This window comes from Lissotriton helveticus, chromosome 7 (genome assembly GCF_964261635.1).
Source record: "Lissotriton helveticus chromosome 7, aLisHel1.1, whole genome shotgun sequence".
Classification (NCBI taxonomy): Eukaryota; Metazoa; Chordata; class Amphibia; order Caudata; family Salamandridae; genus Lissotriton; species Lissotriton helveticus.
In genome coordinates, this window is record NC_136068.1 from 893681229 (window position 1) to 893753317 (window position 72089).

Genomic DNA, 72089 nt, shown 5'->3' on the forward strand with positions numbered 1-72089 from the left:
AATTTTTTTTTCAATTCAAAAGCCTTCTCAACTAGATTTTCTATACTTTTCTTCTTCTTATAAAATGCTGTTTTTTTACATTTCTTCACTTCCTTAATTAAATTCGACACAACTCTATCATAAAACATTTTTTTATAATTTCCTTAAATTGGTTTTTCCTCCTTTTACCATACACTGTATTTTTACAAGATAATTTTCCATGGTTGTTCTCTAGTCTCTTGATTTTGTTTTTAGTTGCAGTGAGAAAGAGAGAGAATGTGAGGAGAGAGGGGGGCAGTATAAGAAGAGAGAGAAGGACGATAAAGAGAAAAGAAGTAATATGTATAAGGAGAGAGAGGAGAGTACCAGAAGAGAGCAGGGAGATTGTGCGGAAAAGTGGAGCATAAGGAGAAAAGGGGGTACAAGAACAGAGGATACAGTATGAGGACAAAGGAAGGAGTATAAACAGATGGGGGATTATGAAGAGTGAAAGGGGTATGAGGAAAGAGGGAGGAGTATGACAAGAGAAACAAATATAAAGAGAGGTCAGTATGAAAAGACGGGGAGTATAAGGAAAGTGCTGCAGAGTGTATGCAGGGAGTCAAGAAGGAGTAAGAGAAGAGAGCAGGCAGTATGAACAGAAAGGGGAAGTATAAAGAGAGAGGAGAGAAAATGAAAAGAGAAAAGGAATATGAAGAGAGACAGGAGAATATGAACACAGAGAGAAGAAGTATAGGACGAAAGGGAATATAAGAAAAAGGCAGTAGTATGGGGAGACAGGGAGAAGTAAAAGGATAGAGAGGAGAATATGGAAACATGGGGAGTATAAGGACAGGGGGAGAATGAGGAGAGGAATGTGACAATAAGAAAAGAGGGGAACATCAGAGAGAGTGGGGAGAATAAGAAAAGAGAGGAGACGTGTGAGCAGAGAGAGGGGAGTATCGGAAGAGAAAGAAAAGTATGAGAAAAGAATAGGGAGTATGTGCAAAGAAGAGTGAGAATAAGAAGAAATGGAGAATATAAGGAGAGAAGAGTATATATGAGGAAAGAGGAAGGAATATAAAGAGAGAGAGAGACAAAAATGTGGAGAAAAGACAAATATAAGGGAAGAATGAGTGTGTAAGGAGAGAGGGAGTACTATGAGGAGACAGTAAGAACTACGAGGACAGGGGTGAATATAAAGACAGGAGAGAATATGAAGAGTAGGGGAAGTATGCAAAAAGAGGGGCAAGTATGAAGAGAAAAGAGAAGTATAAGAAGAGAGGAGAATATAAGAAAAAGGAGGTAGTATGATGAGAAAGGAAGGAGTAGGAGGAGAGAGGAGGGAGTATGACAAGAGAGTGTAGAAAATATGGAAAAAGGGGCGAATATAATTCCTTAATGTACACAGATGCACAGTGTGATATTAGATAAAAAAATATGAGATCATGCATTATACCAAAACTCATTTACTACTGTAAAACGTTTAAGTAACTATACACATTCCATGTATATAACTACTACATTTCAATCAACAACCCTGACTCATTTTGAAAATACATATGCAATTTAGTAAATTTTTTCTGCCAACATTACATAAAAAAAGTGACACAATAAAACAACAACGATGCACAAGGGGCTTGTAAATCTGCCCCAGAGTATATACGAGAGAGACAAAAGGAGAAAGAGGAGAGTACAGGGAGTATGAAGAGAAAGATGAAGTATGAAGAGAGATGGGTGAAAATGAGGAGACAGGAGTAATATGAAGAGAGACAGGGAAATATAAACACAAAGAAAGGCAGTATGAGTACAGATGAGAATATAAGAAAAAGGGGGTATTATCAGGAGAGAGGAAGGAGTAAGAGGAGAGAGGAGGGAGTATGACAAGAGAGGGTGGAAAATATGGTAAAAGGGGCGAATATAATTCCTTAATGTACATAGACGCACAGTGTGATATTAGACAAAAAAAATGAGACCATGCATTGTACCAAAACACATTTACTACTGTAAAACGTTTAAGTGATGATACGCATTCCATATGTATAACTACTACATTTCAGTGAACAACCCTGACTCATTTTGCAAATACATATGCAATTTACTACATTATTTCTGCCAACATTACATCAAAAAAAGTGACACAATACAACAACAAATATACACAAGTGGCTTGTAAATCTGCCCCAGAGTCTATGCAGAGAGAGAGAAAGGAGAAAGAGGCGAGAACAAGAAGTATGAAGAGAAAGATGAAATATGAAGAGACAGGGAAGAAAATGAAGGAATATGAGGAGAGACAGCGAACTATAAACACAAAGAAGGGCAGTATGAGGACAGAGGAGAATATAAGAAACAGGGGGTAGTACCAGAGGAGAGGAAGGAGTAAGAGGAGAGAGGGGGGAGTATGACAAGAGAGGGTAGAAAATATGGAAAAAGGGGCCAATATTATTCCTTAATGTACACAGATGCGCAGTATGATATTAGACAAAAAATATGAGACCATGCATTTTACCAAAACACATTTACTACTGTAAAACTGTTAAGTGACTGTACACATTACATGTATATAACTACTACATTTCAGTGAACAACCCTGAGTCATTTTGAAAATACATATGCAATTTACAACATTATTTTTGCCTACATTACATCTAAAAAAGTGACGCAATAAAACAACAAAGACGCACAAGGGGCTTGTAAATCTGCCCAGAGTGTATACAGAGAGAGAGAAAGGAGAAAGAGGAGATAACAGGGAGTATGACGAGTAATATGAAGTATGAAGAGAGAGGGAAGAAAATGAGGAGACAGCAGGAATACAAAGAGAGACAGGGAAATGTAACACACAAAGAAGGGCAGTATGAGGACAGAGGAGAATATAAGAAAAAGGGAGTAGTATCAGGAGAGAGGAAGGAGTAAGAAGAGAGAGGAGGGAGTATGACAAGAGAGGGTGGAAAATATTGAAAAAGTGGCGAATATAATTTCTTAATGTACACAGAGGCACAGTACGATAGTAGACAAACAAATATGAGACCATGCATTTTACCAAAACACATTTACTACTGTAAAACGGTTAAGTGGCTGTACACATTACATGTATATAAGTACTACATTTCATTGAACAACCCTGACTCATTTTGAAAATACATATGCAATTTACAACATTAGTTTTGCCAAAAACTGACACAATAAAACAACAAAGATGAACAAGAGGCTTGTAAATCTGTCCAGAGTGTATACAGAGAGAGAGAAATGAGAAAGAGGAGAGAACAGGGAGTTTGAAGAGAAAGTTGAAGTATGAAGAGAGAGGGAAGAAAATGAGGAGACAGCAGTATATATGAGGAGAGACAGGGAAATATAATTACAAAGAAGGGCAGTATGAGGACAGAGGAGAATATAAGAAAAAGGGGGTAGTATCAGGAGAGAGGAAGGAGTAAGAAGAGAGAGGAGGGAGTATGACAAAAGATGGAGGAAAATATGGAAAAAAGGGCAAATATAATTCCTTATTGTACACAGATGCACAGTGTGATATTAGACGAAAAAAATGACACCATGCATTATACCCAAACACATTTACTACTGAAAAACATTTAAGTGACTATACACATTCCATGTATATAACTACTACATTTCTGTGAACAACCCTGACACACTTTTCAAATACATATGTAATTTACTACAATATTTTTGCCAACATTACATCAAAAAACGGACACAATAGAACAACAAAGACGCACACGGGGCTTGTAAATCTGCCCCAGAATGTATGAAGGGAGAGAGGGAAGAGGAAGAGGAGAGAACAGGGAGTATGAAGAGAAAGATGAAGTATGAAGAGAGATAATATGAGGAGAGACAGAGGAATACAACAACAAAAAGACAAAATGGGCTTATAAATCTGCCAAAAGTGTATGCCGCAGTGTATGTATACTGACTGCAAAATTGTAGATTTAGAACACAAGCCTAATTCAAAACAAGCAACACTTTTAACTACTCTACAACTGAAAAAGTGACTGCACACATTCTAAATTTTTTAGTACTGCACTTTATTGCACAGAGGTGACTCACTAAACAAATTAACTTGCCAAATGATTTTATCACAATAATTATCCAAATGCAGTGAACACATTACTCTTACTAAAAACAAAATGTACCACATACATTCCCTTACAACTTATCAACTCACCTTTGAAATTGATTTGTAGATTAAGAAAGATGCCACTCACACAGCAGATATTCTTATACAGAATCTCTCTACTTCAGTGTTTGCAGCAGAACCAAGAAATGTCACATTTTCCCTCTCAATTTACACATATATACATGTAAATAACAAATCAAAATCCTTCACACATTAATTCAAAACCAAACACACATTTCTATTGGTTCCACATTTCAAACCTTTCCAACTGACATAACTTTCCACCCTACCCACAACAGATCAGAAGTTCAGCACTCTATAAAACACTGCTCCTCAACAAGTTTAGACTATGCATAAGTACTTACTTATAAGTACCAATAAAGAGAAAAGGTCTCATTAGAACCAACCAACATATAAACACACGATAGATATCTGTAAAATATATTTTTTAATTGATTTTTCTTGCTTAGGTACGCTTACGGGACGACTTACAAACTTCGCACCATACGTCGTCCGTACGTGCATGGTACGCGTACGGTAAATCTACCGTAAAAAAAATAGCCTCTATCACAAATTTTTATAATCCACGGGGACCCCATTCCAAACCTCTCCAGTGAATGTGACATGCACACCTTGTGAAGAGAAGAGGGTATCTAGGTCAAACTTTGAAGGGTTGCTTTAAATGTTTGCTGCAAACTTCTCTGCTGTCTATTTTGTATTTTACATGCAGTAGAAAATGAGCATTTGTCAGCGCTATCTAAACATGAGACACAGGCAAGATAAGGATTCGAGCAATTGTGTACATATTCATAATTTTAACAGCAAAACACACAACCCTTTAATTAAATTGATTGAAAGAAAAAGCACCACATGGAATATTCTGAAGGCAGCGAACATGTGTTTGCAAGCTAGCTATGCTAATCTGTTAAATCTGCTCAACAGTCCCAAAGGAATTTCACAGTATTTGGAGCTCATCGGTTTAAGGGTGTTGCTAACCAAATGTGCCATCAATAATTTTAAGAAAAGGAATACTTGGTTTGTTGCAGTGTAAGGTTAAGCTTATCCTTGTTATCTGGTTGAAAGCTCTCATTAATCAAATCATATCTCGAGAGATCAATACCACACATGGAGTCACAACACGGCCAGACTCAAAATCAAGAAATGCAAAACAAAAGATACAAGAGGAAAACCACCTCAATTTATGAGCCAGAAACTGAAACATCATGCTCCCATATATCAAACAATCCACATCAGTCCTGTTGTTGATAATAAAGGAAGCACACAATCACCGAGAAAGACCCGCCTTAAATACTCAAGCCTTTACCCCCAATGACGAAATAGCTCTTCCTCCTCCTTGATATCTTATCCTATCCATGACTTCTCCTGCACAACAGGGCTTTAAGTGGGATGGGTCTTGCTGTACTTGGAACAGGCAGTTCTAAAAATCAGGTGTATAGACGGGTCCCTATCGGGCTCTCCATTTTTACCCCTCATCTTCATGGTGATACTATTTTTTTTTAACTCTGCAGCAGTACCACCCTTAACTGTCTTTGATGTAAAATGAAAGAGACTCGTTATAGTTATTTCACTCTCATAATTTCACAACTGAAGCATTTTCATTACTATATACAAGGAAGCCATAGTAGTTGCTTATTTAGCATATGCAACTAACAGTCATTGACAAAGTCAGTAGTCCTGGTTTATTGTAGGTGTTATGTTACTTGTTGTATTATATATCTGGGTGCACTCGCAGAAGCAGCAATATATCAGTCGGGCGGCACACTATGCCAAGGATAGATTTTTAGCTTAGGTGTTTTTCAGCAACGCCCTTAATTACATCGTCCATGTCCCTAAGAGAGACCCCTGGGTTATTTCATACCACTTAAAGCCCTGCTGCACAACACTCAGAATAAGTCTCTTCACCACTATTACGCACTGAGTTCTATTGCCTTCTTCTAATTTGATTTGCTCTCTACAGATAAACAGTACATGTGAAAGTCTAAAGTAGCGTTGTAAAGGGTGGCACCTGTAAATCTAAAATATACATAGATTCAAGCGATGGTTCTTTAAAACCTGGTCAATTTTACTGGACAAATAACAGAAACCTGAATTTTTTTGATTCACATTAATATGTATATTTTGTTGCTGCGTATAGCAGCAACATTCATACCTGCGAATGCTTCAAAGAGCTTGTTTGAGGCACATTACAAACACAGGCAGGCTAAAAAAAAGAGTCCTGAGAACAGAAACGAAACCGTCACATCCATGAACACACAAATATTTATGCTGCATATATATTCAAAGTCATAAGGCCCGGTTTTCAATGTAAAACTCGCACAAAATGACAAGTTAACTTGGTTAGCATATTTAAAATACAAGAAAATTATGCGCGCGCTGCCTGCCGCACATTACAACCACTACAAAATTCTGCTTTTCAGGGCAGGGGCCGGGCAGGGCCTTTAACTTAACCCTGGCTCTAAATTACAATGTGTACTCCGGCAGCCGCTGGCTGCTACTGGGCTAGGGCGGGCACTCAGTGCATTCATGGAATCTTGTGGAGCCGGAGCTATCACCACAGTGACCGCTGTCATGCACCACGCTCAAAAAATGGAAAAGCAGCATTGGTATGGCAATGGCATACTTACGGTTTACTCGTGGTGATGGATGTAGTATATAAGGCCTGGTAGCCTGTGCCTCTGCTCCTCAACTACCATCAGGTTGACTTTTACTCGTGGGTGGGGGTGCGGCCACATGGGTCACGTGGCAATCTGAAAAGAATCTGCACATGCTACCTGTCGCACACAACCCCCAGAACCAAATCTCTCCAGATTCCGGAACTCCCGCCTACCGGCAACACCAACGTAACCAGGGGACGCGTTCTTGCACATTTATTATTAATCCCATCTGTGATGTGCAGCCGCCGCCTCGTATAGACCCAGCCCTGATAAGTAAGTGCCGGTGCTAAGCACCAGAAAGCACCGGCACAAATTAAGCACTGTATATATCCAACAAACGAGTCATGCAGTTCAGGGAAACATTGCCACAGTTCAAATATCCCAAAGTCCAGCCGACGCGTTTCGTGCTACACGCACTTCTTCCTGGGCATATGGACTCAAACTACGAGCACTACTGGTGAGTTTTAGCACCTGTTACAACTCGATCTTTGCCCCATTGGGCGTGTCTTCTCCCGTAGCTTTCTGGGATCTGTAGTGCAAATACTTTCTCCAGTGAGTCGCCATGTGTTCAGTAGCAAAGTAAATGAATGCTTAATACCCCAGTGGGTTGTGGTGCTGTCTCCTGTCTCCACAACCCTCTCAGTGCGTCCATTAACAGCTCTTGTCCCATTACGTGGCAACGCCCTTTAACATTACCCTGGGGCTGCTTTTCCGACAGCGGGCTCCTTCAAGCGGCTGAGGCCAGCAGTGAAAAATCCAACAAATGAGTTACCTCAAAAGAAGAAGGATCCCACACAGGTAGGTATCCCTGATATCTTTAATGGAGGCTGTCATGCAGTTCAGGGAACCATTGCCACAGTTCAAATATTCCAAAGTCCAGCCGACGCGTTTCGTGCTACACGCACTTCTTCCTGGGCATATAGATTCAAACTACAAGCACTACTGGTGGTTTTTAGCACCTGTTACAACTCTATCCTTGCCCCATTGGGCGTGGCTTCTCCCGTAGCTTTCTGGGATCTGTAGTGCAATTACTTTCTCCAGTGAGTCGCCATGTCTTCAGTAGCTAAGTAAATGAATGATTAATACCCCAGTGGGTTGGGGTGCTATCTCCTGTCTCTGCACAACCCTCTCAGTGCGTCCATTAACAGCTCCTGTCCCATTACGTGGCAACGCCCTTTAGCATTACCCTGGGGCTGCTTTTCGACAGCGGGGCTCCTTCAATTGTGAGAGTGGCTGTATGGATGAGTGTGTACTTGTATCAGTGATTGTATAAGAGAGTAAGTATGTGTTAGTATATGTTTGAAAAAGTGAGGTGGTGTGTGTATAACTGTATAGGTAAGGAAATGGGACTGTGATTGATTCTTTGCATGACTGACTAGGTGTTTGAGTAACTCCAAATATGAGTTGTGGTGTGTGAGTGTCTGTATAGGTGTATTAGTGCATACGATAGTGTTGTATTGATGAGTGACTGTATGTATGAGTGATTGTATGGGTGAATGAGTGCTTATGTGGTAACCTAGGAGTGCTTATGTGGTAACTGGTACTGGTGTGTCGATGGTTTGGAAAATGGCAGTCTGTATTTTACAGACTACCATAGTCAAAGGTTATATTAGAGCGTGAGGAGGTGCATCAGATTTTGACGTGGACGATGTCATCAGTGATGTCACTTGAGATGTCATCAGTGATGTCACTGACCATGTCCTGAATAATGTAGTATGTGACTTCATCAGCAGTGCACCGCGGGGGCACTAGTTATAGTATTTCTATGGTTTTGTACAAGTGAAATGTCCAACTAACTATAACGCCCCTGAAACCTATGTTTTTTTCAGTGAATTTCTAAGGTTTTTTAAATGCTACTTTCTAACTATATCGTGCCTGAAAGCTATGTTTTGTTCAGTGAATTTCAATGGTTTTTTAAATGCTCATTTCTAACTTTGCCTACAAAGTTAGGACATGTGAAGAAAGAGGTAGAAAAGGGCAGAAAGAAGCAAGACAAATGCAAAAGGCTGCAACAGAAGTCCAGAAAGACGTAGAAAAGTGCAGGAAGAAGCAAGAGATGTGCAGAAAGAACCAACAGAGGAGCAGAAAGTCCTCCTGTGCCCCTAAATTTTTAGTGACGGGTACTTGTGGTACCTTACTCTGACTAACCAGGGCTGGAGCCAATGTTACGCTAAAAGACACTTAAAATACAGTGACAACACCTACATACAATATGGAACACTATGTGTTGGGGTACCCCTGTAATTAGCATGACCTCCTCTGTATTTGCCATGACTTAGTGCCTGGGTCATTGCTGAGTACAAGGGTAGTGACTGGATGATTAGAGTGCTGCAAGGACAGTGCATGGTGATTGTATAACTGCTTGGATTTTGACCGAGTGATTGGATAAGTACATGATGATGGATGGGTGGTGTGAGGAGTAAATGGGTAGTGACAGAGGGATTTCTGGAGTGCATGGGTACAACCTGGATAAATGGAGGAGTGAATCAGTACTGTGTAGGTGGTTAGAGGTCTGCATGGGTAGTGCACAGGGGAATGTAGCAGTGCATGTGTTAGTGCCTGGGTCATTCCAGGAGTACATGGGTACTGACTGGAAGATTAGAGTACTGGTAAGAGAGTGCATGGTGAATTTAGAAGTGCTTGGGTTTTGGTGGAGTGATTAGATAAGTACATGGTGCTGGCTGGGTGATTGAAAGAGTGCATTGTACTGACAGAGCGATGGCTGGACTGCATGGGTAGTGCTCAGAGGATTGTAGCAGTGCATGTGTTAGTGCCTGGGTCATTGCATTAGTTCATGGGCAATGATGGATGATTAAAGTACTGCAATGACAGTGCATGGTGAATTTATAAGTGCTTGGGTTGATTGCAAAAGTACACACATGTCACATCTGGCCTGCACCCTCCCTTCACCACAGTGCAAACGCGCCCCCAGGCGGGTTTTAATTTGGGGAATTCAAGGGGATAATTCCCCTTGAATCCTGAGGGTCCCTGGGGGCCAACTAGCCCACCAGGTACCTCCAGTAAATGCCACAGAGCTGCGTTGCAGAAAGGTGGTCCAACGCAACTCCCTGGCGCATACCAGAGGTACCTGGTGGGCTAGTTGGCCCCCAGGGACCCTCAGTATTCAAGGGGAATTCATTCCCCAACTTACAACGTGCCAGGGGGCACGTTTGCTGAGTGCTGCATGGAGGGGGCGGGTCCTAGCCACGATGCTGGCTTTTTTTTTAAAGAAGGGGGCTGTGTGCTCACAGCCCCCTTCTCTTTCATTTTATTTGGGCCCTGGGGACCCCAACCCCAGGGCCTGACCCCTTAAAAAAAATGGAAACAGGATGGGGGCCGCGTGGCTCCCCTTCCGAGGCCAATTTCGGCCCAGGGACCTCATCCCCTGATGCATGGCCATAAATGATTTATTTTTTTACAAATGTAGGAGGGGTGCTGCATGGCCCCTCTCCTGAGGCCTCTATTAGCCCCGGGTACCCCATCCCCGGAGCTGTGCCTCTTTTTTCTTTTTGGGGGCCACGTGGCCCCCCTCCTAGGCCTCTCATGGCCCTGGGACCCTATCACCCGGGGCCTGGCCTTTCCATTGGGGACAGTGGGGGGACCCCAATTTCCCCACGGCTCCCTGGCTCCTGTGGGACCAGGCATTCCTTTTCCACCTGGTGAGCTGCTGACATGCAGCTACACATGTGGAAAAGCAATCTGCATTGGACTTCCAAAATCCGAAGCAAGTTTGCAATGGTAGGGCGGAAGCCGTGCTCCCGCCCTACCATTGCAAACAGCAGTGTCTCAGGGGTGGGCCCAGGGCCATTAAGGGCTCCACAAGGTGGGCCGCACGGCCCCCTCCCTAGAAGTGCAAAACCCCGGGGAGGTGGTGGTCCCCAGGGCTTGGGGGTCCATAATGGACCCCCACATTTAAATATACAGGACCCCAGGGAGGTGGTGGTCCCTGGGGCATGTGGGGGCTCATGCCCTCCACACCATTTTTTTTAAATATTTAAACTGAGCCCCGGGGAGGTGGCGCTCCCCATGGCTGCAGGGGGGCTGTGTGCCCCCCGCAACTCATAAATCTTGCCCCATAGAGGTGGCGGTCCCCGGGGCAGCGTGGGGGGGATTGGGCCCTCCATGCTTTAAAAAAAATATTAAAATGAGCCCGGGGAGGTGGCGGTCCCTGGGGATTGGACCCCCACACATATTTTTCAGTGCCCCCGGGACCTGGCCCATCCAGGGGCTTAGATACAACGAAGCTCCCGCGCTTCATTTTTAAAAAATTTCTCTGCCAGATTCGCGACCCCAGAGCGTGTTTGGCCGATTTCTTTAAAAAAATGCTTTTTTGGGCCCTGGGGGTCCTCGTGGGACCCCCTGAGCAGGCCTAGGGGTCAAGGTGTTTCTACCCTACCCCCTATTCTTCTTTTTCACCTTTGTTTTTCTGTTTTCTTGTGACTCCGTTCTACCGAGACACAAGATGGCTGCCAACACTTCCTGGTTTGGAGTTTCGACAGCCAATTAGAATGAAACTCGTGGTCGTGGCAGCCAATTATAATAAAGCTCGTGGTCGGGAGGGGTCGTGACTCCACCGCGTCCCTAGATATGGAAACTTTTATTTTTTTAATTTCTCAGCAAATACTGAACAAATTTACACTATTTAAACAAAAAGGCTGCTTTCTAATCCAAGCACTACCTTTTTACCAACTTGGGGGTAATTCCATTCAGTAGTGTCAGCTGTAGCCTTGTCCAAAGTTTCCTATGGGAAATTGATCTTTTGACTCTTATTTGTTTAACCCCTTCCATGCTGCCGCGATTCTGCTCCTGTGCTAAAGATTTCAGCGCGGGTGCGGTCATGACGGCCCCCAGCCGTCATCAGCACACGAGCACTGTAGTGCATGACGGCTGGGGGCCGTCATCAGCATGCAAGGGGTTAATTTCTCAAAAACTACTGAACGGATTTCTACCATTCACTTTCTGAACCAAGCTCTACCTTTTTGCTAAATTTGGGGTCAATCCGTTCAGCAGTTGACCCCACCATTATGCACTTTACTAAAATAACACATAAGTAACACTTAAATAACATAAGAGTAGCCTGTGGTGATCCAGGTATTACTGCACTATCCTACAGCTGGTTACCCTGTCGGCCGACACGTTCACATGGAATATAACTCATAACTCGTGATCCATTGTTCTGATCAGATGGATCCCACCAAAAATCTACAGTGTTTACAATACAGATCCAATGAAAAAAATATGGTGCTTTTGTCTGACCTGTCCCCATCCTAATAAATTATCGGTCTAACAGACTGTACTATTTATGATGTTTGCAGGATACACCTGCAGCCTTATACAAATGAGCCGGTTGCTCTTGCATTGCTTCTTTACAAATGAAACAAAAACAAAGCTTCACTTTGCTGCTGGTGATTGCAAACCTCAGCATCCATTGTTGCAAGAAGTGTAAACAGACAGTAACTATGTCAGGGAAGTCGGCTCTGAGACAGGTAATCAATTAATTAGAATAATTACTCATAGACATCATTCTTGCCAAACTCTTCCAAAATGTGGCTTAGTTGATATTTATTTGATAGCCTCGAATCCCAACGCCACCTGGGAGAAAGGGCTTAGCAAAAACCTCTCTTACTAGCTATTTTATCGATGGAAACAGCTATTGGTGTGAAGGGAAGCAGCATTCACCTAAATATTATGAGGGACACGCGGATTAGATCGCCTTACTCCCCAAAAGAGATCTGTCTCTCACTCCTCCTCTGATGAATTATACTCTGTTAGACTTAGGAGGATATTTACAAGTAAATGCCAGAGTGTGGTGTAATGCCAAATTTGTCAACGCTGTGCTCTGACATTTGAAAAATGGAAGGATGTGCCATATTTACAAAAATACAGTACACTCCTGCATTTCCCCTAGCACTGGCTGCCTAGCGCCAGCGCAGCGCAGGCACCATTGCACCATGTTGCAATGGTGCCTGCACTGCTGGGATGATTGTTTATGGGCAGGAAGGGACACAGTCCTGCACATAAACATTATAAATAATGATGATTTGCTCTTTCTATGTGTCCTTCAGAATGCAGGACACATAGAAAGAGCAAAAAAGCAGAGGAATGAAGCGTTTCTCCTCATTTTGCCATGTTAAGACCAGGTTTACCCTGGTCTTAATGTTGGCACTGTTTCCTATTTAGGCCACCCTGGTAAATAGGGGACAGCATCAAAATCAATGGATGTTGCGGTGGAACGCCCACTGCAACACCCATTGCCCCTCCCCTTTCATGCTACCGTTACCTGGCCTTAGTTTTTGCCACTGTCCCAGCCTTGTAAATCTGGGTCAGCATAAAAAAGCAATGGGTTTTGTGGTGGAACACCCACTGCACTACCCATTGCCCACCCCTTTTCTGCAGAAAACTGCAGCTGAAAGGTGCATATTTACAAGGTGGTGTTAAGTGGCTGAGTGCCACCTTGTAAATATAGGGAATTGCGCAACGCCACCGGAGCATCAGAAAAAGTGATGCTCCGGTGGCATTAGAGGCTTGTGAATATGCCACTTACAGTGTTAGGAACCAAGTAATACTCTTAGAAAATCTCTTATCTGTAGGTGTTGATAGAGAAGAGTCCCACCCTTGTACCCCAAATCAAGGTGCACACATTGGTATATTACTATTAAATGGTTATTTATTATTCACTACGAGTAGTAGAATGGACATTATTACTCAGCAGATAATGTGTAAAGTAGAAAAAGGTTTCAGTCACAATAAATCATGCATGGTACACTTGTGTTCTATTTCTTTTCAATGTGTCTAGCTTTAGCCATCCAGGTGAAAAGGCTGACTTAGTTCTCTAAAGTTTTATACCAAGCTAAGTGTAGTTTCTCAGGATACCTTGTGCTGTCATCGGGTCAGCAGTTAAAATTCAGCCCTTTAGCATCTCTTCTCAGCAATAGGTCCATGTGTTTAGACCCACTTCTGAAAATGAAACAGCCTTTACCACGCATCTATTACCAGGCATGCCTTAACCACACAGGTAAGTATTTCTGCATTTACCACACAGTACTTTAGCACTGAGGTAAGTATATTTTTTAACTAACACAATTTAATGTAATTTTTAAGAAGGTTTAGGTATGGGCAGAGGTAAAGGGAGGGAAGTGCGCTTTTAGGGTTTAGCGGTGGTAGAGGTAAAGGTAGTTAAGGGTGATTTTAGGGTTTAGGGGTGGGGAGAGCTAAAGGTAAGTAAGGATGATTTTAGGGGTGGGTAGAGTTAAATGGAGGTAAGGGTGATGTAAGGGTTTATGGGTAGATATCGGTAAAGAGATGCAAAGTTAATTGTAGGATTTAGGGTGGGAAGAGGCAAAGGGAGATAATATGCATAGAGCCTTGAATGGTAGCGGACCCAGGTCTCTACAAAACAAATTATGTTACCGCAATCCTGTTTGGTCCCTAAGATCATCCTCAACCTGTTTGGTGTGTGTGCCCTCTTTCAAAAAGACAAGAATACGTGGGAGAACCTTCAGAGTGAAGGCAGCACAAATTTATAACAAACTACTTATTAGCCTGAGAGCAAATTCAAACCCGCTAAATTTCAGGACAAGTCTAAAAACTGCTTGTTTCCTAGTAAATGATATCACAACTGCAACCCCTCCAGTTGCAATGTTGCCTAAAGACTCTTTTATGTAGGCTGACTTGATACTAGTGCCAAAATGCCCACTGGATGGCAACTATGCTTTCTAAATGGTTACTAATAATAAAAATAATAATATATATGTAAAAAACAAAGGGTAAAGCTTACTTATAGTTAGTATCTTTATTTATTCTGTCTATACAAACCTAACATAAGCAACACAAACATTAGTAATTCTAAAGTCATACTTATACCGTGGAGTGGCGTGTCATGGAACGGTATGTTGTGCAGTGTTTTAGAGTGATGTGGCATAGAGTGGATTGGCATAGAATGGACTTGCATATTAGAATGGAGTACAGTTGAGTAGTGTGTCATAGAAGACCCTGGAATAAAAAGGTGAGTAGTGGCATAGAGGGAGTTGTAGAGTGTCGTACAGTGTTGTAGAGGGGCATTGAGTGGGGTACAGTGTTGAAGAGTGGAGCGGTATGGAGTGGAGTAGAATAGAGTGCCATTCCATTGAGTGGTGTGGCCTAGAGTGGAGAGGCATGTTGTAGAGTTGTGTGTGATACATGCTCTTACAGTTTGAGTGTCGTAGAGTGGAGTGGCATACAGTGTAGTTGCATGGTGTAGAGTGAAGTGGAATGTCACGGAGTAGAGTGGCATGTTATACAGTGAAGTAGAACTGTGTGTCGTACAGTGGACTACCATGACAAAGACTATAGGAGCATGGATTGTAGTTAAATGTTGTAGAGTGTAATGGCGTAGAGTGGAGTGGATTATTACAGTGTATTAGAGTGGAGTGCCATAGAGTGTCATACAGTGGAGTGGAGTAGCATACAGTTGTGTACAGTGGCATGGCATAGAGTAGGACTAGTGGAATACAGTGGAGTATAGTGCTGTAGTGTGTCGGAGTGGAGTGGAGTACAGTCATGCAGACTGGCATTGAGGGAGTTGTGTGGAGTGTTGTGGAGCGGAGTAAAGTGCTGTACAGTGGCATATAGTGGAGAGGCAGCTAGTGTAGTGCCATGTAATAGAGTGAAGTAGAGTGGAGTGGCTTGTTGTAGAACTGAGTGGTGGGTCGAAAAACAGAGTGTTGTAGAGTCAAGTGGAATGTTGCAGATTGGAGTTGTGTGTCATATAGTTTAGTAAACCCAAAAAGGAACCCATTTCAGTTCCATCAGGCTGTACAGCCCCAACACACTTTGAATCCAATGAATCAATTTCATTTGTTTATTCTCAACTGTTTTCTCATTTATTTCACCATACTTGTCATCCATTTTACTCTTAACTTTAGTTCAATCCATTTTATCCAAATAACGCAAATAACGCAAGTTCACAGAGACACAGGAGTATAGAGTGGGTTTCACATGCCATGATTTAATCCAATCACCCAATGTGTTGCGGGAAGTACATTTCCCTTCGTCAGGGGCATCTAAAAATAGAAGTGCATATTTTTTACTTTAGCTTACTACCTATACAACATTTATTCAATGAGAAACATTCCCCAAATTACAAAAAACGAAATTCATCGTATCTGGACTGCAATTTCATTTACTGAAGCATGTTATACACTCATTTCCCACATACCCAGAGCCTATGTTAAATTGCATCCCGTCTTCATCATGCAAATGTGTCCCAACACATATTCTCTCAATTATTTGAAAACGGCTTGCTCTACTGCATAAGACATGGCATAGAGAGGAGTAGTGTCATAGAGTCAAGTATAGTGCAATAGTGTGTCAGAGTAGAGTGAAGTAAAGTGGAATTGAGTAGAGCGGCAAGTTGTAGAGTGCAGTACCATATAGAAGAGTGGAATAACATGCCCTGGAGAGGAGTGGTGTGTTGTAGAGTGGAGTGGTGTTGAGTGTCATAGAGTGGAGTTGCGTGGCAGAAAGTAGAGTGGCATGCCATAAAATGGAGTGGTGTGTGTTAAACCTAAGTGTGCAGTGGAGGGGTATAGAGTTGAGTAGATTGTTGCGTAGTGGAGTAGGATGTAGTGGCGTGTCATACAGTATAAGTGGAGTGGTATGTCATAGAGTGGACGAATATAGAGTGGAGTAGACTGTTGTGCAGTGGAGTAGAATGTAGTGGAGTGTCGTACAGTAGAGTGGAGTCGTATGTCATAGAGTGGCATGCTGTACAGTGTTTTAGAGTAGAGGGGCAGAGACTGGAGTGGCTTAGAATGAGATGGTATGTCATAAAGTGGAGGGCATAGAGTGGAGTGACATGTCGTAGAGTGGAGTGTGGTGTGGTACACTGGAGTGCCATGTTGTAGAGTGTCGAGGCATGTCATGGAATGGAGTGTCATAGAGTGAAGTGGACCGTCCAAGAGTAGTGTCATGTTGTAAAATATTCATGCATTTGTAAGATCTTTAAAAGTCACAATGTGCAATTATTAAAGTGCTGTCATGTTCAAGTTCTCGATATAACATCATGAAAGTAACATTTAGTGGAGTAGAGTACAAAAGAGTGTCGTAAAATTCAACGGGGTTCATTATAGCAGTGTAGAGTGTCCTGAGATACACTGCAGTGTTGTTTAGTGGGGTGGCGCAGAATGTTCATTTCTAAACTGAAATAGCAGACAGTAGATTGTAGTACAGTACAATGTTGTAAACTGCATTTCAGTAGAATTTAGTGCTGTAGAGTAGAGCAGCGTACACTCCAGTAGTGTAGCATAATGTATAGCATAGTGGAGTTGCATACAGTGGAATAACGTACGGTTGTGAGCAGCATGCTGTAGGGTCATCCAGTAAACTGGCATACATGAAAGTGTAATACAATAGAGTGGTGAACAATATACTAGAGAGGAGTATAGTGGTGTACATTGGAGTTCCTTACAGTGGAGTTGGTTAGAGTAGAGTTGGGTAGCGTTCAGTGATTTAGTGTACAATTTAATGGCGTCTAGTTCAGTGCCGTTAAATGGACTGTCATACTGTAAACAGCATAGAGTGCAGTGGGGTAAGGTGAACTGGTATACAGGGGAGTGGTGTAAATTGGAGTGTGGAAATAAAATAAAAGATACCATGAAATAATGTGAAAACATGTCAATGTCATTTCTAAAAAAATTGCAATGTAATATATACATAATAATTTTCTGGCTGTATATATACATGGTGCAAGTAATTGAAAAGTTATACGTTGCATAGTTCATGGTATACTACAATACACAGGGCATATAAATGCTGATGTGATTGGCTGATATCTGTGTTTACCAATGGTAAAAATCATCCATGTAGTTCTTATGCCAATTTTGCATTAGTGTACGTTCAGAGTTTCACAGACTTGTGGGCTAGGGTGTTGCATATAGTTAAATATTAAGTTTAATATTGTTAACTACCTATCATCACTTTGATGAAGTAGTGACTGGTTGCATTATTTGTTTTGAAAATTGCATGTATTATTGACCTATGCATTTGTTTACATTTAAAAATTCATTAGTTTTGCACACATTTGAGGAATGTCTGCACATTTCAGCAGACTACTTCCACCGGTATAGTTGTGGAAGGAATAAAAGTTTTGCGTGGTTGGCTGAAGGGGGTGTAAAGAAAAAATTGTGCTCCCAAAACGTGCTTAAATTGAAAATATTTCATATACACTTTTGAATTTTGTGTTGCACAAACACCGTGAGTCAGTTTTAAAAAAAAAATTGGCAGGATTACACATTATTGTGTGCACACGTTTATTTTGTGTAGTGAAGGTAAGTTATGTAATTATTTTATAAGTTTGAATGTATTGAAAGGTATTAAAATTTGTTATTGTAGTATTTTTGCGAAATGTGAGGGTCTTTTGCGATAGTACAATGGTACATAGTTATCACAATTCATTAGCTGATTAGTTTCCACGAGCATGCACAGTTGCTTGATCTGCATATTCACGAGATGTTTCTGATGTTCGGCAATGGGGGTTGCATGTCCTGGGGAAATATCATGCACACTTCACCACAGGGTGGCAAAAGGGCGCGGCCATCTTGTTTTTCCTGTCTGGTTATGGTTCTGGGCCTGTTTTCAACTCTCCCTAAATCTTTTCCCTTCTTTGTTCCTAAAACCTTTTTCTGATCTTTTTTATTTAATATCTATACCTCTCTCTTCCCAAGTGTATATCTTGCATGTTACTGCATTTTTGTACTGTTTTTCCATTACTTTCTTTTTATTTCTTTTACTTCCCTTCATTTTCTCCTGACAAAATGTTTTACTTCCTACATTTTCTTCTCTGCCCCCACCCCCCAGAACCATGGCCAAGAAGAGTACTACGCAGGAGTAACCTGGGGGAACAGGAGCCGCCTTCCTTGTGGAAGGCAGTGCTCTTAAGGGGTGCAGCCCCGGGTCTTATTTTCTGAGGTGGAGGTGGCAGCAATTTGTTTGAGTGAAGTGCCACCTGCGCCTAAACCCGGCAGCAGGTGGCAGGCCTGGGTCTGGGTACGGGATCCAGGAGTGTTACCACCGGTGGGCAAGGGTTCGCAGGACAGTGTTTCGCTGCTCTGAGGTCCGGCGTACCCGTAACCAACGGATGCGCCGGTGGTCCAACATCCTGGACTAGGAGCATGACCTGCTGGACCTGCTAGGTGTCGGGGTTGTGGGGCTTGGTAAGTAGCTAATTATATTACTATTGTGTGTTAGGTTCAGTGTTATTGTGAATAAAAAAAATTTCCCCAGTAGCAAGAATGCTGCTGCTTACATGCAGGTAAGTTACATTTAGAAATCTTATATTATGTGATTGTTATTCTTCTAGACAGATATTTTGCGCTTGCCTGGGCTGAATATGTAAGAGAGGTTAGAGAACTTAAGTTAGGGAATGCAGAATAGAGAGACTCTTTTCCTTTGTCATGTCACTAAGATAGTGGTAGATAGTTAGTTAGTTACTAAGTATTAGTTAGTAAGTTTTTTAGCGGTCCACGTGATTCATCCTCCTCTCACGTGCTGCTGACTCCTCAGTCTTTAGTAGAACCTTCTATAGTTTGTTAGTGAGTGAATAATAGAGTTATTAAGCAAATGACCAATTTGGTGTATGCAATATACATGCATCCATCTATGCATTTTGGAAGACTAAAATAAATGCAGACTTAGTGAATTTTCCCGTCAAAGGGGGTTACAATGATTGCCAACAAGATTGGAATTTTGAAGCAAATATTTTTTTTTTGCAATACATTCCAAAGTCTTTGGAATAGGCGTGCTAGGTAATTAGGTTTAAGATTCTGGAACTGGAATAGAACTGTGGAATAATAAAGATAGGAGGGTTTGCGACCGCAATACTAGTCTACTACTAGTTGATCTCATTAGATAGGTCAGAAAATCATTTTGGAGCCATTTTTTAATATTTATTTCACTCCATTTAACTTTTGTCTCTTTAATTATGTCTTACGTGATCAGCATCCAGGAGCAACAATAAGACGGGGTCTGCCAAGGTGGGAGCTGTAGGAGGTGCCTCCCAGCAGGATCGCTCCTCTGCAGATGGCATGGCTGGCCCCAGTAAGTCCTCCTGTTGTTAATATTAATATATATTTTCCTAACTTTTACTACACTTTACTTTTTTAGAACTGTTATTTCTGTTTCCTAATTCTATTTTTTACCAGATCTTCATCGATCTATCTTTTTCTAAACTCTTGTTATCCCTACATTACCTACCAACTTAGTTATTTATATTTCTTGTGTCTGTTTTTTTATACATAGAATCAAACTGCCTCTGACTCTGTACAATTAGTCTGTTTGTAGCTTGCTTTATTCTGGTTTTTCATTAAGCTTTCCCTCCCTCCTTATATATTTTGTGGACTGTAAGACTCCCATTGGTCAGTAACACTACTAGTACTACTACTCTGCTGGGTATTCTATGCATGTTTGTTGAGATGAGAAGGCTTTCTTTTACCTCCTCATGCTCAATCACTAAATAAAATGATGGTCATGTTGGACACCCCAAGGTGGTGTATTTTACTTTTTCTCGTCTAGGCCTAGTACTATTTTCATTAGCAGCCGTTGATGGTAAACTACTTATTACCGTGAACCATGGCAGGAAGAAAGTAGGAGGAGGGAACCATTATATTTTCCAACCAACAGAGACCTCAGGTCTGACTGTCTGCCCAGTTGGCCAGTGTTTTTCTTTTTAAAAACTCAGATTCACCAATAACTCTAGCCTCTGAGTTAAGGCTTTTGGGTTATCCTCTTGATGAGAGGCTTTTCAAAAATTGCCATCAACAAAATGCCCAACCGGATAAATATTTTTTTTAATACGATATACTATCTACTCTACTCTAGTACTTGAATTGTACTAATGATGTGTGTGTTGTATGTATGTATTGTATTTTCAATCATGTTAGTGAAAAAACTAAATATGGGAGGCTTCTATAGCATCTAAAAAATGTGAAATGTTTTTTCAATTCATACCTACCACCAGTGCTGGAGCCAGCGACGAAGGCGGCACCACTGAGAAAGGGAGCACCAGAAGCGGCAGCTGCAGGGGGTGAGCCAGCAGCAGTGGCGGGTAGTGGATATTTATATTCCTTGTTGACAATACACTCACTGCAAGAGTGTACACTGTACTGTTGAGATAGTCTAAGTTGTTGTGAGCAACGGTTAAGAAGACACCCTTTACTTAGCATTAGCATTAGCGGCTGTAGTTGAATTTCTAATGGCCTCTTCTATCTGACTTCAACTCAGCAGAGAAAGTTTTATGAAGAAGACTTGATTGATGGGCTGATGGAAAATGGAAAGAAGGATGGAAGGAGGAAGGACGGGTGACCTGTAATATATGACTGGGAGAGAAGGATGCGTGGGCGCAGGAAGGGGGCCCAGGATGCATAGGTGGCTGATAGGATGCATGGGTGGTTGAAGGATGGGTGAAACTGTATGGGTGAAAGGAATCTTAAGAGGGCTTGATGGGTCAAACTCAAAGGCAAGCAAGGACGCATGAGTGTTGGTTAAAAATACAATGAAAATTGTATGTTGTTGGTGAAAAATTTGTTGGGATTAAGAATGATATGATAGCCATGTTAACTTTGAATGGATGGATGCCTGGATGGCATTGAATCATAGCATAGAGGGAGACTGGATGAAGAGAATGTAAAATAAAATAAATCATGCCAGAGTAGCAAAGCCAATAGTGAAGGTTAGATTAAAAAAATAATACTCGAAAAGCAATGCAATGATGAATGGAAAAATTCCTGGGAAGAAGAATGAACAAGGGCTGTTTTTTTCAAGGTTTTTTATTCAAGGTTGTATTTCAGAATACTCCCTTGACTCACAGTAGTTTGTAAGCACAACATATATATTGTGTATGAACCACCCATTATCAATCGTCTCCCTCCAACTCCGAGGCCCACTCCTGCTTCCTACCGGTGTCATTTCGACCGTGTCAGCCATGGGTGGCCTATCGGCTGCATGGTTACAATCAAACAATAGTAGTACCTCACATCGTGCTGTATATCATCATTCATATTAGTAACCAGATATCATCTGCCTTGTTGTAGTTGTCATGGTGAAAGTGAAATTGAGCAGTTGCCATTGATTTAGCAGAGTCTGACCATATTAGAAAAATATATAATTGTTTAGTATAGCTGCTCCACATGCAGACAGTAGTAAAGTAAATAACGTGAGTCTGTGACTGTGACACCAGTACGTCTGCCTAGGGCACTTTCTGACTGAGCTGATATGCCTACAAGGTTAATTTAGCTAAACAAGAGAGAGAAAAAGAAGACTTGTCTACTACAAAGTGCTCAGTACAGCCTGAAAAACTAATCACACAAATGTACGGGATAGAGGAAGTGGGAGGATACCACAAATGTATGTACTGTGATGGTGCTATTGTGACACTATATTTTATGTGTATAATGTTGTGTTACTGTTTTGGTAGGAGCATTAGTTACAATTGTCTTTTTTCTTTCTTGGTATAGCTACTCCCTTCCAATCACAACAACCTAACAGGCAGGAGTTAGCAGCCAGGGACCGGCAACGGAAAATGGAGGCCATCCGGGATGAATTTCGGTGGCTGGTGGCTCTGGCGGAGGAGGAAGAGGAGGAGGAGGAGGAGGAAGAGGATGCAACAGCTGCCTCAAATGCCCTGGGCCCCAGCTAGCCCCCCCAGTGCCTCCGGTGGTATGGCATCATGGTCTGGCAGCCGCCCGCCGTCATTCAAACACTGCTGCGCACCCCAGTTGTTCCTGTAGGAAATTTCAGCGCTGTATGCTCCTCCGGATGGCTCGCCTAGAGGCCAGGATTGAGGAGAGGTTAAACCCCCGAGAGTGGAAGATCTGGCGAGCCCACCGCTAGACCTCTGTCTTGACCCTTGACCCATTTATAATCTTGTTTAATCCTTTTTTAGGTGGGTGGGAACTTGGATTTGGTTTTTTTATGGACATTTGGATTTTTTATAGACAATTGGACTTACTGGACATTGGTTGGGTTTGGGGGGAGGGGTGCGTCAGGTTTTGTGTTTTTTTATTCTAGTTTATTTGTTAGGGTATTAAATTATATATAGTTTACATGTGATGTAAATCTTTTGTGGGGGGTTACTCTTTTACTACACACTGTTTCCTCTGCTGCAGGGTCACTGACAGTTTTTGATTAAAATCTGCCGATTGTGTAACACACCAACAGATAGATGCCAAACCCTCACTTGTCCTAAAACAGTCAGTCTCTCTGCCTGTTCTATGGAGTCTGCAACTAAAACCCCTATGGACGCAGAAGGGTGTGGGTGTGTGAACTAATTAATAATGCCTCCCCCACACTTCTTCTCTTATCAGTGATTGATGTTTATATATTATAGTCGAAGCAATGGCTGCATGGAGATGGTTTTGTTTCCCAAGTTGCCATGGTGATAGTAGTAGTAGTAGTAGACACTGACAGTATCATTTGCAAAAAATGAAAATGAGACAGTTAGTCACCTGAGGAAGATTAGGCTACAAGTAGTAGAAGTACAGTACACAAGAAGAAGACTGCCAAACAAGAAACCATGATGATAAACAATGCTAAAGTAAAATAAAACAGAATGGAGTGCTAGCCTAGTGCAAGTTACAAACTGAAGTTGACTGGAGCTATAAAGTGGACAAACGGCTGCGTAACCTTTAGTGCTGGAACTAGGATGATGACTCGATGCGGGCAATTGTATTATGATGGATTATGTTCCTCTGGATCAAATTTGAATATCGAATACTGTGCATGGATGGGCAATCTAATCTATATATTGGCAGTGTGGGCTATAGTATACATACTTAGAGCAGAAGAAGATCCTCACCCTGCTTTAAGTTAGTGTTGCTTTCATCATCATCATACTTTATTCGACAATTAAGTCATAAAAGCATACATAAAACCACAGTTTTTCAATATAAAATTCCAATAAAAACAATTCAATAAATATCTAAGATTGAATTAAACTACTATAGACAATTGCCGATATCAATTATTTTGAGTGCATAAAAGCAAAAATCATAAAACAAAATCCATCATTTTTAACAGTACAGGGGGTATTATACCTAAGTTACACAGATTGAGTAGGCCCACATATTTACACACAGTCGGCAATAGTAATTAATCAATAATCAGAGCCCTTCCACAACAAGGCGCATACGGATTACCCAGGCCCATTTCAGAAATTTGGCCATAGCAATAGCAATTACAGGGCAGGGGTCAGTACTTAAAATTCTTAAAGCCTCTGCATACCTTTGTGTACCAATCGCTCTGCAGATAGGCTTAACCCACATGGCTCTGGGTGCAGAATATAAGGGGCAGAAGTGTTGCTTTCACTACATCCACCTCAGCAAGTTTATGATCAATAATTGGTATAAATTTAATTTAGTCACACCTCAATATAAATCACACAGCCCGGGGGAAGAGGGTCAGTGTTTGATGAATGGTTGAAAAGGGGGATTTGAGGGAAAGGTTTGAGAAAGACAAACACTAGACATGGACAACACGCATTCATCTTGGCAGTCGATCATCATAAATCTGTTAAGGTAGAAAAAGGAAATGCATGCATGATGATGACTTGATGAGTAGTACTAGACTAGTACAGGGCAGTATAATATTATTCATGCAATTGCCTTGCCTGTCTGCCCCCAGAGAGACACATGATACATACATTTTAAGTTCTGTCGTACCGGGCTTCCTTTGAAAGTTAGCAAATAAAATTAAAGAATATCTGTATGAGTCAAATATAAGCAAACATAAACAACACACACAGTCCTAATGATCGTAGAGAAAAAATGATTCAAATCAAATGATACCATATTATTGCCAAATTGGGAGTTGCATCTCCGCATTCCTCTTGATCCTTGAAACAAAAAGGATATTGAAAAATCAAGGAGAAAAGGTAAACTGCATATTAAGGAGGAGTGTAACAACAAGACTTTCAGAAGCGGCATGGCTAAATCATGTCTGTTTCCAGCAGTAACCTCCAACAATAGGAGCAGGCCCCCTCACTGAGCACACATCCACCTACAACAACAAAGCATTTTTCAAATTAAGTAATAAAATCAAAGCACCGCTGTCAGTCACACCACGCTCACCTCCACCAATACACAGACATGTAGATCTGGTGTTGTTGTTTACCTTTTAGGCCACTTCATGCCACAAGTTATTCCATCAATCATCTCCGATTCTCCTGACTCTCCGCGGGTATGGTATGGTCATGGTGTCCAACTCTGTACCAAAGGTCCCGAGTGAGTCAAGACTAGTCCTGACTTCAAATGCAATGAATCGGCCTGCAGTAGAACAATTTTGTTATTGAACAAGAAGGGAAAGATTGACTTGAGTCACTTTTTTGTGTGCAGAATACTAGTAGGCATAAAGCACAACAAACACCAATCACTCAGCGTGCAATGCATGCCATTATTTACTTGTTTTCCGGGGCAGTCCCTCTAGGCTCAGAAAGGATAGATGCATAGTCAGGGCCCATGTTCTGACTCGAGGCAGGAACACATTTCAAATTTGTTGTTTGTATTCTCCATCCAATGTCTGGCTTGCTGGAAATGGATTTAGGGCGAGTCAGGAGGAGTAGACTTACTTCTTCACTGACTGCACACAGTTGCAACTCCAATCAGGCAATAAAAGAGTAAGACAGTGGTGATGGATTTGTTGTGATTCGAGCCAGAAACACAGTGACACACACAAATAATAAGGTACATAATATTCCGTAGCTATATCTTTGTTTGGGGCTTTTTTTGGGCATCAATGGAAGTAATAAAGTAACTTGAAAGCCTAGATGTCACGGAAATAGGAATTAGGTTGCCTAACACACTACTTCCATGACCTGAGTCGCTGGCATCATCTTCCTGCTGTGCTACTTCAGGTATGGTGTAATCCGGTGGTATAAAGTGCTGATTCATTTTCATCATAGTTAACCTCCCCACATTTTGGGGTGAGAGACTGGTCCTTCTCAATGTCAGAACAGCACCAGCTGCACTGAAAACATGCTCAGCGGAGACACTTCCGACAGGTCAAACCAGATAGTTTATTGCCATCCTGCTGAGCACTGGTCATTGGCGCCTTTTCCCATACCAACACAGCAATTGGTTTTGATCAAAGTAGACATCGATTGGGTCATCCAGTTAGGCCTGGACAATCCGCTCACTGCTCATGGGTGCTCCCCTTTGCTCGGCCTCTTTTCCCTCTGCTCTGAACTAAAGTGCTGCCTGTAGAAACCATTCCTGTGCCAATTTTGGGGCTGATGCTCCTGTTCTTATTGTTGATGTTGTTCTTGGTGTTGTTGGGGGTTTTTGTTGCTATGAGCTAACCGCACTGCCCTCAGGCTCTGAAGTTGAACTTGAAGGCTGCCCAGCAGTACTTGTTGTGCCCTGGAGGAGTGGGCCTCTTATTCCCGACCGTTATTTTTCTAGCTGACTGGCTTGCACATCTACTCAAGTTTGTAGCTGGCAACATCCCCATCTAAAAAAGGAATGAAAGTGTACAGTAACGGTTTGTACCGTGGATCAAGAATTGCGGCACTAATGTAATGGTTGGATGACACAATCTTTGTATTTTCAGATAAGTGAAGGATTAAGCTCTCTACCAACTCATATGCTACTTTTTGTTCCTCCACACCTGCACACATTACAGACACCCCTTTCAGCTCTTCCTGTAGCATGTGCAACAATAGCATAGCTTGGCCCAAAATATAGTACTCCTTGCTGACTTCTAGTGTGAAGACCTCTAAAGCATCTCTGTCAGGCATTTAACTAGGCCCCATTGGTCCATCTCAAGGATCATGCCTTTCACAGTAGTATCCCCTCCTTGCATGACATATTCATTGATTGGTCTGTACTGCTAAAATAGACGTTCAAGCATGTAATAAGTTGATTTCCAATGTGTTGGCACCTCATGGAAGAGTGCTTTAACTGGCATTCTATCATCATATTGAATGATCCTCAGCTGCTGCCAGGCTTTAAAAGAATGGCTGAAATGTGTGCAGATTCTTCTGCAGGTGTTCAGTAAGTTGTTGAGTCAGTCTTCTGTTTTTCAGAAAGTCTTGAACAATGATGTTAATGCAGTGTGCCAAACACAGGACCCTGAAATAGCCACCATCGGCCATGGCCATAACTATATTACTGCCATTGTCCGTGGCAACACAACCAATGTTAAGCCCTGTTGGTTGCTGCTATTCAAAGACCTTGTTGTCAGAATCTTTGCAGCAGTATGAGATTTCTCAATGGGGAACATGGTTACAGGTGCATGGTTCCAAGCGGTATTAAAAATCTCAGCAATGTCAACACCTGCAGATATCTTTTCTCTGACCCCCACAACAGAGATCCAGTGTGCAGTGATGTACATGTAATCAGTGGCTTGGCAATTGGTCCACATGTCTGTTGTCAGGTGGATAGTGTAAACAGAGCTCTGCTGCAAAGCTTGTCCAAGCAATTCCAGCATGTTGTGATGTAGTGCTGGAACAGCAACTCTGGCAAAATAGGACGGGCTGGGAACCTTCCATTTCAGGCATATGGCTGCCACAAATTCAAGAAAACCAGCCCTTCCACAAAAGAAAAAGGAAGGAGGTACAGCGCTAACATTTGAGCCAGCTTCGTATTGTACGAACGTGCCAGTGGGTGGTTAGGAACATACTGCCTCTCCGACCTAAACATGTTGGAAATGGTAGCCTGGATTTTTTTCTTTTCTGGTGCCACTGATGCCGGTGACTTCTTGTTACCAGATGTTAGGCTCAATGCATGTTTTTTCATTGTGGTACTCTCTTGCCTTGGACCACTTGGTGTCTCAGCCTCACTCTTGTGTCATTGCGATGATGCTGATGATGATGTGGGTGGTACCACTGCACTGCTGGGGACGGGGCTGCTTTATGTACCAAAGAAAATGTCTCCCTCTTGTTCACCTTCCACCCATGATTGGATTTTCTTCATCCCCTCCAGTCAGTACAAAGCTTATTGTGTAGTTAATTAAAACCATGACAATATAAGACATTTGAAAGACATGTTATACAAAGGACAAAAGAATTGGTGGGTCCTTGCAATACCCTCTAGTGTTCGCCGGAAGTCGAGCAACATCGGCCCTGATCTTTGGACTGGGTAAGAGTGGTCTGCTTAATTCAGACACTCTGTTCATCACCACCCCCTTTTCTGAATCGTTTTTGGCCACTATAGGTGTGGCAGGGAATACTCAGACATGAGTCCCTTGCTCACTGCTCCATCAGGATTCAAGCAAACCGGGCCGACGACGGCTGAAATGCCAGAAACCGGTCCCCGGAAGCTTGTCTCCTTTCTGGTGAAGAATTGGCTTGGTAGTTTGGTCTGCCCTGTTCCCATGATGCACTGGGCCAGGGACAGACTAATTTGCATATAGCCAGGTTCTGAGCTGGGATGGGGCAGTGAGCTAAATAACGGTGATGGATCAAGCCCTGATCTTTGGACTGGGTAAGAGTGGTCTGCTTAATTCAGACACTCTGTTCATCACCACCCCCTTTTCTGAATCGAGCAACATCGGACAGCAGCAAAGTTAGTGTCTAAAAGTGTGGCTCACTGGTTAGAGGAGGCAGACCTGGAAGCAGAGGTCAGCCCGGGACCAGGGTTCAATTCCCGGCTCGGCAGGGTCTTGAGTCCTAAAATGTCCATGGACTTGACAATTTTCGCTCCGGTGCCTACTCGATTCACGGGTTCACACTCTGCGACTCTGGGCAATAGCTTGCTTAATCTCCACAACGGCCCCTCGCGGCGGGATGCCTGGCTTTCACCTTGCGGATACCCTGCCGGGGTTATCTCACAGGGGAATACCAGGACGGGTTCCCTAAGCAAGCGCTTAGAAACCGCTTGGTGATTTGCGCTATATAAATTCCTGTACATTTACAAGATTCAGATTTGTAGCCGCATAGTCTGCACTTCAAAATCTTGGAGAGCAGTAGCCAGTTTGGGTTGAAGTCTTTAATTTGTAATGCCAGCATCCTTAATTCTAAAATATGGGTTACTCAAGCTTTCCTGATTGTGCAATTAAGATAAGATTGTGCCTGAGTGCCAACGTGGCTGTCATTGTTATGTGATGCTGCTAGGGCCCTTAGCGGCGGAGTGGACATAATATTTTCCATGTCCGTGGTCTTCTAGAGGAATTTTATTTGTTACTCAATATACTTTTTACTGCAGTGTGCGTGAGTGATGAAGGGTTGAGAACGGTCAAATCGATTTGAAGAGTAGCTCCTGCCATAGTTAGAAAAGTGGACCAAGGGTATTTTTATATTTTGCAGGATAAATGTCAAGGTGCCTGGTGTTACAGTGATGCATCTGTAATAATACTTTAGAAAGGACCCCATGCTAGACCATTCAATGCCCTCCAGGCCAAATTCAAGTCTCACCAGAAGTCCCCTGTTGTAATAAGGCAACTTGAACACTCTTTTGTAGACTTTTACATGTAATACTTGCAGTTTTTTGGCCACTAAGGTGCGCCCCCCAACGGATCTAGTTGTGTTTTCTCAGATGAGTTGTTTGGGCTCTGGTACCATAGTTTGTACCAAGCTTAACCCGACTAACACCTACTCCACAAATGGAGCATATAGCAATGCTCACCTCCTTCCTGCTAACCGAAAAGAAGTCCCAAACTGGGCAGGTCAACCTTCAGACACTGCTGGTGCCACTTGCAATGTCAGATGAACTGGTGTTTGGGCCATGACGTTTGACTCTCAGCAGTATCTACTTTTAATGAGGTGGTTGTTGTGGTGGATATAGGTCGCTGCCGAGACTTTGTAAATAGGGCAGCTGTTGGTGGTGTTTGTGTTATCTGTGTAGGTGGTATCTAAGCCACATCCCTCACAGCAAATTGGGATGGGGTAATGTCGGTCTCCACTGGCATGGGGCTAATGTCCATAATGACTGGCTCATCATCTTCCTCCTTTTCTACATCTACCTCCATAACATTAAAGCTTTCTTGGACCTTCAATTTCCATAGCCTTGCATGGCGTGTCTCACTCTCAGACTGAGGTGGGTTCCAAGTGGCGTCTATATCATCAGAAGGGGGGCTTGCAGAAGACGATGATGGACTAACCCTCCTTTTCCTTGCTGATGATTTGGAAGCTCAATCTCCTGACCTGCCCCTACTGTGGGAGGAACAACTACTATTGGGGGTGGTTGCAGATGTTGTTGCCCACTTATCTGAGTTTCTTGCCAATTTGATTGGGTACTACTTTGAGATAATGATAATTCAATTTCAACATCACTTCTCCTCTGCATTGTCGTGATTAGACTAGCCGCCTCTGCGACAGACATGGGCTTGGGCCTAGGTCGGTGGGGTCGGTCCACTGATGCGGGGGTGCTGCTTCCAGCTTGATCCCTGGACACGGTTGCTGCAGGCACAATATTGGGTTTCCCAAAAAAGGGCTTGGACGACAAACCAGTGGTGGTAAGTGGCAGTGCCTTCTTCTTCTAACTGGCAGCTTTCTTGGTACTGGACCTAGTAACTTTCTTTGGGGTGATCCTGAAGATGTCAATTAGCATGCTGTGGCACAAGTTAAAGAGATGCCAGTAAAACATGCCATTGTTGTGTTTCAATTACTACTAGTACAAACAAATATAATATAATTTAGTGTGTGTGGTCACACTTGTTAGTGTTATTATTACCTCAGTCATTAAAACAATTAACAATACATTGTAACATTTGTGAGACTTTGACAACAACAAGGGCTTTCATGGCGTACCGTGTTACTGCGTATACTACAGAAATACATGCAGGAAGGATAGGAAAAAAGAAGAAGAAGAACACAAATACAAATTTAACGGTTTGGCATTGTGTATCACGTGGAATGCAGCACTCAGGGAGCTGCAGCTGACAAATGACCGGGCAAGCAATGAGCCAAGGGGAACAAAGGGAAGACAGACATGCAGACCTATATGGTAAATGCACTCTAACTGCCTCTACAAAATGTCCGCAGTCACAGGTCACACAACCACAACAAGTAGGAGACTTGGAAAACAATGAACTCAAGTAGGCCTATATGGAGTATGGACACAGACTTTACAAAATGGCCCCTGACCACATGCAGAGGCTCAGCCAAGGCAAATGATGGCCCACTATTACAAACACACTCACACACTGGCCAGACAAAGGTGGCATGCTAAACAACACATCTTTAATGCAACAATACCAAAACCGAAAATCCACAGGGCTAAAAAATTTTGCAAGCTACAACCACACACATTCAACAAAGGCATTTAATTTAACAACACACATGAAAAAAACCGTAATGAAATACCACCAAAAACCATTTTGTTTTTGCAATCCATACCCTAAATGATGTTTAAATGATGTTTAAATTCCACATACACCACAGAACTAGTTGTTTCATCCACCCATGAGGAGCTCAGGGCCTATTGGTTGGAAAACCCATTGGCTGACTTGGCCACATGGTTAATCAATTCAAATCAATATTGCAAATGTATTAAAAACATGGAGAAAATGTAGTGAACTGTGCTACATTATTTGCTGATATAAGAATAAATAACTCGATGCAAAACAACAACCAGCAAGAAGACATGGCCACCACAAAGAAGGCATGCAGGCCCATTGGTAGAAGCACACTGACTGCCTCACAAAATGTCCACCAGCCACATGGCCAGGCCACAAGCAATAATAACTACAAAGGGATGTGGCCAGTCTCTGTGGCCAACCCCCTATAATCAACCAACCCCACGTCACGCACGGCCATTGGTCGCACGCTGCGTGAGGTACCCACAGGCTCAAAGTAAAAATGCAGCAACAGTTGCTGATGTGCAGTGAAAGGCCCATTGTAACGGTTGACTGGCCGCGTTTTGTCTTGAATATTGCTACATTTGGGTGTAAAATTGGTACTAATAAGATACAATCAACGCCCAGACAATCTTATCTAGTATGCAAATTAAAATATAATGAAGTATTACTCTCACTAAATGTGCCGTATTACACCGCTTAAATTGCCTTTTCTTGCTGCATAATTTACTCAACCCTGCCGCATAATTTGACCTTTCTCTACCACATAATTCAAGCACTGCACAATGGCGCAGTTTGGCGAATCTTCACGAACATTTCAGAACTAGTTTGCCACTCCCATCAGCTGCTGTGTTGGAAGTTTGGGGGGATTCGTCAAGAGGGGGCCAAGAAAAAGAGGGGTTCTACAATGTGCTTTCCTAATGTAATTTCCCGTAGGAATTTTGAACACAACATCAGTTCGAACAGCGAACTGGAATTAGACCAGATTTGGTTGCAAGCTAGATCTTGGTCCAGAAAGATCTCTTTTTATTATTTGGTGTGACTCCCTACAGTAATTTTTGAGGTATAAAAGGTAAAAGAAATATAGATATCTAAGTGGATCCTTCGCAGATCCCATCGCGAAGGATTTCTGAATCCAGAGGAAGTGCAACGCCCTTATTGGCCAACTTGAGCGGAAAGCTGCGGATGCCATTTTCTTTCTCACATCAGGGCGGGGGATGAAAAAACAACGAAGAACTGACATAAGGGGTCAGTGACCCCACAGTAGACATAGAGTGGTCCCTGGGGGCCCCTCATGGGCAAAAATTGCCCAAATCTAAATTATTTCAGCCGATCTGCTGATCCACTGCTTCGCTCAGCACGGCCCCCTGTGTAAACTCATGAAGGACCCAAAAAATTGAAAAAAAACATTCTCACACTCCCAAAGGGGTTGGTCAGGCACGGCGGTGGTTGTATTAACGTGATGCAATTAGAAATTACATTATGTTAAAAACAAAACATAAAAATTAACTGCAGAAACCAAAGGTTACAAGGACATCATAGTTAGCCTAACGTTTTACTAATACAAAACCATAGAATTTCCACAGTTATGGTTATACTACTCTGAAGATACTATAACTCTGGCTGTTATGTAACTTCACACAATTAGTTTATTTACTCACACTCAAAGACCCACACTGACACTCACATACCCACTCACACACCCACACAGGCACTCACACATCCACTCAAAAATACACTCAGGTGCTCACACACCCATTCACATACCCACATAGGCACTCACAGACACGCACATCCACTCACAGACCCACACAGACACTCACCCACTCACAAACCAACAAAAATACACACACCCCCTCAAAGGTCCATACAGTCACTCACACACCAACTCACTGATCTACACAGCCACTTACACACCCACTCTCAAAGGTTACAGTTAGGAAATACAATTTCAACAAGCATTTGCAATGCAACAGGTCCCGCCTTTGCAAGACTTAGAGCTATTGGAGTTGTAAACATAAAAAAGGGTGCCACAGATCGCATTGACGAGCGGGACTTGATACCGACTGATCCGGTACCCCCAGCAACTTTCATAGCGATCGGAATTCCAACTTCTCCAGGCCGATCCTGATTCCGGTGACCTCCAATTATGATTTCCCAAACGAACCCCTGCCATGGATTCAACATGGTTTTAGAGGCTTGTAACTATTAGGCATTTACCAAATGTCCTGATGATGATCCCTTTGATTTAAATGTGGGATTGAAACGCCGTCGACCAATTCATGTGCCATATACAGTGTGTATACTATGTTGATGTAATGGCGCATCTCAGAATGTCTATTCATACTATGATTTAAAGAACAATTTAAGCTTTTTTTGCCTAAAAGCCCTTTCCTGTTCACTTTGAGTGTACTAAAGTGTCTGTGTTTAATTGAGGTACAGGCTTGTGCCCCACAACGTGAGATTGTCGAAGGATATTCTCTCTGTATTCTGTGCTATATGTTAATATACTTGTTGACCACTGTCCGGCTGGGCAAGTCACTTAAATACAGAATCCATTGTGTCTGTATTTATTTGTATGCTTTATTCTATGTGCATGGGACCATTGTTGTTTCTAGAAAAAAAATGCTGAAACATAAAGCATGGAGCCCATGTTGTAAAGATGAAAGAGGGTTGCATGCTGAAACATAAACGTTATGCAGGAGGTGGCTTGTGAAGTGTGCCCTGTGGTGAAAAAATATCAATAGCAGGAAATAAAAGAAGTAGCACTTCAAGGAACACAAACACTTAAATGTAAGGACACTGTAGTTGGCCAATGCTCCTCAACATTAAAGGGAAATAATGTAACAGGAGCACCAACCAATAAGGAGCCAGGAAGGAAGAGCAACACAGGAGTGAACCAATGGCAAGCAGAAGGTGGGATTACACTCTGTATAGTGATTGCAGCAGGTCTGTCTCTTGATAAAGGATGCGCCCTGCCTAGGGTCAACATAAAAATATCGGGTACACAGCAAAACCTTCACAGCACCTCAAACTGATTTTTTTATTGCAAATGGGTTCTAAGTTACACCAAAGATTTAGAATTATGAAAGGAAAGTGCTCCATTGTCCTTTTTGTTTAAGATGGCACTGTAGAAACATGTGAAACCTATGTTTCTAATAGAACAATAGCCCTTGCAGGGGAGCCCCCAGAAATTCATTCAATAGAAGTTATGATAGGTTAACTTGTAGCGCCTGCTATCACTGCTTGGATTTATGTTTACCCCCCTCCTGTATGTACCTGGAAAATGTTTCATTCCCAGAAATGAAAACCTGCTCCACAGTCACCAATGCTATTTAAGAGCAGGATACATTTTTGTTCCGTTCAGAAAGAATACCTGCCTCCTTATGGCTTTTAGTATCTTTAGGAGAGAGCTAGATATAAGTTTATTATTAGGGGACTGCTTGGCTCTTTCCTTAGGTAATGTTTTGATGTGATCTAATAGTTTAATGAGTTAAGCATTTTGTGAAGAAAATGTATGCATAACATTTAGAGCTTACACATTTAATTCATCCGTAGTTTAATTAATTGGTTAAAACATCTGTTATGTCCTCCACGTTGCAATGAACAATGTTGAATCAAGCTTAATGTGAAACACAGATTATGTGAGAATAAATCAATGGGGAAATAAGAAAAAAAGGAAACTAATTACCTCTTCCCACAAAAATTAAACATGTTGTACAGGTAGAAAACACTCCAATAGTATCAGGAGCCATACATATTTGGGAAAGTGAACCAAAGTGGACAGGATGTTCAGTAATTTTGTGATCTCGATTCTTGAGCAACACCAGATTGTTTTTATGGTAAAACCTAGCCCTTCAATCAAATGCCTTATGCCAATCAATGTGGAAATAAGAAAAAAAGTAAACTCATTACCTCTTCCCACAGAAGCTAAACATGTCGTACAGGTAGTACAATAGTGTCTGGTGCCATACAAATTAAGGAACACGAACAAAGCAGACAGGATGTTCACTAATTTAGTGATCTTGACACTGGAGCAACACCAAATTGAATTTATGGTAAAACCCGGACCTACAGTAGAATGACCTACGCCAATCAATGTGGAAATAGGAAAAAAAGTAAACTTATTATCACTCCCCATGCAAGGTAAACCGGTCATACAGGTAGAAAACATTCCAATAGTATCTGCTGCCGTACAAATTTGGGAATGCGGACCTAAGCGTATGGGAAAATAAGTGATTTTCTGATCTTGATTCTTGAGCAAAACCAGATTGAATTTATGGTAAAACCCAGTTTAATGCCCCCTGCTCCAAAAAGTGGAACTCCATAATCAAATTAAGTTGGTATTAAATTGTCAACTTGGCTAAAATCACTGGTTGCAATAGCAAGGATAATGCTGATGTAATTTTCCAAAGCTGATGTCATCCTCTCCCGGGGGAAAAAAATAACCCAATTAAAACCCCCAATGTTTGAACTGCAACTAAAATCACAACAACAATGTGCGCACAAGAAAACATGTAAGCAAACATCTACAAAAAAGACCTGTGTGTTAATGTCTAAAACCAGGGTAGTGACCACATCCCCAGGGGTGGCCATGGCAGAGTCAGGCAAAACCCAGCCTCATGCTGATGACAGCATGGAAATAGAAAGGAGCCTAGTATAGTATTGAAAACATAACATTACAAATAGCTACAGGAATAGCTAACCATTGTTAACACATACCAATCCCCGAGGCACTTCCTCTCACTGAGGCACATGCACCTTTGGAATGTGCTTGGGTATGTCCGGTATCAATTTATTATCTAGAATAAACAGTGCTTGGGAAGTTGACTCATCGTAACAGTTGGCCTCGGTGATGGGAGCTCGTGCCCCGCCCGGAGCGGTGGATCATTCACAGGGAACTCTGAAAACAACCCCACTCGGACAATCACAGTGTAAGATGCAACTCCAGTGTACAGCAGGACACCATAAGGTACCTGGAACATTGCACTGCATGATAGTGTCCTTATCACTGCTCATACTCCCTTCAAGGCATGTAATATACCATAAAGCACTCTGAAGCCATTTCCTTGGGAAAATGAACTGTTGCCTATTAAAAGACCAAGGACCAGGCCTGATGTGGTCGTGTTGGGGTGTCAGGTCTACACGTGTGCATTGTTATGTTGATTTGACGCTTTCTCTGTTTAAAGTGAGCGAGTGGAGCACAACCCATTCGAAATAAGTCAGCAGAAGGATGTTCATGATTCTCTAACATTATGTTAGTAAGCTTCCACACTTTGCCTTTCTTGAAGTAGTGCCCACAGGAACACATAAACCCTTACAGCGTAAGGAAACTGTGGTTGGCCGGTGCTCATGAGCAAAAAAACACGGAAGTGATGTATTGGGAGCACCAACCAATGAGGATCCACCAAAGAAGAAAGACGCAGGAGTAAACCAATGGTAAGTAGCAGGTGACTTTACACTCGGTATAATGATTACAGCAGGTCTTGTAGAGAGCGCATGCACCCTGCCTAGGCTCGACCTAAAAACGGTAGAAATCCAAGGAAAAAAACAAAGGTTACTAGGACGTCATACTTAGGGTCAGATTTCACACTTACAAAACAATAGAAATGTAGTACGTATAGTTACCTGAGCTTACTATAACTCACACCCCCATACTACATTGCTTATGACCTCTTATATTACATGTACAGGAATTTTATATAGCGCAAATCACCAAGCGGTCTCTAAGCGCTTGCTTAGGGAACCCGTCCTGGTATTCCCCTGTGAGATCACCCCAGCAGGGTATCCGCAAGGTGAAAGCCAGGCATCCCGCCGCGAGGGGCCGTTGTGGAGATTAAGCAAGCTATTGCCCAGAGTCGCAGAGTGTGAACCCGTGAATCGAGTAGGCACCGGAGTGAGAATTGTCGAGTCCATGAACATTTTAGGACTCAAGACCCCGCCGAGCCGGGAATTGAACCCTGGTCCCGGGCTGACCTCTGCTTCCAGGTCTGCCTCCTCTAACCAGTGAGCCACGCTTCTCCAGCATGGTCAGTGACATCACTGGTGATTTCACTGATGACATCTCAAATTACATCACTGATGACTTCATACACAGAACCACTCACACACCCACTCAACCACTCAGACACCCATTTACCCACCCATACAACCACTCACACACCTACTTACAGATCCATACAACCACACACACACCTAGTCACAAACCCATACAACCACACACATTTACAGACCCATGCAGCTTCTCTCACACCCACTCACATACGGGGAACATCCTTTAAAACGCGGGTATTACCTCGCGCTACCATTACAACACTGCTATTACAACGCAAGTCGTTACAACGACTTGCGCTGGAGGGCGATGTTGGATAGAGAATAGTGTAATTTTCTATTCCAATACCTTCCCTACTGTAACGTGGGCTGGAGTTGGAATAGAAAATTAAACTATTCCACTATCCAGCGCTTACAGCGCAAGTATCATTGTAAAAACAGTGTTGTAATGGCACGCGTGGTAAAAGCCACGTTGTAATGCCATACAACCCTCACATACCCACCCAACCACTCAAACACCAACACACCTGCTCACACAGCCACACAAACACTCACACACCCACTCACAGGCCCATACAACCACTCACACACCCATACAACCAGTCCAACACCCATATCACAAAGCAGACACCCACTCATACTCCCACACAACCACTCATACACCCACTCACATACCCATGCAAGCTCTCACACACCCACTTACATACCAATACAACCACTCACACAACCATTTACACACATACAGCCACTCACACAGCATACAACCTCACACAACCACTAACACCCAGAAAACCACTGTCAAACCCATTCACAAACCCATGCAGCCACTCACACACCCACTCACACACTGAAACAGACAATCACACAGCTACTCAGATGTCATATGTTAGAAACAGTATCACTCATTAGTAGTACAAAAAGAATAGTAATTTAACCTATGCAGTAGATTATTATATATCTTTAAGTCTCAGAAACGTTTACGAAACACACTCACTGGAGAATGTCATCGTTGATGTAATGTGAGATGTCATCAGGGATGTCATCAGTGATATCACTGACCATGTCATGAGCACTATATTATGTGAGGTTATACAAGTGTAATGTGGAGGCATACCTGCTGAATTCCTATGGTTATGTGCATCTAAACTCTGAACTTAAATATAACGTCCATTTAACCTTTAGTTTTTAAGTGAAAATGTATATATCTCCAAATCGCGGCTTATAGCTGCCTCTCCTGGGGAAAAAAAGACGAAAAGTGGACCCAGATTAAAGTGCCAATCAGTTCTGCTTTATTTTTCGACCAGCCAGTCCGCCATGACGTGTTGAGACCCCCAATCGGGTCATGATCACATGACGCGTTGTCACAGGAAAAGGAGGAATTTAAAGTGTGTAAACAGGAAATTACCATATCTCAGTGCAAATCTCATCATAGAAAGCAACAAGATACTTATAGCAGCTTTATACAATCGAACTGAGCAAAATGTCATGTATAAATTAATATAGGATATCATTTTGAATAAATATATAAATATAATAAAAATATATAGATATTTAAAAACACTTTTTCTTAAATGCTTTGAAAAAACATTATTTGATGTTTTTGTTACATGCCACAGTAATACTTCCATTTCAAACCATCATAATATCATGGAGGTTAAAACATTGAAATATATAGATATGCGATGTTTGCACTAGTAAGTTTGATAATCTAGAAGTCCAGGTATACAAAAAATAATATATTGGGCCAATCATATGTAAATCCCATACATTTTGCGTTATCAAAAAATGTAATATTTGTGTTGCCACAATTGCTTTATACCGTCTTTTTATAAAGCCAGAGTGGGCAAAATCTTTTCTTACATGAACCTGAGAAATGTTAGTAGTCTAATCCTGTATAAAACATCACTTTATACAAAGAATGTGAAAAATATGTGCAAAAAATGGTGCAAAATAAATAAATAATGGCCTTATTCATAAAAGCACCCATTACAGGTGCCATCGTACACTGATAATAAACTCCCAAGAGAAAGTGTTTAAAGAACAAAAAATTATTCCTGAATCAATTCATATTATTAAAGCCAGAAGCTGATTCTAACAGTTGTCATATTCATATTCAATATGGGCCCACATTGAAATTTTAAATATCAGGGAACAAACTATAAAAATACTGAAAAAAGAGATTATAAACAAGTATAAAAATCTTCACTAGAATTTAATCCTGCAGGGTGCTTTGTGTCGAGTTTAATTATATATCTAGTCTCAAGGAGACGTAGTTTCGTCTCACGATTACCACCCCGCTTCATAGGAAAAACAGTGTCAATTACATAATATTGTAGGAAATTTGGGTTGCTGTTATGGGTCTGCTCAAAGTGTCTGGCTACTGGATACGCTTGATCTTTTCCTGCAATGGCTCTAATGTGCTGGAGTATCCGTTTGTGGGCTGGCAGATTTGTACTGCCTATATATTTAAGCCCACAAGGACACTCCTGCACATAGATAGCGTACTCAGTCTTGCATGTCAGTCTTTTATTGATTATAATAGGCTCTGATTTGAAAGGACTAAGATATTGGGTTTTATTGCAACCAAATCTACAGGCCTTGCAACTAGGACATTTTCTGAAAACCTTAACCTGTGCCATCCAGGTTCCCTGAATGGTTGTTTCAGGGCTGCTGCTCACTAGACTATTGCCCATCGAAAAGGATTTCCTAAATGTAAGTGCTGGTTTGTGTGGCACCAACTCTCCAATCACTGGATCCCCCCGAACTAGGTTCCAGTTGGTCCTGGTCTGGGTACCGGGTTTAGCATCCCTCTGCCCTGATTGTTGTATCTTAGGTATCAAATGCTTCACTTCTAGATATATTCTTAGTCTTTTGCATGTCTACGTCAATTGCACTGGCAGCATACCCTCTAGCCAAAAAGTGTCTTTTACTGGCTACCTGGGCAATCTGACACTCCACGTCCGAGCTGCATATACGTCTGATATGCAGCATCTCACCATAGGGGATGCTGCGTATCAGATGCTGCGGGTGGTGACTCGACGCGTGGAGCACAGTACTGCCCGCAATGGGCTTCCTATACAGTCTTGTTGCCAAGGAATTGTTATCTATGCTGACCTCCACATCTACAAAGCAGACAGCTTGTACATCTATAGTTGATGTGAAATGTAAGTTAAGGCAGTTGATATTGAGCATTTCAACAAATTGGGTGGCACTCTGCTCTGTGCCCTTCCAAATAAAAAATAGGTAATCAATACACCTGAGATAGACCACAACCTGATCCTCCATAATTTTCTTGTGTTTATATATACAGGACCTGAGAGTCTTTGGGTGGGCTTCCCCTCAACTTTTTGCCTTCCTGACCTTGTTATTGCTGGTATTAAGATTCTGCAAGTTTTACAACTGCTAACCAGTGCTGAAGTGCTTGTGATCTCTCCCCTAAACATGGTAATATTAGTTAATTCCCCAACTGACATATTTAATTTACTTTTATGTCCCTTGTTAAATGGTAATACGTGTACCCAGGGCCTGTATATTAAATGCTACTAGCGTTGAGGCACAGGGTCAAGGCTGTTTTGCATATGGCCATGTCTGAACTGGGGTGGTGTGGAGTGCAAAAAAACGATGGATTTAGTCCCAGATCTCTGTACAGGGGAGAATGTATGACATTGTTCTGCATTTTGTCCATCAACTGTTGGTTTTGCATTTGTCACCCCGAGTGGGATGGGTATGCTCAGACGTGAGTCCCATGCTCTCCACACCACTGGAGTCAAGCTATCCTGGCTGAAGACGGGTGATAGCCAGAAACCGGTCCTAGGATGCTTGATTCCGGTCCAGGAAAGACATGGCTTGGCAGTTCGAGCTGGACTGTTCATATGAGGCACAGGGTCAAGGCTGATTTGCATATGGCCATGTCTGAACTGGGGTGGCGTGGAGTGCATAAAAATGATGGATTTAGGCCCAGATCACTGTACTGGGGTGAATGTATGACATTGTTCTGCATTCTGTCCATCAACTGTTGGTTTTGCATTTGTCACCCCGAGTGGGATGGGTATGCTCAGACGTGAGTCCCATGCTCTCCACACCACTGGAGTCAAGCTATCTTGGCTGAAGACAGCTGATTGCCAGAAACCGGTCCTAGAACGCTTGATTCCGGTCCAGGAAAGACATGGCTTGGTAGTTCGGGCTGGACTGTTTCCATTAGACACAGGGTCAAGGCTGATTTGCATATGGCCATGTCTAAACTAGGGTGGTGTGGAGTGCAAAAAAACGATGGCTTGAGGCCCAGATCTCTGTACTGAAGTGAATGTATGACATTGTTCTGCATTCTGTCCATCAACTGTTGGTTTTGCATTTGTCACCCCGAGTGGGATGGGTATGCTCAGACATGAGTCCCATGCTCTCCACACCACTGGAGTCAAGCTATCCTGGCTGAAGACGGCTGATAGCCAGAAACCGGTCCTAGGATGTTTGATTCCGGTCCAGGAAAGACATGGCTTTTCAGTTCAGGCTGGATTGTTCCCATGAGGCACAGAGTCAAGGCTGATTTGCATATGGCCATGTCTGAACTGGAGTGGTGTGGAGTGCAAAAAAACAATGGATTTAGGCCCAGATCTCTGTACTGGGGTGAATGTATGACATTGTTTTGCATTCTGCCATCAACTGTTGGTTTTGCATTTGTCACCCCGAGTGGGATGGGTCTGCTAAGACGTGAGTCCCATGCTCTCCACACCACTGGAGTCAAGCTATCCTGGCTGAAGATGGCTGATAGCCAAAAACCGGTCCTAGGATGCTTGATTCCGGTCAAGGAAAGACATGGCTTGGCAGTTCAAGCTGGACTGTTCACTTGAGGCACATGGTCAAGGCTGATTTGCATATGGCCACGTCTGAACTGGGGTGGTGTGGAGTGCAAAAAAACGATGGTTTTAGGCCCAGATCTCTGTACTGGGGTGAATGTATAATATTGTTCTGCATTCTGTCCATCAACTGTTGGTTTTGCATTTGTCACCCCGAGTGGGATGGGTATGCTCAGACGTGAGTCCCATGCTCTCCCCACCACTGGAGTCAAGCTATCCAGGCTGAAGACGGCTGATAGCCATAAACCGGTCCCAGGATGCTTGATTCCGGTCTAGGAAAGACATGGCTTGGCAGTTCTGGCTGGACTGTTCCCATGAGGCACAGGGTCAAGGCTGATTTGCATATGGCCATGTCTGAACTGGGGTGGTGTGGAGTGCAAACAAACGATGGATTTAGGCCTAGATCTCTGTACTGGGGTGAATGTATGACATTGTTCTGCATTCTGTCCATCAACTGTTGGTATTGCATTTGTCACCCCGAGCGGGATGGGTATGCTAAGACGTGAGTCCCATGCTCACCACACCACTGGAGTCAAGCTATCCTGGCTGAAGATTACTGATAGCCAGAAACCGGTCCTAGGATGCTTGATTCCGGTCCAGGAAAGACATGGCTTGGCAGTTCGGGCTGGACTGTTCCCATGAGGCACAGGGTCAAGGCTGATTTGCATATGGCCATGAATGCACTGGGGTGGTGTGGAGTGCAAAACAATGATGGATTTAGGCCCAGATCTCTGTACTGGGGTGAATGTATGACATTGTTCTGCATTCTGTCTAACCCTGGGCGTAGTGTGCGGAGTGGGGCTCCGCGGAGCTACGTGAAGTGGGCACAAAACTACGCCCACACCGCACTCCGCGTAGCCCCACTCCGCGCCGCCCGCCTCCCTCCCGCCCTCCCTAAATACTTAAATAAAAGGATAGAAAGCCTTTAAAAACACTTACCTTGTCTGCCGCGTCCCCCGGGGCTCCCTCTCGCCGTCCCTGGATTCGCGCCGCCATGTAGGATACTAATGCGCATGCGCGGGCGCCCGCGCATGCGCATTCCTCATGAGAAATGCGCATGCGCGGCCGCCCGCGCATGCGCATTAGTATCCTACATGGCGGCGCGAATCCAGGGACGGCGAGAGGGAGCCCCGGGGGACGCGGCGGACAAGGTAAGTGTGTTTAAAGGCTTTCTATCTTTTTATTAAGTACTTAGGGAGGGCGGGAGGGAGGCGGGTGGCGGCCGGCTACGCACCGTCTGCGGAGCGCGCGTAGTGCCGCCTGGCTACGCCCGCTACGCAAAATGCGTAGGAGACGGCACTATGTGCACTCCGTGCACGGAGCGTAGCTGGCCGCCCACCCTTAATTCTGTCCATCAACTGTTGGTTTTGCATTTGTCACCCCGAGTGGGATGGGTATGCTCAGACGTGAGTCCCATGCTCTCCACACCACTGGAGTCAAGCTATCCTGGCTGAAGATGGCTGATAGCCAGAAACCGGTCCTAGGATGCTTGATTACGGTTAAGGAAAGACATGGCTTGGCAGTTCGGGCTGGACTGTTCCCATGAGGCACAGGGTCAAGGCTGATTTGCATATGGCCATGTCTGAACTGGGGTGGTGTGGAGTGCAAAAAAACGATGGATTTAGGCCCAGATCTCTGTACTGGGGTGAATATATGACATTGTTCTGAATTCTGTCCATCAACTGTTGGTTTTGCACTAGCGTGCCTGCAGCACTGATTGTGCCACCCACTTAAGCAGCCCTTTAGACATGTATCAGGCCTGTTATTGCAGATCCTGTGGTCAGTTTACACTGCCATGTCAAGCTGGCAAAATTAACTTTTACCAGGCCCAAACCTTCCCTTTTTCTGCATATAATTCACCCCTAAAGTAGGTCCCAGGGCAGCCCAGAAGGCAAGGTGCAATGTATTTAAAAGGCAGGACAGGTACTTTACGTTTTACATGTCCTGGTAGTGAAAAAGTCTCAAAGTCATTTTTCACTACAGCGAGGTCTGTCTCTCCCATAGATAACATTGAGATTACCCTATTATATGTTATGAGTAATTTCTAAATGGGAAGATGTGACTGGTTTGAGTTTGGTGTCTGTGGAATCCTAATCAAAAATCCTTACTTATGGGATTCGGATTTTAAATTACTATTCTAAAAATGCCTCTTTAAGAACATTTGCATTTTTTTGCTTTAGGGATTTGGTGCCTGTAGTCTGACTCTGCTCCCATGGCAGGATGTAGTTGGCAGTTGGACTTTGGATATTCCTCCTAGGCAGCCACACACAATGGAAGCTTAGGTGTTTCTCAATGGGCCATCTCTGGCCGGATGGAAGTGAGTAGCTGGCACAGCCTCACTTACACTTAAAATAGGCTGTGTCTTGTCCCACACAAAGGGCTGCATACCCCCAAGTAGTGAGTCTGAAGCCAGGGCAGGGAGGGAGGACATGTGTGTACTTCAAAGGCTTGTCTTTGAAGTCTCGCCTACTCCTAAGTCACCACGGGGCATAAGTACTGGATCTCAGACACTACCACTTCAGTACACTTCTGGACCTGTGGATTTTCAGCCAGAAATAAGAACTGTTGTTCTGCTGAAAAGACTGCCACTCTGCTGGACTGCCGCTCTGAAGGAGCTGCCGCCTTGCTGTGCTGATATGCTGCCTACTGCCCTCTTGCCTGAGGAGGACGAACTGTGCCTGAAATCCATCTTGAATCCAAGACCCCAGAGTGACTCAAAGGGCTAGTCTGCTGGCCTCCTGATCTCAGTTTCAGGGACAGTACAAGCTCCTAACTTCAATGACGTCCTGACCCTCAAGATGTGCCTCTGAGGTCTTGGGCCCTTGCAGTGGTTCTGGAGCTCTTAAAGTCAAGCTTTTGGGCTCTTCGCAACTGCAAACTATCCTGTTTTCACCGGACCATGTTGCTTTTGCCGGAAATCAGTGCGAGCCACCAAAGGTTAATCTCTTTGCACAGCAAGCATCATCCGCCCGTGTGGATCAGCCCAGTGAGGCTCCAGACAATTGCTAGTGATGCTCACTTTGCTCCTGGCGAACTTCTTTCCCACGAACAAGACTCTTGGCACAAAACTTGAGAAGGTAAAACTTCAGTGGGACTTATCTGAGACAATATCTGACCCACACTGCATAGTGGTTGACCTGAACTTTTGATTTTGACCCGGTCTAGCGCGACCAGAATTCCGCCATTGGTGCTTTCTGTTTCTAGGCACTATTTTTCTATATATTCTTTAAAAATGTATAACTCTCTTCCTACTTATTAGACTTTTGCCATTTTGATCTTGTTTTATTTATTAAAGTTTCCTTTTAAACTGGTGTAGGATCTTTTTGTGTGATGTTTTTACTGTTTGAAATGTAGCAGAAATACTTTACACATTGCCTATAAGTTAAGCCTGATTGCTCTATGCCACGCTACCAGAGGGTAAGCACATGTTAATTTGGGGTTTGCTTGTAACTTACCCTGGCTCAGTTTGAACAGGACTTATACCCCAGACAACTAGTAACCCAATTTCTAACATTGATGATCAGCAGTGAGATTAGGGCTTGTGTTTGTGCAGCGCAATACAGTGATTTGGTGTACACTACAATGCCATACCTAAGACTATTTTAAGTCTTAAATTATCCCTGATTGGCATTTTTTAATTTCCAAAATCACATCTCTGTCAGATCTGCAACTACACTGTTGCCCAGCTCAAGGACTTCTGCAACAAGTCTAAACTTCCTGCTAAGATCACCACCATGAAAGGTTGCAAAAAGCGATAAGGACCTGGGCAGAAGCTCATTCCATACCGAGTGAGACCACAGGAGAGGGTGAGGAGATTCAGCAGTTGGCCCCTGGAACAGAGATTTCTGCCAGGGCAGAAAGCATTGTCTCATCACATGGCCTGTCCCCAGAGGAGCTGACAGTCAGGAAGGCAGAGAGGGAGTTGAACTTCAATTGGCCAAATAAAAATGGAGGAGAAACTTGCTTTAGAGCAATAGGCTCATGAAAGAAGCCTAAAAGAGATAGATCTGAGGACAAAGCAAGCAGATTCCAGCAACTGTATCAGCAATTCTACAGTGACTGGAGGAGCCAGAAAGATTTGCATCCGAAAGGATCTGGTACCCATTTATGTGGTGGGAGATGACATAGACAATTATTTCCTGCCTACAAGGTAGCCCAGAGGGTCCATAAGGTCCTGGAAGAGCATTAAGGAGGAGTGGGCTGTGGAAACCCATGCCTACGTGGGGCAGGACATACTTCTAACACTAGAGGTTGGGGACCAAATCAAGTACACACCCATAAAAACCATTTGACTTGCCAGTTTTGTTGCCCACTTTTATTGGCCCCTGATATTAAAAAGGGCCTCAAATGCATTTGGACTGACCCCTAAAAAGTACTGCCAAAGGTTGAGGGACAGCCAGAAGCTCCCCAACAGTCCTTGGTAGATTTTTAGGATTACTCCAGTAAGGCACCGAATAGTTGGTCCGTGGCAACAACGTTTCGATTACATTGGGTTCTAAAATGTATTCATGAGAGAGCACATGCTCAGTGTTTGTTTTGCAGAGTTACACCAGCACCTAGTTGACAGTAAGCTGACTGCCCCCAAAAGCTTGATGATGATGCGGACCTCTGGGCAAGTATCAGAAAAGTATAAAAAGGTATCGGGGGCTCCCAAAAAGGTGGTCAGGTTTCCAACTAGAGGAAAGAGGGGGGGAGAAGAAATTAAAAATAAGGAGTTCTCTAAAGGCCCCAAAAATAATTCTCAGGTGAGTAGTGGAAGCCAGTCCCATTCTGACCCTTAGAAGGAGGGGTGCTTTGATAAGCAGACAGGGAGGTTTGTACCCCAAAGTACTAAGTGCTACAAGTAAGGGCACTCCAAGGGCAACTCCAAATGTCCCACAAGGGCACAGTCCCCCACCGGTGGGCAGACACCTGGGTTCGCGAGTGTAGCACTCGATGAGGTTGTAGTCCCAGTTAGCATTGGGGAGCATGTAGATGTAACCCTTTTTTGCCTGGCGGAAAAATAGATGGTGCCAAAAGCCCATATGCCTGCCAATAATTCCAAGTACAGGCAGTGGGTAACCATCAATAGGCAATGGGTATAGGCTCTGAGAGACACAGAAGCCAGCATGACTACTATGAAGTGTCAGCTGGTGTCCTCAGAGTAGATCCTCCTGAACACATTCCACCAAGTTGTAGTCGCCAACAATCGTGAGAGCCATTTACCGGTGGGTCTGGTTCCCTTTAAGTGGTGGTGGTTTCAGGCTCTCTGAAAGTTGCCGTGATCCCTGCCATGCCTGTAGATGAATTGTTAGCAATGACCTTGAGCACACTACCTGGAAAGAGGTAGAGCTCAGGTCAGACTAGGAGATGTAGGAATTTCCAGAGTGGGTCTTTAGGGCCACATGTTCCATGGCTGCCATGGGAAGAGAGTCAAGGGTGACTGGAGCCTAGAACAATGGCCCAGACTACTGCCAAAAAAGAGTGGGGCTCTGAAGTATCCACAGTCGAGGTTGATGGGGTACCTCAGGAGGCAGCCACTCAGCCTACCGGGGAGGACATTACCGCCCCCTGCGACCTGTCTGAGCTTACTGTTTGGCAAGTTGAGGATGGGCCGACAGGGAGGAATTTGGCAAGATACAGAAAGAGTGCCCTACTCTAGAGGGCGTGAGGTGGCAAGCCGAAGCCCAGGCAGCAAGTGACACCTCTGGGGATCACCTGATCTTTTGTGAGACTGACCTCCTATATAGTGAGCTTAAGGCTCCTGGTTCTGGGGGAGTCTGTATGCTGGTGGTCACCCAGTGTTACAGGACCTTCCTCCTAGTTTTGGCTCATGACATACCCCTGGCAGGACATGTAGGGCAAGACAAGACATTGGCCCGCCTTGTTGCCTACTTTTATTGACCCCATATAAGGACGGCCTCAGATGCATTCTGTGGGGCCTGTCCCACCTGCCAGGCCAGTGGGAAGTCAGGGAAAAACCACAAACCTCCCCTGACCAAATTACCTGTTGTTGGCACTCCCTTTGAAAGTGTAGGCATCAACATCATTGGACCCTTGGATCCCAAGACAGATTTATGTAACAGGTTTGTCCTAGTCTTGGTAGACAGTGCCACCACTACCCAGAGGCCATTCCTCTGAGGTCAATAACTCTTCCTGTGTTTGCCAGAGCTCTGACCGGAATTTTTACCTTGTGAGATTCTACAAGGAGATAGTGTCTGACCAAGGCACTAACTTCATGTCAGCATTCATGAAGTCCATGTCGGATGAGTGTGGGGTAACCTACAAGTACACCACATCCCATCACCCTCAAACCAATGGCCTTGTAAAGGGAGTTCAACAAGACCTTGATAGGTATGATAATGGGCCTACCTCAGCCAATGAGGCATAAGTGGGACTTCTTTCTTTCAAGCCTTATAATTGCCTACAGAGGGGTGCCACAGAAAGGAATAGGGTTTAGCCCTTTTGGACTCCTCTATGGACACCCGGTTAGGGGATCTCTGTGCTTCTGGAGGGAGGGGTGCGAGCAAGCTCTAAGGAAACCTTCCTAGGATGTGGTAAGCTACATGATGGCACTCCACAACCAGATGTACCACTTCTGGAAGGCACAAAGCAACCTTGAGACCAGCCAAGAGATTTTGAAGCTTTAGGATGCTTCACATGAATCGCATCAATCCGCACTTCAAGAGGCCCTAAGTGAGAATGTTCTGGTGATAGATGAGAATGATGGGGTACCCAAGGAGGCAGCCCCTCAGTCTACCGGGGAGGACATTACCACCCCCAGCGACCTGCCTGAGCTTACTGGTTCGCGGTACAAAAGGGGGTGGTGATGGACGGAGCATCTGAGCCAATCAAACACTCACACCCAGTCAAAAGATCTGGGTTTGATCCATCACCGTTCTTTAGCCCACTCTGCCACCCCAGTTCGGACATGGCTATATGCAAATCAGTATGATCCTGTGCCTCATGGGAACAGTCCAGCCCGAACTGCCAAGCCATGTCTTCCCTGGACCGGAAACAAGCTTCCGAGGACTGGTTTCTGGCATTCCAGCCGTCTTCAGCGCGGCTTGCTTGAATCCAGTGGCAAAGTGAGCAAGGGACTCACGTCTGAGCATACCCTGCCACACTTATGGCAGCCAAAGTGGTACAAAAGGGAGTGGTGATGGACGGAGCATCTGAGCCAATCAAACACTCACACCCAGTCAAAAGATCTGGGTTTGATCCATCACCGTTCTTTAGCCCACTCTGCCACCCAAGTTCAGACATGGCTATATGCAAATCAGTATGACCCTGTGCCTCATGGGAACAGTCCAGCCCGAACTGCCAAGCCATGTCTTCCCTGGACCGGAAACAAGCTTCCGAGGACCGGTTTCTGGCATTCCAGGCGTCTTCAGCCCGGCTTGCTTGAATCCAGTGGCAAAGTGAGCAAGGGACTCACGTCTGAGCATACCCTGCCACACTTATGGCGGCCAAAGCGATACAAAAGGGGGTGGTGATGGACGGAGCATCTGAGCCAATCAAACACTCACACCCAGTCAAAAGATCTGGGTTTGATCCATCACCGTTCTTTAGCCCACTCTGCCACCCCAGTTCGGACATGGCTATATGCAAATCAGTATGACCCTGTGCCTCATGGGAACAGTCCAGCCCGAACTGCCAAGCCATGTCTTCCCTGGACCGGAAACAAGTTTTCCGAGGACCGGTTTCTGGCATTCCAGCCGTCTTCAGCCCAGCTTGCTTGAATCCAGTGGCAAAGTGAGCAAGGGACTCACGTCTGAGCACACCGTGCCACACTTATGGCGGCCAAAGCGGTACAAAAGGGGGTGGTGTTGGACGGAGCATCCAAGCCAATCAAACACTCACACCCAGTCAAAAGATCTGGGTTTGATACATCACCGTTCTTTAGCCCACTCTGCCACCCCAGTTCAGACATGGCTATATGCAAATCAGTATGACCCTGTGCCTCGTGGGAACAGGCCAGCCCGAACTGCCAAGCCATGTCTTCCCTGGACCGGAAACAAGCTTCCGAGGACCGGTTTCTGGCATTCCAGCCGTCTTCAGCCCAGCATGCTTGAATCCAGTGGCAAAGTGAGCAAGGGACTCACGTCTGAGCATACCCTGCCACACTTATGGCGGCCAAAGCGGTACAAAAGGGGGTGGTGATGGACGGAGCATCTGAGCCAATCAAACACTCACACCCAGTCAAAAGATCTGGGTTTGATCCATCACCGTTCTTTAGCCCACTCTGCTACCCCAGTTCAGACATGGCTATATGCAAATCAGTATGACCCTCTGCCTCATGGGAACAGGCCAGCCCGAACTGCCAAGCCATGTCTTCCCTGGACCGGAAACAAGCTTCCGAGGACCGGTTTCTGGCATTCCAGCCGTCTTCAGCCCGGCATGCTTGAATCCAGCGGCAAAGTGAGCAAGGGACTCACGTCTGAGCATACCCTGCCACACTTATGGCGGCCAAAGCGGTACAAAAGGGGGTGGTGATGGACGGAGCATCTGAGCCAATCAAGCACTCACACCCAGTCAAAAGATCTGACTGATTTGCATATAGCCATGTCTGAACTGGGGTGGCAGAGTGGGCTAAAGAACGGTGATGGATTAAACCCAGATCCTTTGACTGGGTGTGAGTATTTGATTTATTCAGATGCTCCGTCCATCACCACCCCCTTTTGTGAGCTTACTGGTTGGCAAGTTGAGAGTGGGACCGACAGAGAGGAATTCTGCAAGATATAGAAAGAGTGCCCTTTTCTAGAGGGTGTGAGGTAGCAAGCCGAAGCCCAGGCAGCAAGTCACAGCTCCGGCAGGGCGGGGGAGGAGCAGGGTGGGTGGCAGTAAACTAAGGAATACTGCCGAACGGAGGTAAGTGCAGCACGCGCAATGAAATTAGTTTCATTTTTTAATGTGTTTACTTACCTCTGTTCGGCGTATGCCATAGTTTACAACCCCCACCCGGCTCCTCCCCGCCCCGCCTTCCCGCCCTGCAGCACTCCCTCCACAAGCCGCTACTGAGTCTACCTCTTTATCCTCCATCACCCCTGGACTCATACACTTGTGCATCCATGACATGGACACTGGAGACAGCCTACCTGTGAAAAACAACATTTACAGGTTGTCAGATAAGGCGAGGGCCAGAACCAAGGAGAAGGTCTCCATGATGCAGGCATTAGGGGTGGCTAAGCCCTCAAACAGTGCCTGGTCCAACCCTGTGGTGCTGGTACTGAAGGCTGCTCCGCCAGGCGCCACTCTAGAACTTCAGTCTCAACTCCATCATCAGGACTGACGCACACCCCATACCTGAGCTGATAAGCTCATCAACAGGCTGAGCGCTGCCAAATTCCTCAGTGCATTTGACTTGGCATCAGGGTACTGGCAGATTGCTCTGTTGAAGGGGGCAAAAGAGAGGTCAGCGTTCCCAACTTCAGAGAGCCACTGCCAATTTCAAGTGTTGCATTTTGGCTTGAAGAATGCAACTGCCATCTTGAGGGGTTGGTTAACAGGATACTAGCTTGAAAGTAGGCCTTCTGTGCCGCATATCAGGACAACATCGATGATTACACCTCCAGCTAGGAGGATCAACTGTACCACCTCCAGTAGGTGCTTCAGGCCCTGCGGCAGGCCTGACTATCAAGACCAGTAAGTGCTAGATAGGATAGGGTTCTGTAGTGTACCTGGGCCACCTGGTGGGTGGGGGCACGGTGCAGCCCCTCCAGGCCAAGATTGAGACTATCATGGCCTGAAAACGACCTAAAATTCAGCCTGATGTGAGAGGCTTAATGGGCCTCTCAGGATACTATAGGAGGTTTGTTAAGGGATATGGGACAATTGTTGCTCCATTAGCAGAACTGACATCGAAGAAGCAGCTCAGATTGCTAATCTGGACAGAGGTCTGTCCGAATGTCTTTGATATTCTCAAGGAGACCATGTGTACAACACACTTACTCAATGCTCCTGACGTCTTCAAGTAATTCATAGTGCAGACAGATGCTTCAGAGCATGGCATGGGGCGGTCTTAGCACAGTTGAATGTGGAGGGACTTCATTAGCAGGAGGTTACTTCCACAGGAACAGAGGTGGAGTACGATTGAAAGAAAAGCTTTTCATGTGATCCTTGCACTTAAGAAGTTGAGACCATACCTGTTTGGGATTCACTTCCTGGTTCAGATAGACTACAGACCCCTCAGATGGCTCATGCAGATGATGGGTGGAAATGTCAAAAAGTTAAGGTGGTTCACCTACAGGGAATGGACTTTATAGTGGATCACCATTCGGGGGCAGACCCCACTTCTGCTGATGGTTTCTCCTTAGTGAAGAGAACTCCCAAGGGGTTGGGTACTTCTCTCCACTATCAGCTGGGGGGACACGTGTTAGACCCGGAAGCCTTAGGGTGGTCCTCCTCCAACTTATTGACTTCCTCCCTCTACTTTTCTGACCTACTTTTTGCTGGTATTACGACTCTGTGCACTTACCCACTGCTAACAAGTGCTGAAGTGCTTGTGCTCTCCCCTCTAAACATAGTAATATTGGTTCATTTCCAACCTAGGGCCAGTAAATGAATGCTACTAGTGGGACTGAAGCACTGATTGTGTCACCCACTTAAGTGGCCCTTTACCATGTCTCAGGCTTGCCATTGCAGAGCCTGTGTATGCAGTTTGCACTGCCATGTCGACCTGGCAAAATAAACTTTTTGCCTGGTCCACACCACTCCCTTCTCCCTTTCTCAGATGGATCTTTGCAAGGTCATCTTCCTAAACCACTGCGATTACAATGCATGAACCAGAGAATTTGAGAATTATAAGGTGTTCATTCTCTGTTTTGTTAGTTGTACTGTGTCAGAATGAAGGTGGAGCTTCTACTCTGAAAACATGGTGATTGAGCACATATTTGTTAGCATTACCATTCAGACAGCTGATCCGTTTTCTAGGACTCCAACAAATATTTTCTTTTGTTAACTCCTTGCATGCGGCGCAAATTTTCACACTGTGGGGTGATTTAAATAGAGGGCGGGATTCGGACGGCCCACGGGTGTCCTCCGCACACATTCACCATGAGGCATGACGGCCGGGGGCTGTCCAGAGAATGCAAGGGGTTAAAGGCAGTCATGTTTACATGCAATCAAACCTGAATGTAGCATGCACTGCTATCATACATAAGCCCTGCCACATACAAGAAAGCACAGAAAATTCAGAGAATTGCAAAACTCTAGACATAAAAGGTGAAGGCAAGTGACCGATTTGAAGATCACCTCAGTTGTCTGAGTTTGTGGTCTTCTCTGCTTTTCCTAAAGTGTATTTCTCTTATTGTTCGTAGCTTTAGGCAAAGCATTGCAATTTATCTCTGTGAGTAGCTAGGCTGGATTTAGCGTCTTTTCTAGGGTAAGGGAGGGGGTGGTTTCGTTGAACTCAATAATGATCTCCAAATCAGACAGGAATTAAACATTCCGTATTTGATTGGTCGGATGCACAGGACCCGGAGGAAATCAATAAATGTTATCAGAAACTCAATTTAAAGAAACCCCTCAGTTTGAGGTTAAGTTGTTAGAGAATGATAATGCTATCAAGTATACGTGTTTCAATTAAAGCAATATATAATCTTAAAGCAAACGATGATTAAATACCCTTATTAGATTCTCTGCCGACTGATCATTTCTGTTTCAACGAAGACGATGGAAAATGTCAAATGCATGCATCCACCTCATCTTTGAGTTGATAAGAAGAGTGCAAATCGAAGGCCCTTTTGCAAGGGAGAATAAATGACCACGAGTGTTCGACCCCATTAAGAAGGTCTAATTTGGGCTTGTGCAATCACACCGTACTTGCAAGTGTTCAAGACTGGCATAAGTCGGTGATATATGTGCAGAGTATGTGCAGAACATGAGCATTTGTACATTTTCTCTCATTTTTAGTTTTTTTTCTTGCCAGCAGAGATGTGTGTGTGAAGTGTTTAGGCAAGCCCCATGCGGGTATGATATTCATTTATGCTGCTGCAATGTGTTGAGCGTTTGCACATGTTTGTAAGTGCAGTTTATACAATACATTTAGAAGTCCAAACAAAGAAGTAAAGACATTAAGTTAATAGTTTCAAACATTTAAAGTACGAACAGACCTCCTAGGTAAGTAAAGAAGTTCTTCAGTTATGCAACTTCAGTCATTCGGGCTATGAATTTGAATCGCTGACTTCATAGGCAAATAAATTGTTGCAACTGATTTATTGGAAGGAAAAATCTAAATAAATACAACAAATAGAAACTGGTTGGAAAGTACTACATATATGCTCATACACAAAAATGCTCATATATGCCCATATATAGACTCCAAGAAGAAGACATTTCAAAGCATTTGTGCCTGTCAACTGCTTTGTGTCGTTTTGGTGCAGATTGTATGGATTCCTAAACATGTCAACTGAAAACACTAGGAATAAAGCATCGAACTGGGCGAGCACTCTGATAATTCATTATTCCATCAGTGGGGAAATGAGGAGGAAGTGGGAACAGCAGTGGATGACTTGAAGTTGAGGGCGTAAATTTGCATACCTTACTTTTGCTCCATTATGCAAAATTTCGGAAAAATTATGCATAGTTATGCGAAACGCAGAACTTGAATTTGGCGCTATATAAATGCATTTTAGAGTCCACTTTGGATGCACGGACGCTTTGCGCGTTAAAAAAGTGAAAAAATAAGCACAGCAAACAACAGCCTCTTGTATTCTGCCGTTTGTTTTGGTCCTGTGCGTTCCGGCACATTTTTATAGCGAACGGTGCATTTGCTGTAAAATATTTAGCAAGAAACGGCACATAATTATGCTGTTCAATAACATAATTTAAGGAATTATGTTTAGCACGTGTAACGTGAAATCACTGAAATTACGCTGATTACCACAGTTTAATGCACATTTCATCCAGGCCTAGTGTACATGCACGCTAGCATTGCATGTAATTCAGTGTATGGTATTTTTATAGCACTAACTTCTCCAAAAGATAGTAGGGCAGTGTATCTGGTCCAATATTGTAGGATTGATGTTTGTGTGTCTAGCCCCGTTCAGATATAATAGTATCTTTATGACCCTTGAAAGAGTTGTCACATTAATCTGATCATTCACTTGGCGCCATGGTCAGAAATGATTGTCTTCTATTGGTCCAGCTCTTCTCCGTGGCGCTGTCAGTCAATCTGGCAACTAAGGGCTTCAAGACTCAGACAGTGAAGCAGGAATGAAAGAAAATTGCAAAACAAGCTTGCTTGAATGTGAAACTACGATCTGCGCATGTCAGGTTCTGCGCAAAGCTCTCTAAACTCGTTTATAATCCTCTGGCAGTTGATGTCACTAAGGCTCGTTTTTTGACCAAGACAATAATAAATTCTACCTCATGCACTCTGTTTCAAATTCGACTCAGTCATTGTTTCATTTTCGTAAAATATGGCTGAAACTTAAAGCTCTTCAGCAGATGCACAAAATTGACAATAAGTTCACCTCACCTTTACAGCCACCAAACTCGCAAGTCAGTAATTGTATTCTTTTTTATTGGCTAGTCTGTCTTCCAGTCCTAGGTTAACTGCCCCATTTTATCTTCAAGCTTCCATTGCAGAGTACTGGCTATGAGAGGAAAATACTCAGGAAGACAAATGGTCATATTGCTCTCTGGGACAAAAAAATGGGCCTTCAAGGAAAGAGGGATTTCAAATATGTTCTCTACACAGCGAAATGCTGTTGCAGACGAAAAAGAAAAATACAATACGTGTAAAACTGAAAATGAAATTGTTTAATGCAAAAGAAAACCGTGACATTTATTTAAACTGCAAGTATTCACAATGTTTTGTTTTACTTTTACAAATGGATGCTATGTTTCAACATATACAATAAAACAGCCACGTTTAACGGCTTTTAGATACATTTTTTAGCACTTTTCTATTGCAGTATACTACAGTGTTAGCTTGATTTGTTGCTTTTTGTATTGTACTAATATACCACATTCCACCAAAAGACCGACGCAATATAATAATAAAATGTATCTTTTATTATACATTTTAAACTTTCCAACTATTTTAGCACATCCTCTTCATTGTTTCTTTTAGGTTAGCATTCAGTAGGTCATTAAAATGGTAAACGATGTGCACTTTAGGTACATCTCTTCTTGAGTCACTGTAAGTGGTGTACAAGCACTGAGTCAAATCATCCCAAAGGTTTGTGAACATGCTCTGGGGGAGCACGGATCCGTAGAGTGTAACGTAGTGGGGCCCAAGCCCCCCATGCCATAATAACCATGACACAAACACTGGCATGTGGTAGTTAGTACTGACCCAGGGCACTTGAGCCTAGCCCCTTTTATTAACATGGTCACATGTCCTGTGACGCCTGTGCTGGATGGGTGTGGACGGGTGGGGATGGGTGTGGGGTGGGGTGGGCAGGGTGTAAGCCAGCTCTCAGGGAGTGGCTGGCACAGCAACAACTAGAACAGTGACCAGCAGGTCACTACATCGAAGAATGAGAGTCTGGGCCTATTAAAGTCGATCAGACTAAAAGAATGGAAATGGAAATGGAAATGGATGTAGACTTATAAAGCGCGAATTGCTGCTCGGAGGCATCCAAGCGCTAAAATAACCAAGAACCTACAAGGGGAGTGTGGTATCTTCCACTCCTGTTGTCCCCCCCGGCGGCTCCGCATGTAATGGAGCTGCTCGCGGTGACATCACTTAGAATGTCACCGCGACCAGCGTTCCAAGGCGAGCGCCGGGGACTGTTTAAAGCCGACCTTCTAGACGAGCTGTGGCTGAGGTCTTTATCTCACGTCTTAACCAATAAAACTATTAGGTTAATCTTCACTAGGCGTCCGTGTATGATTGGGCGCATTTCACACTGGCGACGAGGACTGGCGACTGGCGTCACCCTTGATCCTCGACCTCAACACGCTGAGAAGGATTACAGCTGGAAGTAATGAGCATCCCTACGCAAGCACGGCAGAACGAAGAATGAAGGAAGCATCGCGCTGAGGGTTGACGGCAAGTTCAAGTGGCTGAGAGCGCGATCTGACACCGACTGAATGCTGAGCGGTGACCGCGTGTGAAGTGACTGACAGGAAGCGCACTTCAACATCGAATAAAAAGTAAGGTGTCGCCTCCCTGCTGTGAATGGCGTGTGGTTCTTGGCCGCTATTAAACTACTGACTCTTGTGGCTGTTACCGCGGCTGTTACCAACGGGCGTCTGAAAAGTGAGAGCAAGCGCCAGCTGATCTTTGTTTGACCGACATCTGACGTGCAGATGCGCGTTGTGCATTGTGACAGAGACATTCACCAGTGTGGGGAATTGTCAGATGTACCTGTTTTTTGCGGCGCTGTCCTACAGTCAAAAGCGTCATAACGAACTGTTTGTTAATCAGCCTGTTACTTGAATGTGAAGCGGTAGCAGCGAGGGGTGCTCCGATTCCTCATTAGGGATTGAATCTCTTTTACGAAGCGCTTTTGTGAACCCTTGCCATCTGAGGCGCCTACTCTGGAGACTGAGAGCACACTTAGCGCCCTGGCCCTGGGAACACTGTAAAAGAACATAGTTGGCTCCCGTGCGTTGCACTGTTCAGCCCCCTGGAACTCTGAACTGGTCATAATATTTTCTGCACTACCCTGATGGCACGTTTCAACTAACTTTGTAACCCCTACGCCCGCTCAAGAGTCTGACACCGTACATAGCGTTTTGTAATTACGGCATGGAAGGTTGTTTGGCATTGACAGACATTCCACGGGTCGAACATCGGGACTTGTTCTGCAGTGGGAATTGTTCTGTGTTATGCTTATGGGTTGTTTATGTATGAAATAGGGCATCAGTTTGACTGTACCTCACTGCCAGGCAGGACTGGCACACCCTAACTCCTTGGTGGGTCCAGTGGTGCCCTGTGCCAGCCCTGTGCCACAGTAGTACTTTTCATCACATTTAGCATTACCGTAGGAATTGGAGTTGTCTGTATCCTAGTATATCATGCAGAGTGTGACTCCTCCGCCCTTCTTCCTGACGAACCCAGGTGACCCCAGTATCCAATGGAAAAAATGGAAGAAAGTGTTCTTGAACTATGCCACTGTGTGCGGGCCAAATCTGGGACTGGAAAGGAAGGTGGCATTACTGGCATACTATTTAGGGGCAGAGGGGGAAGAAGTCCTAGATCATCTCCCAGAGTTAGGGACACAAGAAGCGAGGGGCCTCAATGAGCTAGAAGTGAGCTTGAAGAAGTTAGATCTACACTATCTCCCTAAGACTAGCACCATAATGGAGAGGTACCATTTTGGTAAGAGAACTCAGAAGGAGGGGGAATCCATTGAGGATTTTGTTTCCGATTTGAGGAAATTAGCTGCCACATGCAAGTTTGGTGGTGCTAGTGAAGAAAGGATCAGGGATCAGTTTGTGCTAGCATGCAGGATGGAACGTGTTCGTGAGGAGTTGTGGCTCAAGGATGATCCGCCTTTGAGAGAGGTTCTGATAATAGCCAAACAAGTTGAGCACATGTTGCAGTGTGTCAAGGAAATAAAGCAAGACACTGGGGAGAAAAGGAATGATGACAAGCCTGTTGTGAGTGAAGTGGTGACTGAATGCGAGGCCGTGTCGGTAATCAAAGGCCAGAAAGCTGTGGGTAGAGAACAGAAGGAAAGCAGAGGGGGAGGATCGTTCAAGGGCACTTGCTACAGATGTGGCAAGCAGGGGCATCTGGCCAATGACAAAGAGTGTCCCGCCCTCAGGTTCACATGTAACAAGTGTGGGAAGAAAGGTCATTTTAGGCAGTATTGCAAGACTGGACAAGGGTTCAACAGACAGAGTAGAGACAGGACGAACATAGTGTGTGATGAAATCGTGGTACAAGTCAAGGAAAGTCAGGTCATAAGCCACAACGACACCATGTGTGAGGAAATTGTAGTGCAGGTCGATGAGGGTCAGGTCAGCAGCCCCAAAGACACCATAAAACTGGGAGACTCTGAGGTAGAGGCATTGTTTGACTCCTGCTCTAGGATAACTATCATTAATGCTAGAGTTTTTACCTGTGTGTCCAAGGGGAAAATAACTCTGAGGAAAATGGACGTGAGACCTGGAGGATATGCAGGATGCCCCATCTCAATGAAAGGGTACTTCTGGAGCAAAATAGAATACAAGAACAGGTCAACGGTGTCCAAGGTGTACGTATCTACAGTCAGCGACAACATATTGGGATGGCAAGCGCAGAAGGAGTTGGGGGTCCATCTCAATCCTAATTGTAACCCTCAAATCTTGATACAGGAGATGCTGGAACTAAAAGAAGATGTGGTGTCTGAGTTCAAAGAGGTCTTCAGAGAAGAACTAGGATGTTTAAAAAACTACTGTCACAAGATAAAGTTGAAGGAGAACGCAAAACCTGTCGTGGCCAAAGTCAGGAAGCTTCCTATTGCCATCCAAGAGGAGGTGAAGTCTGAACTAGAGAAGCTGTGCAAGGCAGGAGTCATTGAACCTGTGGAAGCGACAGAATGGTTGGCACCCATCGTGGCCGCGAAGAAGAAGGACGGAACGGTTCGGCTCTGCATCGATCTAAGGGCACTCAACAGAGAAGTCGTGGTCGATCGATTCCCCCTCCCGAACATCACCCAGATGATGAGCATGCTCGAGGGAGCAAAAGTGTTCTCCACCCTCGATCTCACCTCGGCGTACTTTCAGATAAAACTACATGAGGAGTCGCAAGAACTCACAGCGTTTGTGACACCCATGGGTGCGTACAAATTCAAAATGATGCCTTTTGGATTGGTCTCGGCGGCTGCCGTGTTCCAGAGACTCATGGGGAACATCCTGAGAGACATCCCAGGCGTTGTGTGTTATCAGGACGATGTGCTGATCTTCGCGAAAGACCACGTAGAACATGATGAAGTGTTGAAACGTGTACTAGGAAGGTTCAGGTCGCAAGGTCTGACTCTCAAAAAGGAAAAATGCGTTTTTGGCTGTGCAGAATTAGACTTCTTGGGACACAAGGTGACAGCTGAAGGAATATGTCCCAAAGCCGAGCTCCAGAACACCATCGTAGGTTTGATGCCCCCCACAAGCAAGGATGAAATCAAGTCATTCATGGGAATGCTAGAGTTTTATGGAAAGTTCATACGGAATCTTGCGGGAAGGACATACGCTATCAGGTTGCTATTCAAGAAAGAGAAGGAGTTCAACTGGAGCAAAGAGTGTCAGAGAGAGTTCGAAGACGTAAGGAGAGCATTGGCCAAAGCCCCCAGCTTGAAGTCCTACATACCCAACCGAGCGACTGTGGTCACCACCGATGCAAGCGCTAAGGGGTTGGGAGCAGTCCTCACACAGATAGGCAGAGACGGGGAAGAAACCATTGCGTTCGCCTCCAGATCACTCCAGAAGTCCGAAAATAATTACTCTGTCATCGAAAAAGAGGCTTTGGCAGTTTCCTGGGCTTTAGGAAAATTCAGAGACTTCCTGTGGGGTACTCAATTCACAGTGCATACTGACCACAAGCCGTTAGTTGAAGTCTTCAGCAAGAAGGGCCTTGATGCCATTTCCAGCAGGATCAGGCGATGGGTGGTCAGTCTGCAAGAATATACCTTCTGCGTCGAGTATGTCCCGGGAACACGCAACTTTGCAGCAGACTGTTTGTCAAGACTTGTGAATGAGGAAGAAGCTAAGGAGGCGGATGTTGAAGTGGATGAACACCAGATGGAGAATGTCTGCGCCATCCAGAGGGCAATCGGAGAAGAAACATGGAAAAGTGCTATGAAGGAAGATGAAGTCTTGGAGGAAGTGTGCAACAGAACAAAGGGCAAGTGGAAACACAAAGACAAAAAGGAAGAGAATCTGCGGCTGTACTGGGTGGTCAAAGATGAGCTGTCCATGGCCGATGAATGCCTGTTCAGGGGAACAAGACTAGTTCCTCCTGCGTCAGTGAGGGAAAGCCTAGTCAAGCTAGCCCACGAAGGCCACATGGGTATCACCAAGACGAAGCAAAGGCTGAGAGAGGACTATTGGTGGCCAAGCATGGACCTTGCAATTGAAAGGAAAATCAGGGACTGCATTCCGTGCAGCAACAGTGATAAGGTCTTGAAGCAAATGACACCGCCTATGGTATGTAGGCCACCACCGTCTGGACCCTGGGAGGAATTGGCACTGGATATAGTGGGCCCGTTGACCGGAGAAGTGCGCACACCGTACATTCTGGTACTTATGGACATGTATTCAAGGTGGCCAGAGGTGAGACTAGTGAGCGAAGTCACGACGAAAGTTGTCATCGAGTTCATGCAAGAGTTATTTGTCAGAGAAGGGCTACCCAGCAGCCTACTCACGGACAATGGGGTACAATTGTGTTCCAAAGAGATGGAAGACTTCCTGGACGGGAGAGGCATCTCGCATAAACGTTGTGCCCTGTATCACCCTGAAACCAACGGCATGGTCGAACGTTTCAATAGAACCCTCAAGGAAAGCATCCAACTGGCGAAAGCCAGTGGACTAAACTGGAAGGAAGAGATGTGGAGGCGTGTGGAGGCGTACAGGTTCACCCCGCACCAGACGACGGGACTCACCCCCTTCGAATTGCTCCGGGCAAGAGTACCTAACACCAAGCTATCCCCAAGATGGATGGGGTGGAACAAGGGGTGGTCGGACCACTCAAAAGAGACAAAAAGCCGGGTGAGGAATGAAGGAGCCATGAGGGAAAGGAAAGAAAGGTTCGACCGACTCAAATCTACGAGGGATGCCGAGTTCAAAGTAGGGGATGACGTCAAGATCAAGACACCCACTGGTAGAGCAAGCTGGTCAGCATACAGTGGTCCAACCAAGATCACGAAACTGTTCAAGAATGCCGTGAAGACTCAGGAAGGGAGAATATGGAATCTAGGAAGGGTAGTGAGGTTTCATCCACCCGGGAATGACCCCGATAGTGAAGGGGAGGAGAAAAGTGCTGTGGGAGGTAACAATTGCCCCGATGCTAGAAAGCCGTTACCAGTCTCACACCCAGTGGGTAGGTCTAGCAGGAGAGTGACCAGACCCCCCAAACATTTGGAGCAATATGTTATGATGTGATTTCTTGAATGTTTCTTATAGGCTCATACAATGATATGGTTCTCTCAATGCTTTTATTCCCCTGTTATTCCTGTTGTTTATTCCGCAAGGGAGGGGGATGTGTGGTATCTTCCACTCCTGTTGTCCCCCCCGGCGGCTCCGCATGTAATGGAGCTGCTCGCGGTGACATCACTTAGAATGTCACCGCGACCAGCGTTCCAAGGCGAGCGCCGGGGACTGTTGAAAGCCGACCTTCTAGACGAGCTGTGGCTGAGGTCTTTATCTCACGTCTTAACCAATAAAACCTTTAGGTTAATCTTCACCAGGCGTCCGTGTATGATTGGGCGCATTTCACAGGGAGGCTAGCTGAGATTAATGATGCAGGTTAAAAAGGAAGGTTTTTAACTGCTTGTGGAACTCAGAGAGATTGGAGTTAGCTCTGAGATGCAGGGGAAGGGTGTTCCAGATCCTCGATGCATTGTAGGCGAACGTCCTGCCACCAGATCTGGTCCTTTTTATTCTTGGGGCCATAGCCAGGAAGGTCTGGCTGGAGCGGAGGTTTCTACTGGGAAGGTAGTGGGTGACTAGGTCACGGGTAATCCTGGGACCTGTGTCCCAGAAGGCCTGATGGGCAATACACATGGCCTTGAAAAGAATTCTCTGGCGCACTGGCAGCCAGTGAAGGCTGACCAACCCGGCCCTCACTGATTGTCTGCGAGGGAGCTCGAGCAGTAAGCGGGCTGCGCAGTTCTGCACTGTCTGGAGTCTGTGCAGGGTGTACTCTGGGGCGCCGAGGTAGAGCACGTTGTTGAAGTCTAGGCGTGACTGTATTAGCCCCTGTATAGCCACCTGTTTGGCCTCCATGGGAAGGGGAGGGAAGATTTTCTTTAGCATCCTCATGAGGCCAAAACAGGTGGCTGAGAGTTTTGTGGCCTGGACGTTGAATGAAAGGGATCTGTCCAGCCATACCCCAAGGCTCTTGATGTTGTTTTCAGGGGTTGGAGGGGGCCTAGACAAGGGGGCCACAGAGAGTTAGAGAAGCAGAGATCAGGGGGGCCTAGGAGCATCAGCTCCGTTTTGTCCCCATTCACTTTGAGGGATCAAAAGACAGATGCACATACATTAAGTGCTGCTTCCTGAAGTGCCTAGTCTCTCTATGTAAAAAATATCACTGCCAGAAGGCTTAAAAAGAGCTCCCAGCCTCAAGATGGACTCAGACACCAGAAACTACACCCTCGTCGGCTGGCGTTAGTTCAACCCACACCAATAGTTGTGGGTTGAAGAAGCAGGTAAGTGACATCACTCATCCCTCTGTGTCATCCCTGGCTATGATGCTGCATGTGCTACACTGTTTTGTGACTGTTAGGGTTAGAAGCCTTAGCAAGGTCTTCTGCTGCACTGTGCTGGCCCCGGCAAATAAGATACTGTAGTTGCACTCTTGGGCAAAGACACACACACGCGGACACTTATGGCTGTTCCAAGTACAGTAAAAGTTCCATCCTTACAAGAATGTGGGCTATGAGAGAGGCATGTTTCATCCCATGTGTAAGCAGAGTGGTGAACTGATGGGTGTTTTAGCAACGGATGTGAACGCTTGTGTCAAAGATTGATATTTTAACAAGTGCAATGCAAATGAAGTTCAAACATCCCAAGCCTATACATATTTTTGTAATGGTCTGTCTTAAAAATGGTGCTATGATGACTTTAAAATTTGTGAGGTGGATGGCTTTGTGGATACCAGATGTCTGCTGAGTATTAAGACAGCCATTGTATTTGATGTATTTATGTGCTCTTTAGACTGTTGGCCAGAATGGAGAGGTTTGAAAAAGGGGATGTGGAAAACCTGTTTTAAAAGCTCTTTCTAAGGCTAGGTAAGAGCAAAAAGAGATATCTACGCCTTCATATTGATGATTAAATGAACCCCGTGGAAAAACATTTCAGAATTCCATTCAACAAAAAGAAGCAAGTCAAGTCCAAGATTTAAAGTCTTCCTCAGAAATATGTAATTGAGTGTGTAGTGGGTACACTTTCTGAGTCTCTCCGATTGTCAAACAATCAAAGGGTGGTGGCTAGGTGCATAGGTGCACACATCAATTACAGTGTAGACAGTAGTATTGTATAAAAGTCCATATTTCAAATGTACATAAGTTGTATGGTGCTCTGGTGGAGGAGGAGGAGCCACCTGATCCTTCTCTTTATGGAAAAGAGATATTTTGCAGCTTCAATTTCAAACTCGGCTAGTTGCAAGTCTGAAAGTGTGGACTAAATCCAGATACTGCAATAAAAGTAGAGTTGATACCACGGCCTCAACATTGATTTATTGAGTGCTTGGAGATCTGTTTGAAATCTCTCAGATTGTCCTTGTTCCAAAAAATGACACTTGGGAACCCAAATTTACTTCCAAGTAACATAAGGCAATCCAATCTGGCAATTCAAATTTAAGGACTTGGCACAGAGAAATCAGTCATTGAATTTTCAGTCAGTTGAATGGGTGTCAACAGTTTTCCAAGCTAGATTTAAAGGAAGCTGTCATCGTCTAATGCTAGAGATGTTTACAATTCCACAGTTGAAAGTCACCTTGTTTTATTTTACCCTGAAATATCGAGATTTTAAAAATATAGAGCAGAAATACAGAAGATTACTGGGGGTCTTCCCAGTTGCTTGAATTACAGTAACCACATTCATGTTTTTGACAAATCACAGCAGGAACACAAGAAGATGCTTGTCAAAGTATTCCAGGCCTTGGCAGATGGCAAACTGACCTTCAACAAAAATAAGTGAGAGTTTTAGCAGAAAGCACTGAAAAGTTATGGGCACATCTTTAATAACCCCTAACCGCTGGGCCTTAATACCCTTCCCCCCCCTTCCCCAGTGCTGAGCCCTTTTTTTTGCTATTTGGGGTAGTTCGCACTTAGACCTCCATAACGTTTTGTCCACATAAGGTATCCACGCCAAATTTGCATCCTTTTCATCTAACATCATGAGGATTTTAAAGCTACCCAGGGTTTGTGTATTTCCTTGGATGGGACCGAGAAAATAGGCAAAAATGAGCTACATTTTGGGGGGTTTTGGGAAAAGATTTTGCAGAAGAAGGTGTCTGTTTTATTCCTGAATATGGCATCAACAAGGGGTTTGAGGTGATAGAATCACCATCTTCACAGCTTTCAGTAACAGTCAGACTTCTATCATAAAAACACATTTTTCAACACAGTTTTGGTATTTTGCTGGCAGATAGGCCATTCCTCCTATTTTTGTGCTTTCAACCTCCTTCCAGTTAGTGGTGGAAACAGGTGTGAAGCTAATTTTGGGTCCTCGAAAGCTATACATTTCTGAAAACTATATATACATCTAAATTCAGCATGTGGTCATTTATGTAGATCCCTCAAGGTTTTCATATGAAAAATAACAGGTGAATTAATGAAATTCAGAAATTGAGTTGTAAAAACAGCCATTTGTGTCTATGTTTTCATCTGCAACTTCTTTTAAGTGTTGCAGGTTTTCAAAAGCACTATACCGTTACACCTCATGGACCTGTCTGGTTGCGAAGTTATATAGAGCTTGAAGGTTCTCTAAGAAACCGAAGTAACCAGAGCCATTAACTGGGCTGTAACTTGTATTGGATTTTCCTTGTGTACAGAGCATGCAGCAATTCATTTGGTGAAATATAAACAGTGCAAAATAGGTATCAAGGTAGCATATGTAATTCCCAAATAGGCGCAACCTATGGAGTTTAGAAGAAGTGGTTATTTGCACATCTCTGAATTTGTGGATACCCATACTAGCATGTGAATTAGAGGGCATTTCTCAAAATGAATTCTTTTTTACACACTGCCTTACATTTAGAAGGCAGAAATGCATTGAAAGACATTTGGTAATAACACTTTTTCTTCTATTCTGCGTTTCCCTAAGTTGCTCGATAAAAATGGTACGTCACTTGTGTGGGTAGGCCTAATGCTCGTGACAGGGAAATGCAATACGGACAGATCACATTTTTTCACTGAAAACGAATCCTTCTTTTGTAATGTGCCTAGCTGTACATTTTGTCCGCTAGCTCAGCTGGCACCTAGGGAAACCTAGCAAACCTGCACATTTTTTAAATCTAGACACCAAGGTGAATCCAGGATGGGGCCCTCACCAAGTTGTGTTACCCAGAATCCCTTGCAAACCTCAAACGTTGACTTTAAAAAGACACATTTTGCTCACATTTCTGTGATGGCATGATCTAGAATCTGAGGGGAGCCACAAGCTTCCTCCACCCAGCATTTCCCCAAGTGTTTTGATAAAAATGGTACCCGACTTGTGTGGGTAGGCTTAGTGGCCGCAACAGGAAACGGCCCAAAACATATTGTGGACACATGACATTTTTCCACTGAAAACTGAGCTTTTTTTGGAATGTGCCTAGCTGTAGATTTTGGGCCCTAGCTCAGCCGGCACCTTGGAAAACCTAGCAAACCTGTGCATTTTTTAAAACAATGCACCTAGGGGTATCCAGGGTGGACTGATTTGCATGGCTTTCACCACGATTTTTTCCCCAAAATCCCTTGCTAATCTCAAACCTTGACTCAAGAAAAATCAATTTTCCTCGCATATCTATGATGGAGAGTTCTGGCATCTGTGGAGAGCCTCAAACTTCCATCCTACTGGCATTCCCCCAAGTCTCCTGATAAACCGGTGACTCACATGCATGGGTAGCCCTATTGTCCATGACAGGAAATGTCCCACAATGCAATGTGGACACATCATGTTTTTCCATTTAAAATGGGCCCTTTTTTGAAATGTGGCTAGCTGTGGATTTTGGACACTAGCTCGGCCGGCACCTAAGGAAACCTAGAAAACCTGTGCATTTTTGAAAACTAGACACCTATGGAAATCCAGGATTGGGTGATTTGTGTGCATTTCACCAGGTTGAGTTATCCAAAATCCTTGCACACCTCAAAATTGGACAAAAATGTTTTTTTCTGTGATGGAAAGTTCTGGAATCTCAAGAGAGCCACACACTTACTTCCACCCATTTTCCCCCCAAGTCTCACAAGATAAATGGCACCTCACTTCTCTGGGTTGACCTATTGCCTGCCACAGGAAACAGCCCAAAACGCAACATGAAAGCAGCACATTTTTCTTCTGAAAACGGATCCTTTTTAGCCAATGTGGGTTGCTCTAGGTTGGGAACCCTTGCTCAGCCGACACCTAGAAAAACAGTGCCAACTTGTATATTTTTTAAAACTACACACCTAGGGGTATCCAGGATGGGCTGACTTTTGTGGCTCGCACCATATTTTTTTACCTAAAATCCATGCTAACCTCAAACTTTCAAAAAAATAAAATATTTTCCTCACATTTCTGTGATGGAAAGTTCTGGAATCTGCGGGAAGCCACAAACTTCCCTCTACCCGGCATTCCCCCAAGTCTCCCAATAAAAAGAGCACCTTACTTGTATGAGTAGGCCTAGTGCCTGCAACAGAAATTGCGCGAAAAGCAACATGGAGGCATCGCATTTTTCAACAGAAATCCGGACCCTTTTTTTCCAATGTGGGTAGCTCTAAAATTTAGACCCCTGCTCAGCCTGTACCTAGAGAAACCTAGCCAACTTGTATATTTTTGAAAATGAGACACCGAGGGGAGTCCAGGGAGGTGTGGCTTTCATGGATCCCCTAACATTTTCTTACCCAGAATCCCCTTCAAACCTCAAACTTAGCTAACAAATCACATTTTCCTCACATTTCTGTGTGGGATTACTGCACCGGTACTACCTCACTTCTGTGGATTGGCCATGTGCCTGTGACAGGGACACGCCCAAAACATATTGTGGAGACATCAAAATTGCCTATCACAAAACAACCTGGTTTTGCAAGGGTGGCACCTGCGTTTTTGGTCCCGGACATCATGGGAAACTACCAAACAGAGAAATTTCTGAAAACTAGACACCCGGATGAGTCTAGAGAGGTATGGCATGCGTAGATCCCCTAATGATTTATTACCAAGAATCCACAGCAAACCTCAAATTTAGCTAAGAAAATATTTTTTTTTCAAATGTCTGTGTGGGAAGGTTGTAGGATCACTGTGCCTCCACAAATTTCTTACCATCCAGTTTTACCCAATACAAATGCTACCTTGCTTATGTGTTTGGGCCAAGACCTGGCAACATATTGTGGAGGCATCAAAATTATCTATCACAAAAGCCCTGATTTTACAAGGGGGAACCTTCATTTTTTGTCCCGGACTCTGCAGCCATCTAAGGAAAACTACCTAACCCAGACATTTCTGAACACTCAGGGGTGTCCAAGGAGGTGTGGCTGGCATAAATCCTACAATGGTTTCTTACCCAGAATCCACTGCAAACCTCAAATTTAGCTAAATATTCACATTTATGTGACTGATCACTGCAACAGCACACATTTTCCAACACCCAGCCTTCCCTTCGGTCGCCCGATAAAAATTATACCTCACTTTTGTGGGTGCCTAAGGAGAGTCAACCTAAAGGAAAACTGCCTTTTTGGACCCGCCTTGGTTCTATCTCTATCTCTACACATTTTGGCCCTTGCCTGGTGCAGACACTTATCTCACCCACACAAGTGAGGTATCATTTTTATAGGCAGACCGAGGAGAATGCTGAGTGGTAGGAAATCCTGCATCATTGTCAAGGATGCCGTCGACGAAGAGGGCGTGTGATGTGAAGTCATGCGTCATGGATGAATCACACACCAGCTAGTTCCAAAAAGCTACAGGCTTCAAATATGAAGTCTGCATCATCGTCAAAGTTGCCATTGATAAGAGGATTGCACTGTAAGGGTCTGCACTGAAGATACATATGCAGCCGCGGTTCTGATGAGGCTGTCAGCTGAGATGCAAAGACCTTGTGCTGGGAAAGTTCACGAAGCAGAAGCAATGTGCCAATTCCGTTCAGGGTTGCGCCATTCAGCAGAAGACATGGGTATATGAGATACCACTTTACAAGGGACTGACAGGTAAATTAAATAGGCCAAACAGGTGTAGACCAATCTTACCATATTTAACACAGAGAGCACACACACTTTACACTCGACAGCAGTGCTAAAGTGCTCAGAGTCCTACAACCACCAACACCATGTCAGAAAAAAGGATAGGAGAAAAGCAAAACATTTAGGGATGACCTTGAAAAAAGGGCCAAGCCCAAGAATGGACAGAATGCAGAGCATCCTAGGACCAGTTTTACGGGTTTCACCACTCATCAGCCAGGCTAGCTTGACTCAAGTGGCATGGAGAGTACAGAACCCATGTCTGGGCATACCTGTTCCCCTCGGGGTGACAAATGCAACAAGAACAATTGATGGGCAGAATGCAGAACAATGTCATACATTCACCTCAGTACAGAGATCTGGGCCTAAATCCAGATGCTTGTTTCCGGTCCAGGGAGGAACTGGCTTGGCAGTTCTGGCTGGACTGTTCCCATGAGGCACAGGGTCAAGACTGATTTGCATAGGGCCAGGTCTAAACTGGGGTGGCATGGTGAGCAAAAGAATGATGGATGTAACCCAGGTCTCTTGACTGGGGGCGAGGGTTTTGTTTTGTTCTGCATTCTGTCCATAGATTTTGCGTCTGTTGCTTCCTTGCCCTAAGTGCACCGGGTATGCCCATACGTGGGCCCCAGGCTCACTGTGCCACTGGAATCAAGCTATCCTGGCTGATGAGGGGTGAAATCCTGAAACCGGTCCTAGGATGCTTGTTTCCGGTCGAGGGTGGACTTTTCTTGGCAGTTTGGTCTGGACTGTTCCCATGAGGCACAGGGTCAAGACTAATTTGCATATGGCCAGGTCTAAACAGGGGTGGCATGGTGAGTAAAAGAATGATGGATTTAAACCAGACCTCTTGACTGGGGTTGAATGTTTTGGTTTGTTCTGTATTCCGTCCATCAATTGTGTGTCATTTGCTTCCTTGCTCTAAGTGCGCCGGGCATGCCCTGACGTGCGTCCTGGGTGCACTGTGCCACTGGAATCAAGCTATCCTGGCTGATGAGGGGTGAAACACCAAAACTGATCCTAAGATGCTTGTTTCCGAACCAGGGAGGACTTGGCTTGGCAGTTTGGTCTGGACTGTTCCCATGAGGCACAGGGTCAAGACTGATTTGCAAATGGCCAGGTCTAAACTGGGGTAGCATGGTGAGCAAAAGAATGATGGATTTAACCCAGATCTCTTGACTGGGGTTGAATGTTTTGATATGTTCTGCATTCCATTCATCAACTGTGTGTCTTTTGCTTCCTCGCCCTAAGTGCGAGGGTTATGCCCAGATGTGAGTACTGGGCTAACTGTGCCAATGGAGTCAAGCTATCCTGGCTGATGAGAGGTGAAACCCCAAAACTGGTCCAAGGATGCTTGATTCCAGTCCAGGGAGGACCTGGCCTGGCAGTTCAGGATCGACTGTTTCCATGAGGAACAGGGTCAAGACTGATTTGCTTATGGCCAGGTCTAAACGGAGGTGGCATGGTGAGCAAAGAATGATGCATTTATCCCAGATCTCTTGACTGGGGTGAATGTTTTGATTTGTTCTGCATTCTGTCCATCAATCATGTGTCTTTTGCCTCCTTGCCCTAAGTGCGCCAGGTATGCCCAGACGTGGGTCTCGGGTTCATTGTGCCACTTGAATCAAGCTATCATGGCTGATGAGGGGTAAAACCCTGAATCCGGTGCTTGGATGCTTCTTTCCGGTCCAGGGAGGACCTGTCTTAGTAGTTCGGGCTGGACTGTTCCCATCAGGCATTGGGTCAAGACTGATTTGCCTATGGCAAGGCCTAAACTGGGGTGGCATGATGGGCAAAAGAATGATTGATTTAATCCAGATCTCTTGACTGGGGGTGAATGTTTTGATTTATTCTGCATTCTGTCCATAAGTTGTGCGTGTCTTTTGCTTCCTCGCCCTAGGTGCGCCGGGTATGCACAGACGTGGATCCCTGGCTCACTGTGCCACTGGAAACCAAGCTATCCTGGCAGATGAGGGGTAAAACCCTGAAACTGGTCCGAGTATGCTTGTTTCCAGTCCAGGGAGGACCTGGCCTGGCAGTTGGAGCTGGACTGTTCCCATGAGGCACAGGGTCAAGACTGATTTGCATATGGCCAGGTCTATACGGGGGTGGCATGCTGAGCAAAAGAATGGTGAATTTAACCCAGACCTCTTGACTGGGGTTGAATGTTTTGGTTTGTTCTGTATTCCATCCATCAATTGTGTGCCTTTTGCTTCCTTGCTCTAAGTGCGCCGGGCATGCCCTGACGTGCGTCCTAGGTGCACTGTGCCACTGGAATCAAGCTATCATGGCTGATGAGGGGTGAAACCCCAAAACTGATCCTAGGATGCTTGTTTCAGGTCCAGGGAGGACTTGGCTTGGCAGTTTGGGCTGGACTGTTCCCATGAGGCACAAGGTCAAGACTGATTTGCATATGGCCAGGTTTAAACTGGGGTGGCATGGTGAGCAAAATAATGATGGATTTAACCCAGATCTCTTGACTAGGGTTGAATGTTTTGATATGTTCTGCATTCCATTCATCAATTGTGTGTCTTTTGCTTCCTCGCCCAAAGTGCGCCGGTTATGCCCAGATGTGAGTACCGGGCTCACTGTGCCACTGGAGTCAAGCTATCCTGGTTGATGAGGGGTGAAACTCCGAAACCGGTCCAAGGATGCTTGATTCCAGTTCAGGGAGGACCTGGCCTGGCAGTTTGGGCTGGACTGTTTCCATGAGGAACAGGCTCAAGACTGATTTGCATATGGCCAGGTCTAAAGTGGGGTGACATCGGGAGTAAAAGAATGATGGATTTAACCCAGATCTCTAGACTGGGGGTGAATGTTTTGATTTGTTCTGCATTCCGTCCATCAACTGTGTGTCTTCAACTTTCTTAAAGTGGCATTTTCAGAATCATGATTAAAAATCCAACTTTACCATTTAAGAGGGATTTTAATTACAACTCTTTAGATATCAAACTCGATCTGTATACCTGTTCCCAATTTGAACTTACAGTCCGTTAAATGTAATAAGGAACTCCAGTGTTATCTTTTCAAGAGCTATGCCTTGCAGTAGTGAAAAACAGATGTAGGTGTTTTTCACTACCAGGACACATACATCTTAGAAATACATGTCCAATGTTTTAAAGATACTGCACCCTGCTCTCTGGGCTGTTCAGGTCCTACCTTAGTTGTGACATAT